Source organism: Pinus tabuliformis, chromosome 8, assembly GCF_031772625.1.
Source record: "Pinus tabuliformis cultivar Carrire ecotype Pingquan chromosome 8, CPIR1, whole genome shotgun sequence".
Classification (NCBI taxonomy): Eukaryota; Viridiplantae; Streptophyta; class Pinopsida; order Pinales; family Pinaceae; genus Pinus; species Pinus tabuliformis.
In genome coordinates, this window is record NC_142294.1 from 1,501,751,432 (window position 1) to 1,501,823,520 (window position 72,089).

The 72,089-nt window shown below is 36.8% G+C and overlaps 1 long non-coding RNA gene across 1 annotated transcript; it reads right to left on the reverse strand.

Moving 5' to 3' along the window:
* Nucleotides 1-33,708: 33,708 nt before the first annotated feature.
* On the reverse strand, nucleotides 33,709-58,793 carry LOC149241540 (uncharacterized). Its single transcript, XR_016245639.1, has 2 exons — nucleotides 58,613-58,793; nucleotides 33,709-33,981 (listed from the first exon to the last, which is right to left on the reverse strand). It is a non-coding gene; the product is annotated as an uncharacterized LOC149241540 (long non-coding RNA).
* Nucleotides 58,794-72,089: the final 13,296 nt, after the last annotated feature.

Genomic DNA, 72,089 nt, shown 5'->3' on the forward strand with positions numbered 1-72,089 from the left:
TTGTAAAAGTGTCATCATTGGAAGAGTCATTATTGTAAAAAATTCAATCTACCTAGAGTCGAAAAGGAATTATTGGGAGGTATAGGAGTCTCTATTAGGATGATTTCATGATTGGGTTCTAGGTCATAGTTTGATTGAGTGTTCGGTCAAAATCATTGTAAATCATATTGTATCATGGATCATTGTCCCTGGTATGAGAATCCACACTCTTGTCTCATTTCAGTCATTATAGGGTGGCAGGGAGGTGCTAGGTTGGTGCATGAAGTCACCTATAGGTTCGAGCCTGTGAACACTTCAGGGTGGTAGGTTGGTCTAGGATGTTGGGGCATCCATTCAGTTGACTATTGAAAAAGCGAGGGCATTGGGGCATCCCTCCAGTGGGATCTGGAGAAGAATGTTTTTATAGAATTCTAGGAAGTTGTTGCTTTCATTTTAGTTGGGGCTGAATATTAAAGACTTTATTAGAAAAGTGTTCAGTGTTTTTTTACCCGGAGGGGGTTGTCCACCTAAAATTCTTGTGTCTATTGTGTTCTTTTATTTATTGTTATTACTGCATAAACATTAATAATAATTGAAGATTAATTAATGCTCTGAAAAGGTTTAAAAGTGCTAATTGCTAAGGAATACTCATACACCCCCCCTCTCAGTATTTCGAATACTTAGCACACTACCCATGATCAGTCAAGAAATTATTTTGAAAAATCCAATCCCTTGTGCAATTTTTTCATTGATATTCACTAAACAAAACCCTAGCTTTGAATATCCTCAAATAAATCAATTTTCAACCTACAGAGTCTAAATACGAGGGGGAATGCTAAGCTACAATTTAGTGTCAGTATTCCAATGGAACTGATGTTTTCCCATGCAATTCCCAATTTGAATTTAATAGTTAACTAAAACTAGCTTCCAAGAATGATTTAGGGACATTGTGAATCTTGTTCGTGGGTTTAGAAACCAAACTGAGTAGCAAAAATGATTTTTTTAAGCTCTATCATTTGTGTTTGGATGAGGCCCATGTGAGAACACTACCCATGATTTCTTGAGTGAGAAATTTGAAAAATCCAAACCATCGTGCAAAGTTTTATTGATCTTTAATCAACAAAACCCTTACTCTAAATATCCTCAAATAAATCAATTTTTGATCAATGGATTCCTTGTGTGGATGGGGGTATACCTAGCTATAACTCAATGATAGGAGTCCAACAAAAACAATGGTTTTCCCATCTAAGTCTTGGTTTGAATTTTATGGCAAGTTGCAACTCACTTCCAAGAGTCATTACACACTGTGAATTTTGTCTGAGGATGTAAAAATAAAGATGCATCATTTCTCTTCAAACACCTTTTGTTTACTTGGCTTATAAAAAATGGTCATATTTTTTATTTGACTTTGAACATCCAATGTTTCATTTCAAAATGGATAGAATAAAAACTAAATTAATAAGATAAAAACCTTATATATGTGTATGACTTTCAATCAACACTTTTGTAGTTGAAATTTTGAATTCAACCTTTCATGGGGCTAGTTTTGGGGATCAAAGTTAAAATAAGTGTAGGGATTTTGCATGAAGGTGGAAAACTCATTGTGAAATTTGAAAACCCTATTTTTGTTGAATACGAAAAGCCTATTAATGTGGAATGTTAGTGGAATTCCACATAGTGAGTGAAATTTGAACTCCAATATAGTTAGTGGAATTTGAAAAACCCTTGCTTTGTGATTATTTTTTTTTAAGATTGGTAGGACTACGTGTTCGTCATGTCCCATATATCACCCTGATCGGGGCAGGGAATTGAATCAGTGACTTCACATCAAGGAGGGTCTTAACAGCGACCCGATCACCATCTATCCAAGACCCCGTGGACCTTGCTTTATGGAATTTTAAAACCGTAATTTTTGTGGAATTTTGTCCTCAGAGGTATACATAAGATTTATTTTGATGCACATTCCTTGGGGTGTTATACTTTATCATTATATTTATAAATTTTATGAACTAATGAAACATTATATGGATGGAATTATTTTTTAAACCATTATGAATAATTTATACCCAACACACCATAAGAGACTCCCATAAGTGAGATACTTAAGAAACACACATAAGTGACATAATTAAGTGATTCCCCATAAGCAATGTATATAAGTGATACTCTTTAAAGTGAGACACATAGTCAACATTCCATAAGATATATAACATAAGTTACATAGTTAAGCATTCATGTACTAAAGCAATGCTCAAAATCCATGATACACCATATTAGGTGTCACACATAAGTGATGTACCTTAACTAACATGACATAAGTGATGCACATAAGAAATTAAACATGACCATAAACATATAACAATTGATGCACCATAAGTGACATATAATTAATGTTCTTACATGACACACATAATTGACACACCATAAGAAACACACATAATCTAAATTGACCATTGTACATAGTGACTACAATATGCATGAGAAGATATGTAAGGAACTTCTACCTTCTAGTAACTAATCCAAAATTTTGACAAGAGGTTGATGCCTCTCTTTTTCAAAAAATGTAGTCTAAGGATAAATATGATAAGTTGGGGAGAATATTCAAGTGTAATTTGGAAAATGTTAGTTTTGTGCAATTTAAAACCCTAGTTTTGTGGAATTTGAAAACCCTAGTAATGTGTAATTTGAAAACCATAGTTTTGTGGATTTTGAAAATCCTATTTGGTGGCTAAGGTTTCTTATTTTGTTGGATGCCTTATGAATGGTTTGGAGAGTCTCACTTGTTCCAACTTGTACTAAGCTATGGTGGCTAAGACTAAGTGTGGAAAACTTAGTTGATGGATAAGGTGAAGTGTGGTTAGCTTCATTTTGTCCTAAGAGGTCAATATAAGATTTCTCTTAATGCACATTCCCAGACATGTTATGTTTGTTGATTATATATATGAATGTGATGAAATAATGAAATTTTATATGGATGTAATTGTTGGTTAGACCACTGTGACTAGTTTATACCAAAAAAACCATAAGAGACTCTCATAAGTTAGACACTTAAGCAACACACATAAGTAACATAATTATTTGATGTCCCATAAGTAATGTATATAAGTGATACTCTTTAAACTAAGACACATTGTCAACATGCCATAAGATATATATTGTAAGTCACATAGTTAAGCATTAATGCAATGAGGCAATATACAAAATCTATGATACACCATATTAGGTGTCACATATAGGTGATTCACATAATCAATGAACCATGACCATCAAAACATATGCATTGATGCACATACGTGATGCACCATAAGTGACACATAATTAATGTTTTTATATGGGACACACAATAAAAAACACATAATCTAAATTGACCATTGTACATAGTGGTTGCAATATACATGACAGGGTATGTAAGGAACTTCGACCTTATATTAACCAATCCCCAATGTTGACAAGAGGCTGATGCCTCTCTTTCTAAAAAAGTAGTGTAAGTATAAATATGAGAAAGTGGGATGAATAGTAAAGTGGAATTTGAAAAACTTTAGATTTTTTAAATTTGAAAACATAGTTTTGTGGAATTTGAAAAACATAGTTTGTGGAATTAGAAAACCCTAACAATGTGGAATTTCATAACCCTATTTTTGTGGAATTTGAAAATCCTATTTAGTGGCTAAGGTTTCTTGTTTTAGTGGATGCCATGTCAAGGGTTTGGAGAGTCTCACTTGTGCCAACTTGTAGTGGTGGCTAAGGATAAGTGTGGAAAACCTAGTTGATGGTTAAGGTGAAATGTGGACATCCTCATTTTGTCTTAAAAGGTAAACATAAGGTTTCTCTTTATGCACCTTCCTTGAGATGTTATGTTTCTTGATTATATTTATGAATGTTATGTCTCTTTTCATTTGGAATCTGGTAAAACCATTAATCTACAGGATGTGTTATATGTGCCAAGTTTGAAGAAGAATATTGTCTCCATTTCTACCATATAAGACAAAAGGATTTAGAGTTTCATTCATTGATGGAAAAGTCCTTTCTTAGTCAAGGAATTCTAGCATGGGGGAAACCTTCACACTTGGTGACAGAAATGAAGCCCTTTACAGAGTTTATGGATATGCAATTCAAGCATTAGTTCACTTTAACACTAAAAGAAGAGATGATACATTTGATACATACGAAGAGCCATCCATACCTAAGACTGAACTTGCACATGAGCTTATGGTACCCATGGATCCTTGTGATCCTCCCACAAGGAATAGACCCTTGTGTCCTTTTGATACATTGCAGAATATCGAAAGACACTTAGCCTCAAGAGGCACCTTCAAAGAGAGAAAGCAACCTTGCAAATATCTGGAATATGCTACCTCGATGAGTGACATTATACAATTTGAACATTGTAGTTATGAAGAAGCAATGAAGGAACATGTTTGGAGAGATTCCATGGCAGAGGAATATGAGTCCATCATGAAAAATGATGTATGGGAGGTGGTTCTTAGACCTGAGGGGAAGTTTGTAGTGACTTGCAAGTGGTTATAAAAATTAAACATGCAACTGAAGGTAGCATTGAGAAATTCAAGGAAATATTTTGTTCCAAAGGATTCTCACATAAAGAGGGAGAAGACTATGATGAGATATTTTCACTTGTTTCCTGATACAATACCATCCAGTCCATCATTTCTCTTACTGCTAATTAGGATTGGATTCTTCATCAAATGGATGTGAAGACAACCTTTCTTCATGGAATACTAATGGAAGAGGTGTACATGGAACAATTGTGGGGCTTTGAGGAACATGACAGCGAACCCATGTTTGTAGATTGAAGAAAGCCCTCTATGGTTTGAAGAAAACCCTAGGGCTTCATATGCTCAGATCGATGGATAATTAATGAAGTTGGGATTCCCCAAAAGTAGTGTCGATCTGAACCTATACTTCAAGGTTGTCCAAGGTATGACTTTGATTTTGGTTTTATATGTTGATGAATTATTATTGACATGAGAAAAGCCTTTGATCATCCAGTGTAAGAGGGAGCTTTCCTCTGAGTTTGATATGAAAGATATTGGGATGATGCACTACTTCTTAGGCTTAGACGAGTGGTAGAGACCTGGTGAGATTTTCCCTAGCCAAGGAAAATATGTTGTCAAAATATTAGAGAGATTTGAGATGTTGGATTGCAAATCCATGGTCACGCCAATGGAGGAAAACTTCAAGAAGTTATGCAGTGAATCTATGCAACCAAATCTAGTGAATCCTTTTATGTACCAACAATTGTTTGGGGCTCTAATATTTCTAATCAACATAAGACCAGATATTATGTTTTTCTATTAACACCTTGAGCCAGTTCATGATGGAACCTTTGCATGCTCACTGGGTGGCCGCAAAACATCTGGTGAGATATCTACATGGGACAATCAATTATGGAATGAGATATACCTTCAACAATGAGTTTAGACTGCATGGATTTACATATGCAGATTGGGTTGGGAGCATTACTAACATGAAGAGCACATCAAGATGTTTTTTTAGCTTGGGATCCTCCATGATTTCCTTTATGAGAAGGAAGAAAAAATATGTCGCTCTCAGTATGGTCAAGGCAGAGTACATTGCAACTATTATGGCTCACTGTGAGGCACTGTGGTTGTGGAAGATCTTTGTAGATTTATTTGAGAAAATGCTTGATACGACCATGATATACTGTGACAATCAAAACAATATCCAACTTTCATATAATCCAGTATTCCATGATAGGTCGAAGCACATTGATATCAAGTACCACTTTGTAAGAGATATGTTATTGTGAGGAGCAGTGAGGCTCCAATACATCTTGATTGATGAGCAGGTTACATACATTCTCATTACTTCATTGTCGAAAGATAAGTTCATACGCTTCAGAGAGCAGATTGGAGTGTAGGAGGATGTATCCCTCCCCAAGAGGGAACACTACTAATTGAGAACACTGAGAATATGTCTTCCCCTATCTTTATGACTATTCATAGACTTGGTGAAGGGGGATGTGCACCAAGGCTCCTAGGTGAGGGTACTCCTTAAAACCATGGACTTGGATGAGTACATACGCTAGTATGCATCCTACCCGCAAGTCACCTACGTGTCTTTATTGACCAAAGTCCATATTGAGATTGTTAATCTTGTTGGGATTGCCACCCATCTGGCCAGTGGGTGAGGAGTCTTAAGTGTGTGTGATCTTTACCAAAGTCGGACTCGACTTACATGGCCTTAGTTAAGGTAAATTAACCCCCTAAGTCTTGGATGTAGGTGTTATACCACTTGACTATTGAGGATCAAGTTGGGTGAGGTTCAGTCAGTGGACATATGGGTTGGATGATATTTCCCAAGGTCATTTTATGACTTCCAAGGATTTGGTTGTGGTGAATCGGTCTCCCCTATTGTCGTGTGAATCATTCTTCTTATTCTATGGATCAATTCATCAATTTTTTAGCTAATATGAAATGAGATGAGATGAGATGAGATGAGAAGAGCTTCTCTTATGTTGAGACATGTACATTCAAGATGAGACTTATGGTGCAGCCGGAAATTCCTCCCTGACTGAGATGGAGTGTTAAAATTGGCAGTTGCAGGATGAGTTTGCCAAAGGAGAAGCCCAACTACCCCAAGGAGGATCCATTCTTCTTCAAAGTAAATTTCAAATTGGTCCTAGGAATTTTCTATTTTGTGTTTGACAAGTGGTCCCAGTGGAAGATGACAAGTCATCCCCGCCTAAGGAAATTACCCCTCCTCACACTCATATATATTGAGCATCGTTGACCTCATTTGGAGACTCATCCATCATATCACATATCACATCAAAAGGTTTGATTTGAACTGAGAAACCAAAGGGAGACTTCACACGTGTAAAGGAGGAGAGAGAGTTCTATTTGACCATTGTTGACTTTTTGTTTTGGGCTTCTTTGACCAAAGTTTACTTTGACACTTTGACTCTGTTTTGACAGAATTTATTGACTATTTTTGGAGGCCAACTTAAAGGAGACTTTGACCGAACTTTTCCAGACACTTTGACTGACTTTGACTATAGGGTTGACTGTGGAAGTTTACTAAATTGTAGGAAGAATTTCATAACTATTTTGATTGAGTTTAACAAAGTTTTGAAGCATAGATTTATTGTTGGGTGGACCAAACTTTTTTTGGGCTATTTTATAGTTCACTTTTGTAGACCATTGACTATTATTGACTGTACCTTCACAAGATAAAAATTGCAGACTAGTATCTTTGACCAGATTTGACTATTTCTCTCTCATTGGATTGGTTTTGGATTGGTTGAATTGGATAGTCAAATATTTCACTTTGACTGGTTATTGAATGTACTATTTGGACTATGTATCCCATTCTGAACACTGATTAACTAATAGAAAAAGAAGAATTGATTAAGGGTTTTCCCCCTTGTGGGGCTTTTCCCTAGTCTTTAATCAAATCTTTGTGTCTCAGTGTGCTTGGTTATCTTCTATTGTGGATTAATTTTTTACTATTCTATCTATAATTTCTTATCTGTCATTGGGATGATTGAAGTTGGACGAAATTGTTTTAGGTGATTATAACAGCGTAAAACATTGTTAAAAATTAACACTTTATAACCAATAAAGATGCACCTTTCATATTGTTGTCGCTCCCAGAGACAGCCTTGGATTGCTTACAAGACCAGTGCCTGGGTACATCTAAATCAGTTAGCCTCAAATGATTCTCAAGCGGGAGGAGACATCACCCATGTTCTGTATATATATATCTATATATATATCTATATATATATATATATATATCAAAGAGTTAGTTCTTTCATCCAAAGATACAAGCCGTATGTTTCAGCATTTCTACACACACGTAGTTCCCAAAAATATAACAGAAATAGTGAAGGCCAATCACTTCAAAGAATTACAGTTTAACTAGCTTTATAAGATGAATGAGAAGAGAAAAAGAAAAGGGAGAACTCAGGATACAGAGCTCAGAGTATCAAGAATTCTATATATAAAATATAGAGTCTAAAACCATAAGATTTACTATAACTATCTGAGTGACAGGAAGATGTAATGGACAAAGTAGAAATGAATGGTATGCTTCACACAATATAGTTTTGGAAATATAATTTCAACCCCTCACACATGCATATGCATTAAAACTTTAACGCAGATGAATCTATAGACAAGTCTGAAATATCAAAGTATCTATTATCGCATGAATTTGAGGAAAACATACAAGATGAATGAAACATAGTAACAAACTGTAATACATCAAAGGAGGAATCGCCACTACTCCTGTAATATTCTGTAAGGTCTATGTGACTCAGTGATATAGTTTTCACAAAAATATCCGACTTTCTTTCAGATTTCAGAACCCTTTTTCAGTGTTGTGACCCCCTATTTATAAGAAGAGGGGGTGCATTTAATCATGGTTCAATACATAAAATCCTGGGCCGAGTTTTCAGCTATCAAGTCAACTTTCTCTCTCGACCAGGGGAATTTCAATATCCAAAAACATTAAAAACAGTAGTAATTTCCTCCTAGAGGAAAACACATCACAGAATTGTGGAACAGGTGAGACATTAATGCAAAATCTTAGTGCCCCATCCCTATAATCACTTATGTTTCATGGTTAAATTTAGTTCATGGAATATGCTCCTGCGCTGCTCAACTAACTCTTGTCATTTCGCCTTTAAGACCTTTGGTGTCGACCTTGAGAATGGGTTATGAAGAGCCATTTCTGGGGGTTCCCATACTTGGTTTTGACTGCTCCCTCACCTAATTCACTGCTACGACTACCTCTAGGACTGATTCTGTCATTTCCGCCATAAAAACCTTCTGAGCACAATCGGCACCCTAATCTAGCTTGAGGGTGAGTTCTCATTTTAGTGATGGAAGTCTCAAGGGGAACAGGCATTTACCTCTTCAAACAGGCGAAAGGGCACAAGCGTTTTACCTCGAGAATAGGCCTTTGGGTTTCCACCTTAGCTCCGCTTTATTATGGCCCCTTTTGTAGTGCTCCACATATGACTGAGGGCTAGGACCAAGGGCTTTGTGCTTCGGTGCTAAGGCTCTCAATAGTTTCACAGGGGGCCTCTTCCTTTATAACTTGAAAATACCTTCAATCTCTTCTTACACCACATCAACCAATTTCCCGGACACGAAATCCATAAAAATTGAAAGACATAACATATTGCATCAGGGGCCTCTTTCCTGATCACAATCGCAGCCGGGGAGGTGTATCGGCAGTAGGAAGAACTTTCACTTCCCGCAATCGCTGATACCCTAGGGTGATGTCATCACTGCCACGTGTCACCCTGTGAGTGGTGACATGTGCCACCCAAAAACAGCCCCATAGGACCTGTGAAAACGCCAAAAATGAGTGACACATGTCCACCCGGCACATCAACATCCATACTACCACGTCAGCTGCCATGTCAGCTTCGAGAACCAATCACATGCCGCTATGTGGGCCCCCTAGAGGATAGAGAAAAAGGTCTACCCAACCCTGTTTTCTTGGCCCACCAGCGATGCACCACTTTATCCCATGATCAGTGGCTTACAAATCTTTTAGCTTAAAATCCCGCCAATATGTCAATTGTCGATATCGCGGGACTGTGGGACTATGATATTGGCCTTTGGCACTGAGAACTGTCGATATCGTTAAGTGTGAACCTGTGACTCCAACGACTGCTGATCGTCGATGCCACATGGAGGAGAGAGGAAGTGGCTGCCCGAAACTTGTTTTGTCACACTTTTCGTTTGTAAATTTTTTTCCCAGTCCCCCGATGATGTTATACAAAAATCACAAATTGGCCCCCGCAAGGTCTTTGAAGTTTTAGATTACAGGACTGTTGTGATGCAGGAATGCGGGATGAGGGATTGTGCCACGTGGAGGAGAGAGAAGGGGGGTTGCCCACCCCCGACAGTATGAAAATATATCGCAAATAGGCCCCCTCACATGTTATGGAGTATTCCTTAACTGATGGACTGGTGGATTTGTGTGATGCAGGATGCGATATCGATGACCAGCACTGTGATATACAGATATGTGATAAAAGGTGTGCCTGAACCAGTCGACTGCCGCTATGTGATATCGATGATCGACAGATCCCTACATTTCATTTTGCCACTACACCTCACCCTCCAGAAAGCCCGATTTGCAATTGTGATAAGCCTCCTGGGTCCTGATTGCGATTTACCTCCACACTTAGCCATTTTCTTTGTTTTGGTGGGCTTTTCCAAGGTAATCTTCAAAATGCTTTATCTTCTATTCCAGGAGTCTATTTTTGGACTTCTATATACCACTGAAATTCGTTTTCTGGTAACTACGCAATGGAGAGGGTCCCACCTAGCTCTGATAGCTTCTGTAGCTCAGGAAATGGCTTCAACTTCACTGTTCTCATGCATCCTGGACCATTGATCATTTATAAAGCAGTGAGTGAGTAGTAAATGACAACATTGGCTCCATCTAGGGACAGTGCCTTGCTAGCAAGGTCCTGAGAACCTACACACTAGGAATTAATCCTTTGGGCATTGAGTCACTTCTCAATCAAAAGATAACTTTCACAAAAGAAAAAAAATTACAATAAAGAAAATTCAAATGAAAATTGCAGTAAACACATCGGATATTTACAATGAGTGTAAGATAAATAATTCTTAATTTTGATAATAGAACTTGAGGAATTGACCATTCATTGGTAGTTCCAACAATTCACCATCCATGTTTTCAAGTAGAAATGTGTTTTTCCCTCTCTCTTTTGCAATCCTGAAGGGGCCAAACCACAGTGGATCAAATTTTCCATGTTTTCCTTTGTCCTCCCGTCGGACATCCCACCTGAGAACTAAATCTCCTAGCTAAAGAGGTTTGTCCTTAGCCTTCTTGTCAAATAGAGATTTCATTTTTTGTTGATAATTGGACAGTTTGGCCTCCACCTGTTCTTTGTTCTCTTGAAGCTCAACCAACTGATTAATCCTCCTTGTCAAGGGACTTGGCTCCTCTTCAGCTTCTTGTAACAACCTTACTACTAGCATTGCTAGTTGAATTGGGAAGACAACAAATTTTCCATACACTAATTCAAAAGGTGATTTCCCAGTGGATCTTTTAGGCATTACTCGTGTTGTCTCTTAGGAAACCAATTTCCTGGCTGTGGAGAAATTGTGCCTAAGACCTTAATGATTTATTATGTTTGTCACTTATTTCTATGTTGAATCTCTATTTGAAGAATCTAAAAGACTTGACCTTAAACCCCAATATTTAGGTGACTGAAAAAATCTCAAAATGCCATGTGATGCTGAATATGAATGTGATGCGAAGAATTTGTGAAGAAATTAAAGACAATATGTTGTGTTTAACAGAAGTATTCTCTGTAATTTAGAGGAAACATATAGAAAGAGGTTTTAAATATGGGAGCGCCCTTTAAGGAATTTAACTTCATTTACATAAGTAAATAAAGACCTGGAGCTTCATTAACATATTTAACGAGATGAGTAAACAAAATGACACATAGTGGGGAAATAAAAAAATCATACCCAACATGTATGGAAACTCCTAATTCTTTTACTAATCATCAATTTATCAAGTACAAAATAGTATAGCCTTTCCCTCTACCAAAATCCAACCCTTTTTTCATAACTTTTCATCTTTTTATACATTCATGGGACAGTTGGTAACTGTCAAAACTATCAAACTACTTATCTAACTATCTAAAAGTAAAAGTCATTTTAAAATATTACATTAGAGGGTAAAAGACACCTCTTTCCCAGAAAATAAGATAACAAAATTAAACTATGATTGGTGATTGTTGATCACTGTTTGAATCTGAGTCTTTGGTAGGCTGATCTGCTGGTGTACCTTTTTCCTGTTCTATCATCCATTCCTTGCACTTTCTCCACAGTGGCACATTTGATTTAGGTGCTTCTTCTAGTTTATCAAGTGCTATCCTGAATGTTGTAATCCTATTATAAGTAGGCTTATCTGTAAACAAAGTTTGCACCATCCACAGAAGTTTAAAATCTTTATGGAGATAGTTTACAATAGTGGCTCCCTTCAATATTGTTGTCTTTTCATGAGTGTTATCAATCTTGCTCTTTGTTTCAACCAACAAAGTTTCATATGTTTTCCATGGCAGCAGATTTCCCTGTAAATCCCAGCAAGAGGGAAGCCCAGCCCTCACTCTTTTATCAAACAATATGCTAAACTTAGAGACAGCTTCCTTCATCTCCTTTAACTTCTTTTCAACAATATTCCTATAGATATTTCTAACAATCATTTTGTTGAAATGAATTGCACATAGTGTCCTGTCTGGAAGATCATGTTCTTTAAGCTATGAAGCAGACTTGGAATTGATAAAATCTATCATTCTTTTAGCGAATTTTGATCTGTCCAAATCTTTCTGCTTGTCCTTCATAACTTCACCTTCCATATCTCTGACCAATGCCTTTTCATCAAACATAATGACAAGGAACTCCCAGATGTTCTTGACCATATCAATGATTTCATCCCATAAAATCTCCCTGGCTTGAATTAAGGACATATTACTCTTTAGTTTTTCTTTCAGTCTTTTCACCTCTTCTTCAATCCTTAATAGATATTCCTGGTACTTCTTTGCATTCTCCTTTTCTGTCCTTGCTTCTTCTTCACTCAAATTTAACAATTTGCAGGCCATTTCCAACTCCCTTTGTACTTTCTTGGTATCATGTTCAGCCATTTTCAATTCTGTTGCCAACTGCAATACCTGTGCTACTGGATCTTCTACATTTGCTGGCATGACTATTGTACAAACATGAGAACTCACTTGTTGTTGCAGTTTATCCAAAGATTCTTTAAGTAAAGAAACTTCTTCAGTTTTCTGCAATACGTCTTGTAATAGCTTCTCTTTTTCATTCTCTACTTCAGCTATCCCTGCAACAATGGGATGTTCTCCTGTAGGCAGGTGTAACTTTTTCTTCAAAACTCCAATCTCTTCCTTAGCAGATTTCAACAGTTCTTGTACTGTAGGTTGATCATCAGGGTTGATACCTATCTTGACAATAATGTTCTTCAATTCTTCTACCTGGGCATTCAGGGCCCTAGAATTGGCTTTTTCCAACTTCAGCTGCTGAATTACCTTGTTCAACATTTTCTCTGCTTTAACAGCAGCTGCATTAGTTTTGTGTAAGTCATTAACAATCAATTGCCCAGTTTGCATATGCAAGTTGATCTTGTCAAGCATGGGAAGCTTGTGAGTATCAACAGTCAAATTAACAGTTTTGAAACTACTGGAAGATCCAACAGACATCTCAGTAGGATGAGAGAAAGCAATTTTAAATTGACTTCTCTCCAAGTCCATGGCAAATAACAACCTTGCTTGTTCAGGAACAATTTGAGACTCAGCTTGAGCCTCCATATTTACTTGCACATTTTTATTTCTTTCAGCAATTTGAGCAAACATATTTTGAATTAAAGGAACCTGATCATGAGCAGGCTCTCTGGAAGATGGAGAGGCCGATGCACCCTCTGTTTCTCCTAATTGAATTATTAGGCTAGGTTGAGTTGTAGTCACTACATCCAAAAGTTTAGCTCTTTTAGCTGCTTTTGCTTCTTCTTCATCCAAGTCAATAACATTTTCTCTAGCCCTCTTGGCACCCTTTTCTGAAATGCAAGGAGTTTCAATCTCCTTCCCCTGGGTGACCTATAAACCTTCATTTGCCATCTTCTCTATTTCTGGTCTACTCTCATGTACAAATGTTGAATACCCATTCTCCATCCTCCTCTTGGAAATAACCTGGTGAGGTTCATAGGCCCACTCAACCACCTGTAAAAGACACATGTCATTTAATAGCCTCTCAACCTCTTGAGCAGCTTGTCTAGTGTTCACAATGAAAGGACCTACTGCTTTAGGAAAATTAAACAAATAACCTTTTTTCATGGGAAAAAAATGGACTTGATCCACATTCAAACCCTGTCTGATAAATTCCAGGGCAAAGAGTCTCATTGGCACAAATTTGGGCAATCTGTATGGTTTAACTGAGGCTCCATAAAGCCTGATCTCTGCATGATCCTCGAAAACATACCAGTCACCACACCTCACATCTTTATGCAACTGAAGGAATTCCTAATCTTTGGGAAGAAAAGCTGGAGGTAAGGTTCCATTCAAGATCTTGTAAACCACTGGAAGAAATAAAGAGGTGAACTCAAACATTCCACTATCCCCAGGATCACCTCTGACCAAGTCTATCCAAAATACCACTGATTGTTTTCTCTTGTTTGGATCAACAACATTTAATTCCAACCCTGAGAACTGCTCAACGTTATGGTATAAAAACAGATCAGTAATGACTAAAGGGAACTTAAAAGTTACAGTAAGAGGTAGAGTCATGAACTGAGTATTGATGACATTTACCCAAAAAGATGGAATATCTAGCACAACTTCTGGCTTCATCATTAAGGAGAAGAATCACAGCACCACTTTATCAACCTGTCTAGAATCTTCTTTCCCTAAAATATTTGAAATTACTTGTAAGACTGGTCTTATATCAACTGCAAAAATATCTAAAGGGAACAGATTATCATCTAGAGAGAATTGTCCTAACTTAGGAGCTAAGAATGAGGTGACATGAGACAATTCTTTGGGTGACAAGCTATCATAATGGGAGACCAAAGATTCCTCAGTAAAGGTAGTGTATGTTCCTGACATAGGGTAATTCAGTGCTTGGTGAATTAACTGAGTGGTTACTTGGAAAACATTTTCTCTAGAATGATTCATTACGAAGCACTTCTTAGGGTACATGGCTAAGGCTATCCATTGGATGAATTCGGGAAACAAGTGAGTCTTAGGGACGAAGGCTACTAAAACACCTAACCTAACCATTGCCATGGATATAGGGGACTTTTTCTGGTTCAAAATGACTTCTTGATATAATGGTAGATGCTTAATTGTACAGAGGGTATCAAAAATATCGTGTTCAACATCCATTAATGGGGTATGAATGATTGAAGAAGAACTTACTTGCTTGGCCATGGCATCTGGTGGGTGACAGTTGCTGACTCGGAATACAGTTGCTGAAGACAATTGTTGACTCGGAATATTGAATTAGAAAGGAAGCTGCTCCATTTTACAAGCGAATGATTAATACAATGTTCTCTTTTACACTTTGATTATATACAATAACCAAACGGGGGAAAAAATCTGCAATAAATGCTATGAAATAAATGTTGTGTATTAATGGAGTGGTGGATGAGGTGATGGGGTATGGTGAGTGATGTGGGTGATTAACGAATGAAGGTGGTGGAAGACGTGGAGTGAGCGACGTGGAGTGGAACAATTTTGGTGGCCCACTGCGGGGGTAAGGAATGTACGGGAGCTTTATCAAAGTTGAACCCCCGCAGTAATCTCACGCTGTAGATTGCAGTCAACCATGCCAACGTCACAGTCAACTACGGGGGTTAAGCCTGAATTAATTTTCGTGCTCGTTGCTTCCCCGCAACACACTTCAACGTGCTTATCAAGTTGAACCTGCATGAACTTTAGTAAATGGGTCAGGCCCATTTACATTGTCGATTTTTTTTGAAACAACAAAATAATACTCTGGCGTTTAAATCTTTTTGATTTTTCAGAAATTCATACATAATATTGGATTTTTTTTTTCTCTTTTATATTTTTTTTCTTTTTTTAATATTATTAAGAAACTTCAAATGACAATAGATGCTACAACAACTCGATTGGCCCATAGATAAAACTTCAATTGGGAATCCTAGTTCCTTTGGTTTTCAGTGATAGTCTTCTTCAGCACCCTCACCACAAATTTGTTCGAGGACTCAACCAAACCATTTCCTTGAGGGTAGTATGTAGTGGAGTGCCCAATAATGATATTGTATTTATGGAAGAAGCTGGTGAACTTTGCAGATTTGAATACCTGGGCGTTATCAGTGATGATTTTAAAAGGGCAACCAAAGCGGGACAATATGTTCTCCTCCATGAACTTTATCACCACTGAGTTTGTAGCATTTCTAGCTGGGATGGCCTCTACCCACTTGGTGAAATAGTCAGTGGATGTCAATATCCATTTGTGCTGGACACTGGATGGTGGGTTGATCTCCCCTATGAAGTCTAGTCCCCACTGTCTAAAAGGATCCTCCACATGCACAGGAATCAGGGGGAGAGGAGAAAACTTCTGTCTTTCAGCAAACACCTGGCATTTTTGGCACCTCCTGACTTTGTTATAGACATCTTGGAATAGTGTAGGCCAGTAAAATCTAGCCTTGAGGATTTTGTGTGTCGTGGTCTTCCAGTTATAATGCCCTCTATAGACTCCCTCATGAAACTCTCCAATCACCTTATGGGTCTCTCCTTCCACCAAACATAGCAACAATACCCCCACAGGGTCCTTCCAGTAGAGTAGGCCATTGGATATGATATATTTATGGGCTTGCAACCTCAGGCTTCGATATTTGGAGGCATCCAGCCCCAACGGGAACCTCAAGAATAAGAGGTAATGAACGATATTCTTGTACACAGTGACCCTTAGTACTTAGCATAGATTTTCTGCTCAAATGTTTTAATACTGCTCTGGTGATCCTCTGGTCTGTCTTCCTCTGTGGTCAAGTTTATCCCTAGTGCTTGGCATTTGGATTCAGATAAAACCTTGGCCAACCCCTGGCCTTTAATGAGCTTGGTAGGCTTTATTTCTAGCTCGTATTCTTATATTTTCGCTATCCACCTGCCCCTCTTTCCCTCACTGTCTCCTTGCACCAAGATTTCCTTGACTGCTGTTGTTGGGACAAATGCTGTGATTTTTTACTGCAGCACATATGTATGAAATGCCTTCAGAGCCTTGACCAGTTCGTAATCTTGTTTCTCCAATATATTATATCTTAGTTCAACATCCCTTAGTACTTGGCTGAAGAAGGTGATGGGCTACTCATAACCCGCTTTATTTTTCTGTAGCAGCACTATGACAATGGTATGTGGAGAGGCGAAAGAAAAGTTGTAGAAAGGCACTAAATAGTCGAGACTGGCTAACATTGGGCTTCAGCCAAAGATTCTTTGATTCTACTAGTAGAATCATGGGGGACAAGGCTCCATTTGACTTCGTTTCCCTTCTTAAGAATGCTTGTAATACCTTCGACAATCTCTACATAGTTGGGTATAAATCGCCTCAAGAAATTTATTATTCCCAAGAAGGCTTGGACTTCTTTCTTATTCCTGGGCAGAGGAATGTGGCTAATGACTTCAACCCATGTAAGACCAATCTTCATGCCCTCCTGCGATACTACATGTCCTAGCAACTTCCATTCACTTAGGGCGAACTGGGATTTCTTAGGATTCAAGGAGAGACCATATCTCATGCACTTCTCAAAGGTGAGTTCTAAGTGGAGGATGTGTTCCTCCTCGGTATTGGAAAATACTGTGATGTCATCCAAGTAGACCACCATGAACTTGTCTCGCTTCCCCATGAAAGCTATGTCCATGGCTCTCTGAAATGTGGCCCCTACGTTTATCAACCCAAAATGCATGCGAGCATACATAAACATTCCCCACGGGGTAGTGAAAGAAGTATTTTCCTGATCCTTGGGATGAACAACTACTTGATCATATCCAGAGAACCTATCGACCACGGACATTATGGTTGAACCAACCACCTTCTACAATATACTATCCATCTTAGGAAGTGAGTAGTTGTCTTTCAAAGACGCCCTGTTTAGGTTCCGAAAGTCTACACATAGCCTTATCTCTCTGTTCTTCTTACGAATCAGGACCAAATTCACTACCCACTCAGAGTATCTTAAAGGTACTATAATATTTTCCTATAGCAGCTTCCTTATCTCCCTTTCAATGGAGGGGAGTAAGAGTGGATTTATTTTTCTGAGTTTCTGCTTGCAGGGTTTCACTCCGCTTTTCAAAGGAATCTTATGTTGTATGATGTTAGTATCAAATGTTTTCAAATCATCATAAGACCAAGAAAAAACATCTTTGTAGGCTTTGAAAAGATCTAAATACCTCTGTTTATAGTGCAAGGGGATTCCTTTTGACAGCTTGATCATCTAAGGCTCCTCCTCTGATCCAATGTTGCAATCTTGTACTTGATCATCCATCTCAGGAGCTATTTGTTTGGTAGCTATGTCATCTTTATTAAAAAGCCTTTCTAGTGGGACTAGTCTGCGAGGGATAGTGTTCCCTTTCAGTTGCAAAATTTTGTGCCCAGCCACTGCATCTTTCCATGAAGTGGCTTCTTGATCTGCTTCTTCTTCTTCTTCTTCTTGATCGATGGTGGAGTTAGAAAACTCCCCAACAACCTCTATGAATCATTTCACTTGTTCGTCATCTTCGAACACCTGCCAGTGCTTGATGTTATTAGGTACGGAGGGTTTGCACCTGACTTCCACCTCATATTTGTGGAAAGGATTTTGGGGGTGTCTTAAAGTACTTGAAACTACAGCAAGAGAGTCTGCCATCCTATTTTCTTCCCTGGGAAGAAACTAGATGTTAAAAGCCAGGAAGAAATTATCAATAAAGTCTCATACTTCATTTCGATACGTCCTCAGTCTGGGATGTTTATCCTATCATTGATTCTTGATATGCCTTACGACCAACTCAGAGTCTCCATAAACTATTAGACATTCAATATTCAGATTTTTTGTAGTCTGTAACCCAAGGAGCAACGCTTCATATTCTACCACGTTATTGGTTGCTTCGAACTCTAATTTGAATGAGAGGGGTATTTGGTGGCCTTCAGGAGATACCACCATACTCTTGCCCCATTTCCATATTTTGAATTAGCTCCATCAAAATATAGTTTCCATACTTTTCTTTCACTTGCATGTTGATGTTCTAACTGCCATGTTAGGTGGACTGATGTTTCTTCTGTGATAGCCTCATCTTCTTCTAGAAATAGGCAGGAGAGGTCACTTTATTTTCCATACACTAGGGATTTTTTTGAGCCTTTAGCTGAGGTCACAATTTTTACAAACCTGGATTCTCTATATAGTCTCCTTTGTTCTCCTCCAAAGGTGGGAATGGTGGCATAAGTTAGATCCAACTTGATAGAGCCCCCTACCTTGGAACCCCAAGACCTAGATAGCAGCATGCCAAAACGAGGGGGTATATTTGCCACTACTATGTCCATTACCATGCTTTTCATAGGGATCTGAGCCAGGTTCACCACCAGATCCTTTATCATTCCCAAACATTTGACTCTCTTGGAGTCAAAGGAGTATAGGTCCTTGTAGGGCCTAGTGATCTGCAAGCCAAGTTGTTCCATTACTTCCAAGGGCATGAGGTTGTGGGAGGCTCCGAGTCCAACATGAAATTATGTAAAAGAAGATCATGAATTCCCAGAGTTACATAGAAAGGTGCAGTAGAAGGGTCAAGTTCTTCCACATGTGACCCAAAGACCACCATTGGCCTCTCTTCTTAGAGATTTAGAGAATCCTGGGTGGGTGATGAGACTGATGGAAGCATGAATTGAGATACCTAAGCTTTATAGGTAGTCTTCTTCAGAAGCTCTATCAGTGGAACAAAAATCTTGACCTTTTCAAGCTCCCTTTGGAGGTTGAATGTAGATTATGTCTTCTCTATACCTCCTGGCTCAACTTCTCCTTCACTACCACCAGTGTTTTTCTGCAAGACAGGTGCTTCCTTTGCTATGTGCTCCCTTGAGCCATTTCTTTCCTTATTCAAGGGGACTTTTATCCTAGCAGGGTCAAAATTCAGCTTGCCTTTCCCTTTGTCTGGTACTAGAGGAGTAACTTGGGGAGAAGTTTCCTCCTGTTGCTCTGGTTCTCTTGACCTCTTCTTTGAAGATCTTAGATTATATTTATGTTGTGGTTGTGCCAGCATGAACTATGAAAACTCTTTGCAATAATAATATATATCTTTCTTATCTTCTTCTTCTCCATCATGACTGACCTCTTAGTGAACCATATTCTCCTGTTCTTCTTCAGAGAAAGCAGAATATAAGTTTCCCTGCATCTCCTATGTATCTGACCATTGCTCATCGGGGTCATCTTCTAAATATAGAGGATGAGGGATCTGATCTGGCTGTTCCTTTCTTTCCCTTGGCAGTATATGTAATGGAGGCCTTCTATATTATGGGTTATATCCCCGATTGTTTCCTTGAGAATTATGTTTGGAGGGACTCTTGTTCTGAATTTCGAGCTTTCAAACCTTATGTGACAAACTCCTGATGATTCTATCCAGCTCCTCTAACTTCTGTTCTAGTGATTCTGTAGTTTGACCAAAGGAGAAATCTTCTTCTTTACCTTTTCTATTCCCGGTGGTTTCCTGCTTTCCACTTGACTTCCCTGTGGAGGAAAAATTTTCTTCTACTTCCAGAGCATCGACCTGGAGTTGATCTAAGGTAGGATATTTCCTTTCTCTTAAGGTGAAACCAAATTTAGATTCAAAGGCTCCCAAGTAAACTACCCGAGCAGAAGCTAGAGGAGGTTTTATCTCAGCTGGAAAGTTGTTATAATGCTTATTGAATCTCTTATTAAAATATGAGATATTCTCCTTTCGATTCTTCCTGATGGAATTGAACTCTGTGAGGAGGCACTCATGATCTCTCTTCTCACCCCATTTTTGCATGAAGGAGGTTTCCAGTTCCTCCCAAGTGGTGATGGAAGAATCAAGGAGGGTTTTAAACGATTTTCTAGCTTCTCCATAAAGGGATTGTACAAAAAGTCTCAGGACCACATCCAGTTGTTCTACATTCAGGTTCTCAGAGAAAGCAGAAAAGGCATGAATGTGTCTCTAAGAAGAATTATCATCTTCCCCATTAAACCTAGGAAAAAGCTTCAAGTAGTCCTGAGGAATAGAACTTAAGGGCTGAGGTAAGTCAAGAGGTGCATACTTGTTTAGTAAAAAGCCTGGAAGAGCCATCTAGATTGGTGGAGGAGGATTAAAATTTTCTTGAGGAACTGAGGTCAAGACTGTAGGGGTTGAAGGGGAAGGAGGGTATGTTAGGGTCTTAGGAGTAAGTCCTAAATTGTGAGCAATAGTGGGGTGAGAACTAGAGGAGGAAGTTGCAAAGGCTGGTGAGATGGTAGCAGAGGCAGGGGGACTTTTCTCTCTCTAGAATTTCTTGAAAATTAATTTTTCAAGTTCAGAAACAAATGGGGCTTTCTGTTGTGAGGTGTCTGAGTGAGTATTGGACCTTCTAAAATCCAGAGTGATGAATGATGATGAAGGGGGTGTGGATTCACCAAGGTGATGTGAAAGAAACCATAACAGACTTCGGTCACCAACACGAAGGGTGCTCAATTTGTTGTATCCACAGGGAAAAATCCTTCAATAAGCTCCCAACAATGGCGCCAGAAGATGTTGTCACTCCTAGAGACAACCTTGGATTGCTTGCAATATCAGTGCTTAGGTACATCTAAATCGGTGTGCCTCAAATGATTCTGAAGAAGGAGGATACATCACCCGTGTTTTATACATATATATCAAAGGGTTGGTTCTTTCATCCAAAGATATGAGCCATATGTTTCAGCATTCCTACACACACGTAGTTGCCAGAAATACAACAGAAATAGTGAAGGCCAAGAACTTCAAAGACTTACAGTTTAATCAACTTTATAATATGAATGAGAAGAGACAAAGAAAAGGGACAACTCAGGATATAGAGCTCAGAGTACCAAGAATTCTATATATAAAATATAGAGTCTGAAACCATAAGATTTACTATAACTATCTGAGTGATAGGAAGATGTAATGGACAGAGTAGAAATGAATGATATGCTTCACGCAATACATTTTGGAAATATAATTTCAGCCCCTCACACAGGCATATTCATTAACACTTTAACGCAGATGAAGCTATAGAAAAGTCTGAAATATCAAAGTATCTATTATCACATGAATTCAAGGAAGGAAACATACAAGATGAATGAAACAGAGTAATAGACTGTAATACATCAAAGGAGGAATCACCACTACTCCTGTAATATTCTGCAAGGTATATGTGACAAAGTGATACAGTTTTCACAAAAATATCTGACTTTCTTTCAGATTTCAGAACCCTTTTTCAGTGTTGCGACCCCCTATTTATAAGAAGAGGGGGTGCGTTTAATCATGGTTCAATACATAAAATCCTGGGCCGAGTTTTCAGTTGTCAAGTCAGCTTTCTCTCTCGGCCAGGGGAAGTTCGGTATCAAAAAACATTAAAAACAATAGTAATGGCCTCCCAGAGGAAAGAACATCACAAAATCACAGAACATGTGAGATATTAATGCAAAATCCCAACGCCCCATCCCTATAATCACTTATGTTTCATGGATGCATTTAGTTCACAACATATGCTCATGTGCTACTCAACTAACTCTTATCATTCTGTCTTTAAAACCTTCGGTGCCAACCTTGAGAATGGGTTACGAAGAGCCATTTCTGGGGGGGCCCATACTTGGTTTTGAATTCTCCCTCTCCTGATTCACTGCTACGGCTGCCTCCAGGACCGACTCTGTCATTTTCGCCATAAAAACCTTCTAAGCACGATCGGCGCCCTGATCTAGCCTGGGGGTGAGTTCTCAGTTTAATGATGGAAGTCTCAAGGGGAACAGGCATTTACCTCTTCAAACAAGTGAAAGGGCACATGTGTTTTACCTCTGGAATAGGTGAAAGGGCACCTTTGGGTTTCCCCCTTAGCTCCGCTTTATTATGGCCCCTTTTGTAGTGCTCCACATATGACTAGGGGTTGGGACCAAGGGCTTTGTGCTTCGGTGCTAAGGCTCTCAACAACTGTGCAGGGGGGCTCTTCCTCTATAACTTTAAAATACGTTCGATCTCTTCTTACACCGCATCGGCCGATTTCCCGAACAAGAAATCCGTAAAAATTGCAACACATAACATATCACATCTAGGGCCTCTTTCCTGATCGTAATTATATCCAGGGACGTGTATCGTCGGTAGGAAGAAATTTCACTTCGTGCAATCATCGATCACCGATCACCGATACCTTGGGGTGATGTCATCACTGCCACATGTCATCCTGTGAGTGGTGACACGTGGCACCTAGAAATGTCCCCATATGACTCCTGGAAATGTCAAAAATGAGTGACACGTGTCCACCTTCCATGTCAGCATCCATACTACCATGTCATTGTTGACATCAGCTGCCATGTCATCTTCAAGAACCAATCACTTGTTGCTATGTGGCCCCCCTGGAGGAGAGAGAAAAAGGTCTGCCCAACCCTGTTTTTTCATGCTTTTCCTTTGTATTTGGTTTTCTCGGCCCCCTGGCGATGCACCACTTTATCACACGATCGGTGGCTTACAGATCTTTTAGGTTAAAATCCCACTGATACGCCAATCTCCAATATCGCATGACTGTGGGACTGCGATATCGGCCTTCGGTGCCAAGAACTGCCAATATCGTTAAGTGTGAACCCTGGGACTCCGCCGATAGTTGGTCGCCAATGCCACGTGGAGGAGAGAGGAAGTGGCGGCCTAACCCTTGTTTTTTCATGCTTTTCCTTTGTAAATGGTTTTCCCGGCCCCCTAGTGATGTTATACAAAAATCGTAAATCAACCCCCACAAGGTCTTTGAAGTTTTAGTTTACGGTACTGTTGTGATGTGGGATGCGGGATTGTGCCACGTGGAGAGAGAAGGGGGGTCACCCAGCCTTGGCAGTGAGATAATATATCGAAAATCATACCCCCCGCATGTTTTAGAGTATGCCTTAACTGATGGACTGTTGGATCTGTGGGATGTGGGATGCAATATCGGTGATCAAGACTGCGATATGCCGATATGCGATAAAAGGTGTGCCCGGACCCGCCGACTATCGATGTGCGATATCGGTGATCGATAGATCACTGCTTTTCATTTCGCCACTACTCCTCACCTGCTAGTAAGCCCGATTTGTGATTGCGATAAGCCTCCCAGGTCCCAGTTGCGATTTACCTCCACACTTAGCCATTTTCCTTATTTTGTTGGGCTTTTCCAAGGTAATCTTAAAAATTCTTTATCTTCTACTCTAGGAGTCCATTTTTGGACTTCTATATACCACCGAAAATCTTTTTTCTGAGCACTACGCAATGGAGAGAGTACCACCTAGCTCTGATAGCTTCTGTGGCTCAGGAAATGGATTCAAATTCATTGTTCTCATGCATCCTGGACCACTGATCATTTGCAAAGCAGTGAGTGAGCAGTAAATGACAACACATATTTTATATCTAACTTTTTTTAGTTTTCCTTTATAACATTTACATATGCACCACATCCGAATACCCTAATATGTGTGAGAGATGGTTTCTTACTATTCCATACCTCATGTGGAGTCTTATCATCCAACGTTGAAGAGGGTGATACATTTACCAAGTAACATGTAGTATACACTACCTCTACCCAGAATTCTTGTCCCAACCCGGCACCACTGAGCATGCTCCTTGATTTTTCCATCAATGTCCTATTTATCCTTTCTGCAAATCCATTCTATTGAGGTGTGTATGGGGTATTCTTCTATCGTTCTATACCACACTTTTTACAGTACTCTTCAAATTCCTTCCCTCATAACTCTCCACCAATATTCATCCTCAACACCTTTATTTTTTCTCTATTTGATTCTCCACCAAAGCCTTAAATTCTTTAAATTTGTCAAAGACCTCAGATTTCTTTCCAAGGAAACATATCCATGAATTCCTTAAGAAGTCATTTATAAATGAGACGCAGTACATTGATTTACCCATTGATGGAACTGACACAGGTCCAAACACATCATTGTGCACTAGTTGTAGTATTCCCACTACCCTCTTAGCACCATAGAAGAATCTCACTTGATTATGCTTCCATATAATTAATGTTCACAAAAGTAAAAATGCATAGAGAAATTAAACATATCTTTTACCATACCATTTCCATGCAGTACTCGAAGGCCCCTCTCTCCAATGTGTCCCAATATTTGATGCCACAACATAATCTTTTTCCCAGAAGTTGCAAGGTTTTTTCCTTCTTCTACTACACTCTCAAGAATAATGGAGTTTTCGCACCCAACACTAGTAGTGCTTCCTAATATCTCAGTCTTTGATGCCACAACATAATCTTTTCTCCTGAAGCTACAAGAGTTTTTCCTTCTTCTACTCCACTCTCAAGAATAATGGAATTGTTGCACCCAACACTACCAATGCTTCCCAATATATTATACATAGTTCCAATTCGAACTCCCCTTATAAATACCATTGCTCCTCGAACCATCTTGTAGGCACCCTTTTCAAACAATATTTTTACACCTACATCACTCATGTTTCTTACATAAATCAATTTTTTGGCTAATACTTGGATGTGCGGAACACCAGGGAGTGTATTGTTCCTTCCATCCATAATCTTCGACTTGAATTTTCATTATCCTATGATTCTAGCTTTCGAGTAATCTCCTAATAAAACATCACGACCATTGAATATTTGATACTCACAAAACCACTCCTTATGAGGAGTCATATGAAAAGATGAGTCTGAGTCAATTAGTGATGATTCATGATCTAATTTTGTACTTGAAGAAGCCAAGTACACAAACCTCCTTCATTTGAGGAGGTTTTTTCTTCTACAAAAGGCGCATCTTAAGATCCCTTCCCTTTCTATACAATTTTGAATTTACAATATTTCTTGTAATTCCCTTATTTTCCACATTTCCAACATACCTTTATGAACTTTCCTAGAGATTTCAATCTTCCTCTAGATTTATATCTCCCACTTGAGGACTTATTTTTATTTCTATTTTCGGAGCATCCACTTACAAACAAGGCATCTCTATTCTAACTCTCCATGCTTTTCTGTATCATCTCCTCTGAAAACAAGGATGAGTCTATTTCATTGAAATTTTAAGTTAGTTTCATTACCTATGGAAATAACCAAAATGTCCCATGAGTCTGGTAGAGAACATAATAGACTAATGCACTTATCCTCATCTGCAATATTAATATCAACAAATAACAATTGACCCACCATAGTATTAAAAGTTTTCAGATGCTTTATCACGAAGTCTCCATTCCTTCATCCTAAGGTTATACAACATTTTCTATAGGAACAATTTGATTACTAGGGACTTAGACTGATATAAAGCCCCTAACTTGTCCCACAAATCATTTTTTGTTGCTTCCCCTCACAGATTCAATAATATTGAATTTGAGAGACACAATCATATTGTGTTGTTTTTTTTTTTTTTCTGATCCATATTCATCCAATTTTCTATTGAAATCCCCTTCAATGCAGCAACTGGATCCGCAACAATCCACTAATCTCTATCCACCAACAAGTCTTCCATTTTGATCTTCCATAATTCAAAACTTTTCCCATTAAATTTCTTGATCTCTATTTTTGAACTACTCACCACAATTCACCACAAGTATCACTCCCACAAATCTCCCACTATAACAGGACCTACCACAAATCTGATCCAAACCCCTTAACCACAAAGGTGTCACTTTGAATACAAAAATTCTCTGATACCAAATGTAGGTTTTAATCCTATAAAATTAATCGATGCAAACAAATTATTAATAAAAAACAGAAAAGATACAATGGAAAACACACAAATTTACATAAATATTTTATCCTAGAAACCCAAACTTGGGAAACCAGCAAGCTCTTTTTCATTTTTTCCTGTACAATATATTACAATACAATATACAACCCACAACATATGAACTGCTAATGGAATTGTAGTTCCATAACCGAAACTACAAAACCATGGACAAAACCACCATGCATCGCAAAATTGCTTTCAACAAAACCATGGGCCAAAAACTGGCAAAAAGGAGTGCAAAAAACCACCCAAAAAAAATACTTGGGTCATTTCCCAAACCCTGTGAAATGTGGCATACCCCCCAACTAGGGGGGGCTGAACAACCCCCCCTCAAACCCCATTTTTTCCATGTTGCATATAAGTTAAGGAAATAATATAATACATACCCAACATATTTTTTGAATTGCTAAAGAAACTTTAGGGGTTGCTACATCAAGGTTTGAAAGAGTGGAGTTCATATTTGGTGGGTAAATAGAGCAAGATTCATGTGGGGAGGAGTGCCACACAAAATTTTGATGATGACCAATCACCAATGATGATATTTGACAACATACTCCAACTTGCATTGATTTCATCTTAGACTTAGCAGATTAAATCCATGTGTTGAATCATTATCTTCATCATTGTTTCTAGTCTAGTTTCTAGGTTGGCTAATTAAATTTGTAGAGAGTGGGAGGATTAGTGGAGGTAAAATATGTCATCTTCCAGTTAATCCATAGTGATCTTAATGGCAGGGAGGCTACATATAACCATGACAAAAATTTAGGATAAAGAGGGACAAGTCCGCAGTGGGAAAGGGCCATGGGGAATAAAGGGCACAGAGGAGTGGAAAGACAAAGGTGGTAGTAAGGAAGAATAAAAAAGAAATAGGAACCCTAGAAGAATTAAATTGGAGCAAATAACTACCTGTACCTAGTAGGGTAGTGTTGACGCAAGATCATCATTTATTGACTTGACAAGCATTTCCAATCCAGTGTGCAAGATCCCACCTCAATCCAAGAAGCTACATAAGGGAGGTGAAATAATGGATATATATGGGTTGAAAACATCTAATTAACATGTTTCATAGCTAAGAATGGTAAATTAAATAAGAGCCTTGTCATGAAATAAGGTAGCTAGAACATTTCCCATTGATAAATTAAACCACGCCATTTTTTAAAAGGGATTTATTTGCTTGAAAATACACAAAGAAGTTGTTGGATCAAGCAGTGTGGAAGAAATAAATCTTAGAAAAGGAGGGGAAGTAGAGATGAATTTGAAGAAAGATGGAAATCAACAATGATCTAGTGGGATTAGTATCAAAGCACAAATGTTTAATGGTGTTTTTGGAGTCACCTATAATGTTCAAATTATATGTATGCTAAGGGAGGAGACCAATTTAATACCTAATTGAAGAGCATAAGCTTCAGGTTGATTATTGGTAGCAATGGAAAGGTAGGAATAATTTATCTTTTCATCCTAAGTAATAAATGACCCCCCCATGAAAAAACAAGATAAAAAAGGATTGTGAGGTCATCCATCCATGGAATTCAAAACTTGAAATTTGAAGCTACGGGGATAGTTTATATTTTGAGGAAATGAGGGGGGTTAGATGAAAGACGAATTGTTCGAGTCACTAGGATTCACAGTTATCAAGAAAGAAAGAGGAGGGGTGAGGGAGAAAACATGAATTGAAATGATTTGAGAGAAGGGACATTTCTTTAACAACCACCACCCCACCAAAGGTTTCTCTTCTTGTAAAAGGGATATCTTATAAGAAAGCTAAAGTATCTAGCAGGTGAACTTAGGGAAGGCAATCCAAACACTTCTAAAGAGAGACTTTTAGTGAATGGGGCTGAGGTAATTCTCATGCCAATGACCAAATAAGTGTGTACATGAGGACAACTAGCAAATGTTATGGTTGATTTATTTAAAAACATATTTCTAAATGACCCTATAACATGTTCATTAAAGGAAAAGATGGGAACTAGATTCAATAATTGAGTTACAAAGAACACATATGAAGGGCCCAATGTACCTCTTTTTTGGAGATTTTCTATTGTTAGGATTGTGTCATGAGAAACCATCCAAAATAAAATATTCACTTTTGGAATTTTATGAGAATTCCAAATATTTCTACATTATAGCCTTGGGGTGCAATCCGGCTTGGGAAAGTTGATAGTAATATCCTTAATCTGACCATGTAGCTACTTATGTCCCATCCTTATGTATCCTTGGTTTACTAATGACAAGAAATGCAACCATGAAGAAGAAAAATAAAGAAGGATGAATACATATAACTGGGGAGGAACCTCACTAAATTCCTAGTTGATCCACATTCCATAGTGTTGAGACTAAGACGAGATGTCATGAATATTGAATTTATGACTTGTCTACAAAAAGTTTTAAAGGAAGGAGAAATGAATATTATTGCATAGGTTCTTTTCCCATGATGTTTTTAGTCCATATATTAATTTTCCTTCCATTACTTTGGATACAAGTTAATTTACTCTAGAAGAAAGGAAGAGATGCAATACTAATCTTCCAAATTTGTGATCCATTTCTTGATAGTGGGATATGATATAGACTACGCATATGTTACCCTTCTAGATATTTTTTAAGTAATGCCCTTTTCCATCAATCACTTTTCCCCAATATGGGCCTTCACAGCAACTTTGCACCCAATGTTATGCAACCAGGTTGGGGTCTTCGATCCCCAAGCCTCCGTGCAATTTAGAGGCTCAAACAATGTTCCAATTTATTAAGTGGAACATTTAATGGTTAGTATTTCCTTCTCGCCATAAGAAGTTCTTGATTTCTTTTGCAATGGATGACTTAACACCCATTAGCCTAGAAGCGTAGAGAATTGAAAGATAATGAACACAAAGAGTATTGATTTCATAAGAACAACACAACCAACAATATTAACCCATGTGTTGCCCCACTAAAAAAATATGGATTTGATTTTCAGTATGATGTGTTGCAAGGCCATCGAGAAGGGGGAGTGAAGACATATAGGGATGCCCAAATACCTAAATGACTTCCAATTGTCTTGAACTTGGAAGTTAGGTATTCTAGTAATAACCACCTGCATTCTAGGCCTTGTGTTCCAAGCATAAAGTTGACTTTCCCACAATTTGTAAGATTTTTTTAAATGTTTACATAGAGAACCATTATGGCTTTGAGCAAAGAGGCTACCACTGTAGATGCGCTTTCAATTAGCATGTCATATGTGAACTGGGAGTGATTAATTTTTATAATCCCTCTTACTATGTGGATTCTAGTGATGTGCCTTAATTTGTGAATGCTCATATTTTTAGCAATATTCTCAATGGCCATTTCCTTCCCTTTAAAAAAGTCTTCTAGTTTTAAGAAATGAGTACAAATTATGTTTAAGTAACTTTTTTTTTTAATATTCAAAATTATTAAGTGAAAAACTATATCATATGTTTATCTTAAAGGTAATTAATGAAGTTAAAGTCCATATTATATATAGATTTGTTGAATTATAGATTAAAAAATAGAATGGGGCATCACCATGTAAATAGGGATAAATGTTGACAAGGGTAGACTTGTTGTACGTGTGAGAGAAGGTGTTAAACTAATTTCTTTAATTATGTAGCAAATTTCCTTCTAACTATTGAAATACAAAGATATATAAAATTAGAGTTTTGATTCATTTGAATCTTGACCCATTTTTGGAGGATCTAAGTTGATTCAAAAATAGGTAAAATCATTAGGGACATCTTTCCACCATACATAAGGCTCCCATTTTTTAAGGATCTATGTTGATTCAAAAATAGGTAAAATCATTAGGAATATCCTTCTGCCATACATAAGGCTCCCCTCTAGCTATTATAGTCTAGACACACGTCAATTTAGAATTTGAAAAAAACCCTTAACATCATCTATAAAACTTCCATTTACTTATCACAATCTAAACATCGATCAATTTAGAATTTTGAGTAAAACCTTTAGACATCATTATACCATAAATAAGCTTCTCTATAGCTACTAGAGTCCATAAAATATGGAAAGTTCCATTGCATATGAGGAAGGTGTTTAACAAAAATATATAATCATATAACAAAATTCCTTCTAGTTAGAATTCAAAGAAAGTCACTTTTTTGAAAAAATTAAATCAATTCAGAATTATATAGAATCCTTAAGACTATCATTCCACCATACATGAAGCTTCCCTATAACAATTAAATCTAAATTTGTGTTAATTTAAAGTTGGCTCAAAACCTTTAGTGGAAGCATTCCACCGTACACGAAACTTCCTTCCACTTATCAAAATCGATCTAATCTCACCGGTTGGGAGAAAACCTTGGCGTGAAAGCATGGTATTATTCTCATTAGAGTAATGTTAACTGCTCTCAGATATCCTCGCACATTCCCCGTCTTCTCAATATATCTCGGTATGCGTAATATATGTGCACTGCATAGAATTAAACTTTAAAAACAGATATGCGGCCGATGAAAATGATTTCGACCTGAAGAACGCGGCCACGCGTAAATTGCTTACCTGAAAAAGAGTGCATAGAGGCCCCCGTTTCCTCCTGTGAGCTTTCACTCATGAGCAAAGCAAGCATCCGCACACAGGAAAATGGAATTCCTTTTATTTTTAGGCCGATAGGCCTTTCCTATGCATCAACTTTTCGTCAACACTTTTACTTTGATCCGTTAGATCAGATGAAACACTTTCAACCGTTGATCTGAACCAGAAAACAAAACAATGGAAAATCAAGAAAGCACGGAAAGTCAAGAAAGCACAAAAGCTCAAAAAAGATTTTATGCAAAAAAAATCAAGAAAGCACGAAAAAGATCATAAAAATCAAAGATCGACAGAAAAAAGCTCAGAAAAGCAAAGATTTTTGAGGATTTTTAATTTTTAAATGCAATGTATTATTAATTTATTTTTATAATTTAATTGAAATATAAATTTTAAATTTTAAATTTAAAAATTAGTTTAGATTTATTTTTAGTTGTAAGTTTATTATGTGTTAAGAGGGATTTTTTTTTGACACTTTGATTTTTTAAGAGTGAAAAGAGATTTGATTTTTTTTGGCATTTGGTAGATGTAGAGTTAAAATGAATTTAGATTAGTTTAAATATTAACCTTTAAATAACTCACATTAGAGAAAAATACCATGGGAAAAAACCATAGATTAAAAATATGATAAGGAAAAACCATGGGTTGGAAAATTTTATATTTTATATTTTAATTTTAATTTGACTAAGTCAAAATGTTAAACATTGTAACATCTCTCTAAAATAATTAAATTCAATTTAATTCCATGCTAGCTCCCATCATTTTCCTGCTCAAAAGATAGGCGTTCTCAACACCTTAGCTACTTCGGCGGGCGTTGCAAGTTTATGACGAAAATCACCTTGAAGATGAGAAAACTTACCTCCTGGAAGTTTTTAATAAGAATGGTTATAGTAGGTCTCAAGGTCTTAAGGCTTTTCAAAATGCTGAAAAGGGTCCTAAGAGTAAGATTGACCCCAAGGATTGGTCTTCCGGTGTTCATCTTCCCTTTATTCAAGGGACCACGTATAAAATTGCTAGGATCTTGAGGAAGCATGAGATTCATTCTTCTTTTAGACCTCCTAACACTATATGAAGTTCTCTTCATTTTGTTAAGGACCCGATTAACCCCAAGGATTAGAAGGGTGTTTATATCATTCCCTGTTCTTGTCGGGCCCCTTATATTGGTGAGACCGGTCAATCCATTAACCAAAGGATTTGTGAACATGCTGCCGACATCAGGCATGGAAGGTCTGGCTCCTCCGCTTTGGTAGAGCATGCAGAAAAAACCAATCATCACATCTCCATTGAAGAGGCTAAAGTCATTGCGAGGATTGACCATTTTCATTATCGTAAATTTAGAGAGGCCTTAGAAATTGAAAAAAAAAAGACTTGTTAATTTAAATAGAGATGATGGCTGGAGTATCAACAGATGCTAGATTCTTGCGCTTTCTTCCTAAAAAATTATTTTTATTTATTTATAGATTAATTAATTAATTTTTTTTGTTAATCCCCATATTGCTTAGTTTATGACTCTCTTAAATTATTTTTGGTAATCTGAATAGGATTAAACCTTAATATTAATATAATATTATATATAATAATATTCATTAATAAGATTATATAGGGTTATGAATCCTTTCTCACTTGAGGGGGGATGTGAAAAAGAGAGCAATGAGGGCTCTGTCGGCAGGAGGACTAGAACCAGGGCAGCCTAGGGCATCGGCCTAGGGTGCTGCAGACTATACCTCATTTTGGATGACGAAGACTAGGAGGTACGGGGTGGGTCAACAGGTTTTCTGTGGAGATGGTCCATACAATGGCCATGTAGGCTGTGGGTTGGATCCATGGTGCTCAATCTGCAAGGATCCCAAGGAATATGTTTACTGGGACAAATTTCATCAAACTGAGAGAGTACAGTGGATGATTGCAGAGGAGGTTTTGGGCGGGGATTCTTCCTTCGTTTCTCCCATGAATCTCAAAGGCTTGATCCAGTACACAAACCTTACCCCTTCCCCCTTTGATCCTTTGTTTACGTAATAGATTATACCCTAAATTATTCATTAATCGAGCATGTCCAAAGGTATGAATCAACAATCCAACTGTATATATTTGTGATGCTCACTGGTGCAAATTTTCATTTTTTCACAAATGCGTAATAGCGAATAGATTTACCTTAAATTATTCAACGTCCAAAGATATCAATCAACAATCCAGCTGTATAGGTATATGTCTGACGTTTACTGGTGCAAATTTTAATTTTTCACAAAAGCAGAATCGTTGTCAGGGTTTACCGGGAAGAATTGTGGCAATGTAGGAAACCAGGCTCATTGAACCAATATCTCTTCTAAAAAAATTCAACAATTCCAATTTAATAATCCTATCGGCCTCTATTTGTACCTTTTGGGACAATTGCTAGTTTATCCTAAAATTGAATATTTAAATAAATAACATGACATTAAGATTGTTGACTCGTGTTTCAAAGTTCAAACCACTTACTATAACTCAATCAGGACTAAATTGTCATCATCCAACCATCAACCATATGTATTTTTTAACCCAAAAAAAATCACTTAAATTTGTGCTTTGACCAATAAAAACATAATATTAATTTATTTTTTTCCACACTCAACTATTAATAAAAAATGAAATAAAAAAGAAACATACTTACCCTCCATTTTTTCAGTTCTTCCAGCGTGGCATTCTTGTGAGGGATCTCGAAAACATTCTTTGATGGGCGATCGCGATCCAGTGCGGCATTCGTGCGCGCCTCATTTGGAACACCCTGCTTCATTTCGTCTATACCCTCACTCTTCTTGAATCGCTCGTACTTCTCCCTCGAAGGACTTCTCCTCGGGTTTCCGGGCCGCCGGAGCTCGTGGAAATCTTGTTTACGCGCAGGAGAAATGCCACCGGTCACAATAACACAAACTACACACCACCTCCAATCCAAATCACAGCTTGCCTTTCAAATAATTAATACACAGCAATCAAACTAACATCGCCGTTTCGGAGCAAACCTTAGCATGAGAACACATTAAAGTACTGTGAATCCTTTTCAGAAATCCTCTCACATTCTCCCTCTTCTCGACGCATTTTCTATAGGTATCTGTGGATTGCGCAAAATTGAACTTTAAAAACAGATATTGGGTCGACGAAAATGAGTTCGAGCCGAATAGAGCGGCCACGCGAAAATGGGTAACCCAAATATAAAAGCAGTAAGGCCCCTTTTTGCGCGTGTCGGCCTTCGCTTTAAAACCTTACAAGCAAAGCATCTGGTCACTAGGAAAAAAAATCGTATTAAATGCTTTTGACCATTCGTCTCTTACAAGAGTGTACCTCAACTGATTTCACAGGATTTTCTATCTTTCGGCAATTCAGTGGCATCTACCGTCCTATCGGCTACTGCTGAGAATTTTCTTTTCGTATGCCTATATGGGAAAATACTGTTTCATGGAAAATAATGTCCTCCATCTTCATCTTATACGGCAAAAGATCATGACCGTAGGGTTTTCTTTGTTTAAAGTTGCTTCGGGCCTTGGAAACTTAATTTCGATGAAGGGTGGTCGAAATTGCATGCGAAGAGGTTTCATGTACATGTCGGTGCAGTAAGGTCATGGTTTAGCAGTAGATTAGTTGGAGTTTAGGAGAACATTTTATGATCAGAGGCCGTAATGAAGAGAAAATATTTTATATTATTATAAATTTTTTATATTATATATTATTTAAATAAAAAGTTTTAATATATTATTAAAAAATAAGTTTTTTATGGTTAAAATATTTATTTGGTCTTATATATTCTATATAGCATTTAAAAATACAATTTAAACAATAAAAAATTACACATTGTATTTTGCACTCTAAAGAAGTTTGCACGTGAAGAAATTTGATCCCTTTCACCTCATGTTAGATCCCTACTTAAGATGGATTAAGTAGGGGTATTGTTTAGCGAGGTTACAATTTTGTTTAGATGGTAAATTTTTTCCCAGAATCAGGGGAGAAAATTTTCAAATTTTTTTATTGCTAGAGTGTTTGAATGCTTTTTCCATGGTGAAAATGGATTCAACACCATCAAAAACCCTCAAGGCACACAAAATCCTAAGCTTGAAAACTATAACCCAGATTCCCAAAAATTATTATCAAAATCTTGCTAGAATTTTCATTATTTTCCAAGCGAAATTGTAACCTCGTTAGACTACTCTTTATGTATATCAAGTTTACCTAATTAGTTTTAATCAATTATTTATTATTGAGTTTATTTGTCAAAATATATAATGGATTCAACGCCATCAAAAACCCAAGGCACACAAAATCCTAAGCTTGAAAACTATAACTCAGATTCCAAAAAATTATTATCAAAATCTTGCCAAAATTTTCATTATTTTCCAAGAGAAATTGTAAACTGAATTGAAAATGGTTTCCTGCATGCACCTTGATAGGATGAAATGTTAAAAGACAAATCTCTTCCTAAACTGAATGGAAAATGGTTTCCTGCATGCACCTTGATATCAAGAAAAAATTAAAAACATTGTAAACTGAACTAAATGGTTTCCTACATGCACCCTGATATCAAGAAAAAAATAGAAACATTGAAAACTGAACTTCAAACATACTCAACTTCAACACACTGAGACGCACAATGAAGAGGCAATTGTTTCGAATGCGAATGGCAACCAGAGGCTTCATAACAGCAAAAGGGATTTTGAAGGCCCAATTATATCAAGGGTGAGCGAAACTAGCTTCTATTTAGGATTCCTAATGGGAAAAAAAGCAGTCGTTTGGAATCTATGGGCAACCGATGGTTTTTCCGCGGGGCCGTTAGAACCTGGAAACTTATATTCTTATTTGGATATTGAAACGCTCTGTGGGTTTCCAATATAACCATCCAATCTTTAGTTGAATTATTTGGCAAAGTTTGTAGTTTAGCAGTTTCGTTAAATTTGGGGATTTCTAAATGTGTCCACGCACTCCCACCCCACGTAGTTGGATTTTAATTTATTTTTTTGTTAGAATAACATTTCTCTTATTCATGGGATATATAGTTGGATTTTAGTTGAATTGATGTAGTTCCCTTTTCTGTATTGTTGTGATTTCTCCCCACCTCTCGCGTAGTTGGATTTTAATTTTTTTATTTTTATTTTTATTAAGCTAGTGCGGTACTCTATTGGCATTACTATAAAAACATTAGACAATTACATAACATGGACAGGTCATCGCCCGCCCTTAAGGGAAACCAGGCTTACCATCTGAAATGTTTGAAAGCCATCCAAAAACGAAAAATAACCAGTCTTTCTATCCATGCGATATAAACAGCTAGGTTTACTACCAAGTTAGAGTCTTTGCCTTTCAGCATATATATAAACAAAACAGGAAAGAACCAACCATATTAAAAAGTCACTACACTGCTGCACTGCTGCGGACATGGCTGCTGATACTGGGTCTACTGCGGCGGAACCTCTTGCCCCTTCGTCTGCAGCCCCTCCTTCTCCAGCTTAACCCCCAAACCGCCCGTCTGTAACAGCGTCACAATGTCATCCATTTTCTTTTCTTGCATCATAAGAATAATCTGAATATTTTTCAACTCCTTCTTCATGGTGGGAATGCCCTGAATCAACTCTGCCATCTCAAGAGCCACCTGTTCCATGGCTTTAGCTAGTAACCTCTTCATCCCCCAATACACATGCAGCGACTGTTTGTAAAGTGACATTCTGCCACGGGTATGTCCAGGATCAGGTAAGTATTGTTCCCAATCGTCCATCTCTGGCTCAGAATAACCCTGCAAAGCTTCATCTTCCATTTGTTCAATCATCTTGCGGATATTCGGATGAGTATCTATGACATACGCAGCTTCGGCCTCCTGCAGCCGCTTCCGCAGATCCTTCTTTCCCCGTTTGTGTCCTCGTCCCTCAGTGGCAGCCCCCTCCCCTAGATCATCAAACTGAGTTGCGCTTCTACGTCCCCAACCACCACGGCCTGCTGGGCGGCCTCTCCCTCGCTGTGACCCTCTTCCCCGCATTACCCCACGACGACCTCGTTCAGCATCACTCCAATCTTGACTGTCATCCTCACTATTCTCCACAGTCCACATCGGTGGCTTCCCAATACCCACTTTACCTTTCCCTCCTCCGCGAGGTGCACCCTCTGCAAAACTCCTCGGCTCCTCCAATTCCTCATCCGAATCCCCCTGAATATCGAGAAACGCCTTCTTCATGGTGTCCCCCACAGGGCTCTTACCCTTCTCCATTAAGTTCGCCGTTTGACTACGCGTAAGCCTACCTCCGCGCCGCTCCTGATACTCCATCAACCTACAGACGCTGGGCTGATAGAATTGAACTACGAAATGGCTATCAGTAATACAATGCAGATGGAGGTTAAATAAACTACATGCAATGCTTGAGGGCCCAAGATCCTGCCACCTTGCAAGCCAAACCCAGCACGATCGACCTGAATCATTAATTGCTCTGCCTAAAACACCACCATTAAACAAGGGTAATGGGGATACTTCGCCGTCATAATATGCACGTCGCCTTGGTACCTTAACCCAATTGCCGCTTGGGAATCGCAATCTCCCCCTGGGTGGCATGCTCTCCTTATTACAGTCATTAACCATATGAAATCTAAAGGCTGGATAGTATGATCGTTTCTTGAATACTCTGTCCTTCCGCCTACAGAGTATCCTGCCCGTATGTGTGATGGAACCTGTGGGAGACCGTTGTAACATCATATCCGATGGAGAATGAAATCATTGCGCTGAGCGCCGCTGCCAGGCAACCGCATCAGCATGATCTTGATGTAGGATGTTATTTAAGTCATGCCAGCTGGGATCATTTTGTACCGATGCCCAGCTGCAATCCATTCGCCTATTCGGCCCTCCACCCCCCCAATTAGCCAATAGGTCAGCTGCTCGGTTGCCATCACGTAGCACATGAGTAATCAAAAGATATTCAATCCGACGTAAGAGGAGTTCAATATCCTGCAGAATCGCAGCTGTCCGCCAACTCTTTGACACAGAGGCCCAGCTCTTACCATTTCGTAACTTCTTCAACATATCGACAGTAATAAGTGAATCGCCCTCTATCTCTAAACCCATGTAACCATTTCGAACTGCTATTCGGAGACCATGGAAAACTGCCCAGAGTTTCGCTTCATTGTTTGTCATCACTCCGCCATCTTCAGCAAAAAGCCATCTTTGTGATAACATTTTTTTTATTCATGGGATACATAGTTGGATTTTAATTGAATTGATGTAGTTGGATTTTAATTTATTTTTTGTTGTGATAACATTTTTTTTATTCATGGGATACATAGTTGGATTTTAATTGAATTGATGTAGTTCTTTTTTCTGTATTGTTGTGATTTGTAGATATTCTTTTCAATTGTTGTGGTTATCATGATTTGTAGATATTCCTTTCAATTGTTGTGGTTATCAATATAACGTTAACAATTTTCCAAATAAGAGGAAGATTTTAATTTAGGGAAATTTTCTTAGGTTGTTATAGATTTTCTTATTTAATATTTATTATGATGATGATGATGATGATGGTGGTTAACGTCCGCTGAGACCAAACAATGATCTATCGGACCTAAATAAACAAATTATTTATTTTGATTTAAGATTTTATTCCTATGCTCAAAAAGCTTGGAGAGAAGCCTCCCGAGCTCACTATAATTTTGACAATGTAAAAGGCTAAAGGTCAGTATTGTAACAAAGATTGTGAAATTGAGATCTAATGTGGTTGTACGTAGGGCACTCTAAGAGGAAGTGGTTTTCATCCTCGATACTCCTATTCTCACAAATATGGCAGATCCTTTCCATCCATGGCGTTTTAGGAACTGCCCAACGACCTGTTTCACTATGGAGCTCATGAGAATTCGTTCTAATCTTTGCTATATTAATTTTCTTCTTTGAGCTAGTTAAAATAGAGAGATACTTTTGATCTTCAAGGGTGGAGTTGATGACCTTCTTATAATAACTTGATTTTCTTTTGGACGCTAAATCTTTCTCACACCACAATTTTTCTTTGAACATAGAAGTAACAATATTTTTAATGTTACTTATGTTTTGCAATGCATCATTCTCGTTGATCTCCCAATAGTTTAACCAGGCCCTTGTGTCTTTATGCCATCCTCGATTGAGCCTTAGGTGGTTTTGGCTGGAATTTAAAGCTAGCTTAGGAAGTCTATGATCGTCTATGTTGTTGAGCTTCTGCTTGTACAACAGAAACCTAAGCATAGCTAGGCTCTCAATTCATTATGATAAGATATTTTTTATTTTTTCATTTAAAAATTATATTTTATTAAAATTTAATAATTATGTATTGTATAATATTTTAGTATATAAAAAAATTAATTTAAATAAATATAAAATATATTTTGTTAGATAAAAAACATATAAATATAAAACATAAATTTTTTTTGACAATTATAAATAATATATATAAATAAATAGCATACCAAACATGGAATAAATTCAATATATTTCTAATCATTTCTGGTTTTTTAATGTATTTAAAAGTAGATATTTCTCTAAATTTTTCATAAAGTAAAATATTTTCAATTTTTTAAACCAATGGCTTTTACCTCTTGATGTATTATCATTAATGGCTTCTTTAAAGTAGTTTGCTCATTTTTTTAGTGAGAATTTTGTTGATATTATCTTTGTATTGAAGATAACTTATTCGGAAAATAAGTTTTTATTTTTTCAAATGTTATTTCTATAATAAAAAGGGATAAAAAAGAGAATATCAATATCATTTATATGTATTATTATATTTATTATTAGTTAATAAATTTATATTAACTTTAAATTAGATTATATTGAAAATATTTTAAAGATGTTTATTAATGGTTTTCAATCAAGATGTGATTTAAAGATGTGTATTAATAGTTTCGAATCAAGAGATGTTTTATAATATGGGTTAGATTTATTAGTAAAAAATCTATAACAATAAAATAAAAAATTTAATGTGAATTTAATTTAAATATTCTCCCTCTACCGAATGTTGGAAATATTTTTAGGCCATCAGATTAATTCTTAATAGTTAAGAGAAAATTAATAGTTATGGTGTTTAAAGTAATCAAACAATTGATTCTTGTTTCTTGATGGTTTAGCATTGAGGCTTATTCCTTTTTTGTTTCTCCTGGTTTATTTGTTCATTAGCCATTCCAATTTTTTTCCATTCATGTTTGGTCAGTAATATTTGTTTGGTTAGAAAAAAATTCAACATCTATTAGAGTTTATAGGTTTAATAATTTGTCCAAAACATTTTTCCTCTTAAAATTTTCCATCTCAGTCATTTCCTTTTGAAGGGAAAAGATCTTACCATTGTTTTCTAAATAATTTACGTTCCACTATAAGATTCCATTTTTATTTCAATACTTTCCCATTTAGTACTTGATTTATTCATGAAGTCATTGAGAGGTGGTTGATATAAGGGAATAGATGTGTATTGGTGTATATATTATGTGGTTGGGCTAGTTGAAGGTGAACAAGTTGTGAAGGTGAACTCCTAAGAATAGAAAGGTGGTTGTTAATGATGATAATGATTTCCGCCATCTATAAAGACTAACTTTGGTTTATCCAACCTTATGGAAAATGATAACAATTTAATTCTTTTGTTTTAGCAATTTGTTTTTATGCTTATAAATAATGGAGAAATGTTTTCCTTAATTTTTGTACTTTTGATTAATATTCTTAATGGCATCAATATTCTTTGAAATGACTACCTCATTTACTCACAATGGTTTAGCAAAGGCTTAGCAACTTTGTGCTAACCTTGCCCAATTTGCAAGCAATCTTAAGAAACCTCTCATTTCTCATGTTAATTTGGCATAGTTAGGGGAAATAGATATCACAGAAGACTTGAAATATGAAATGGGTGCATACTAAATTTATGTGCAGGTACATGATCAAATTATTTGCAGGTAGAATGTAGAAGACTTAAAGCTTTTGATCAAGAATTGGTCAATGAGAGGAGAAAGAAATATGCACCAAACTTGTGTGGAAGGAAACAATCTCAACATCAAATGCACACTTCACAAACTTTTCCACTTTTTCGGAATAGAGTCAAGTGAGGCAGTTCAATATTGAAAATTGGTCAATGAGAGGAGAAATAAATATGCACCAAACTTGTGTGGAAGGAAACAATCTCAACATCAAATGCACACTTCACAAACTTTTTCCACTTTTTTGGAATAGAGTTTGATTTCTAAGGCATAAAAATCCTTCTGTGTTTATTTATAGGCCCCTTCCTAGCAAAATACATAGTCATGTCTCGCAGGATATCATGTTGAATAAAGGAAAGCTCTTGGATGCTACCATAAGAGTTCACCATGGTATCTATGAATAGTTAATTAAAGTTTCTATATCAGTTAAAAGAATTATTTAACCAATGCTCAACAAAAGATCCATTTCTATCTTATAAAACATTATAAAGTTGTTATGTCAGTGACTAAACCAATCCAAATGCCCAAAAGAAGTTAAGCAAGGACAAGCAAAGAAAAATCCAATCACCTTAAGAGCAAGTGGTAAATGTTAGACAAATCGAATCACCTTAAGAGCAAGTGGTAAAGGCTATAAACTTTTGACCAAGTGACCCAGTTCAATATTGAAAAATAGTTTGTGCATAATGTAAGTGATTTCTCTTTATCTTTTAGCTTTGAATGACGTTTTGTTTACTTTTTTTTATAGTTTGTTTACTAATTTTTATATTCAATGATCTTTTATATCTCACTATTCTTCTTAAATTTATGCCTTACCGCGTTTCCTTTGCAACATATGGTGCAATTGCTAGTTCTAACACATTGGGATATACCACATCGGTGTTAGTGGACGTTAATCATCATCATTATCATTAAATTTCAGAGCAATTTTAAGAATAAAAGGAAAAACGAAAACAGATAGAAGTTAAGATAGAGATACACAATCACCTTTTTGGTCTTTGAACATCTCGTATTGCATATGAAGAAGACCGAACATGCACCACAAAAGGTTTACATGGGCATTTATTATTATTATTATATGTTTTCTAGTATTTTACTAGAATCAATAATTTTGGTAAAATCTTGATTTTTTGTTATTTAAAATGCACTTTTGACTACATATATAGATTCAACACCATCAAGAGCACTTCGATTACAAAAAGTTCACAACTCAAACTTGTAATCCTAACAAATCACTACCAGATTATGACAAATTTAACTATAGAATATCCCAAGAAAATTCCAAAACATATAACAGACTACTAGGTTTACATGCCTCCATGCTCGTCTTACAAAATCCTACATTATGAACACAATGAATGTCTTGTCTCATTTAAAAAAATATATTAATAATTTATTGTGTTGAAATGTATGTTAAGTTATGTACACATTTTGACTCTAAAAAACAAACATAAAATTAAAAATTAAAAAATAAAATGTAGAGAACTCAAATTATTGTACCGAGAAACGCTCTCCAGCCCAGTATGATAGAAATGTTGTAATGTAATGTTTAACATTTTGACTAAGTCAAATTACATCAAACTAAAAATAGAATATTTTTTTAAAATAAAATTAAATAAAAAATTAATGTAATGTAAACCTTTCAACTAAGTCAAAATAAAATAAAATAAAATAATAAGAATGAAATAAAAATAACCTTATAAAAATAAAATAATAATAAAAAAATGGCCCATGGTATTGACCAATGGTATTGAGAACCCATGGTATTGATTCATGGTATTCATGTGGAATGTAACTTATTTAAAGGGGGAAATTAAACCAACCTAGATTCAGGTTAACTTGGGGGATTAAGATGGATCTAAACTGTTTTAAGATAAAAATAAAATTATAAATTATAAATGCTTCTAAATATTCTTGTGGAAGAAATTGAGGTGATAGATTCAATTTAAAATTGGCAGTTTGTTTTGACAAGCTATGGTTTTGCCAACAACAATTTTATGTGATATAACGTATTTAAAACCATGAAATGTTAAATTTCTCAATGTGCCAACTTTTCCTTAAATTCTGGACTAAAATAAAGATCTACACCTAAACAAATCCATTTTGACACTTAATAAATTCAAAATTCAAAGTTCAAATAGTAACTCAAAAAAACTCCTTCCACCATAAATATAGGAATCGTGAAGAATTGCCCAGACTACCATAAATATATATATATGTGCATTGCACAAAATTATACTTGAAAAGCAGATATGGGGCCGATGAAAACCAGTTCGCGCTGATTAAAGCAGTCACGCTAATTGAGGGCCTGTTTGCGCGTAGCCGCCTTCGCTTTAAAATCTTACAACCAAGGAAAGCATCTTCACACAAAAAGAAAAAGTTATAACCTGTTGCTTTGGCTTTTTATCTCTCCCAGACCTACAGGATTGCAAATTTTTCCATCTTTTCTCGATGCAGTGGCATCTGTCGTCCCATCGGCTCCTGAGAATATTTCTTTTCCTCTGCTTATACATCAAAATTCTCTTTAATTGAAAAAATTCTCTCCGATCTTCATCTTTTCATGCAAAAAAATCATGACATGTGGGGTTTTCTTTTGTACAAAGTTGGCGCAAAAAATCATAACCTGTGGGGTTTTTCTTTTGTATAAAGTTGATTCGCGCTTTTTCTTTTACGGAGGCTCGTCGAAGTTTCCTCTCACGATTTAATGAGTGTAACACATTGGAAACACAATAGGAGACATTTTTTCTATATAGACAATTACAAATAAATTGTGAGAAAAAATTTGACCATTCAAAAATTTAAGGGAGGAAATGATTTTAACGTTAGTATGATTTTCTTTTCTTGGAGTTGATTAATTGTTCACTATTTAATTCGATCAATATCTTATTGTCTTTGTGGCTTCATTTTTTTTCTTCCTTATCTTGCATGGAGACCACCTTGAAATCCTTCACATAAACCCGAAGACAAGACTTTGAAGAACTCAAGCCGGTATGGTCTTCTTCCTTGCATCAAAGATAGGCCTTGTAAAAAATCCTAGCATGAACATGTCCTTCATATCTTTTCCATGTTATTCTTCTACAAAGGCACTTAACTATGGATCATCCACATCTATATCTTCTGGTATGACTTTTGCTTTGGCTTCTTGCTGCAAGGAGCGAACCATTTCCTATAGTAATGGATTTGTTGGTACTGTTAGCACTCTAGGAAGCTCTCTTAGGTTGTAGCTCGGAGATGTCTGGTAACATATAAATCTTCAATGTCGTTCTTTGAACTATTGGAATGGATTGGGGTTTGCATCAAGTCAGATGACTGTTTCAACTTTGTTTTCACTCAAGACATGCATAAACACGTTCAGCTTAACAAGGCTTTCAACCACTAATGCTCAATGGTTTATAGATTCAATGAATAAATGGAGAATCCTGACTATACCAGCAGATACATACATAAACATATATGAATGGCTAGCTACAGAAAGTAAATGAAGCTTGCAAATCTAATTTATCAACGCAGAGATAAGATGACAGTTATCTGACATTCAACACAGAAGAAAACATGAATAACCTATTCAAGTGCAAGCTTAGAACAGAGGAGAAGATGGCGATTGAACATGTAACATGAAAAGAAGCTTGTATTACTGGAATGAAGATGAGACGCTAGGAGGAATAGAGTATCCACAGTCTCCAAAAGTTGAACCCTTGATACTTCGAACTTTCAACCATTTATAGGCTTTTTACAATGATCTCGAACCCTCTGAGGCTTGAGATGTCTTAATCTATCCGCTTTGTCTTCTTAACTACATGATGCCATAAAGAATCATGAGCTCAGAGGTCTCTTTTTCTAACAACACAGTAACCAAATTCTGGTAATTTTGTCGCGCTGTCAGGTGGCTTGCTCGTGCCAGCGACGTTCCATGACCATTTCTGTTGGTTCGGCTACATCGTGTTGTTGTTTTTCCCCTTTCGGCCATATATTCCATTATTTCAATTCAACTGTCTGACTGTAAAAAGCACTAACATAGCCAATAAATTTCCTCCCTGGGTGACTAGTGGGAAGTGGGATACGGGGTTGTTGGATCACTATGATCAATGGACAGGATCATATCACAAAGATAGAGGAATTGATATCACATTGGCGGATTTGAAAGCGAAAGGTGGTATTTCGGGCGAGATCACAAGAGGTAAGTGGTAATTCGGATTGGCACTTGATTCCACTCATTAAGTGACACGTAGCAGCGAGGAAGCGAGAGGAAACCGCCTTATCGGGTGGGTATCCCTCTCACTTGTTGCTCACTCAAAATCATTGTGAACTGTCGGATATGATGGAGGAAGACCGATGGTTGAGGATCATCATTCAAGTTGATTTGATGGGCTAAGCGACAACTGTCGGATCAGGTTCAGATCAACAGTTAAGATCTGATCGTTAATCGCAGAGGTGAAGGGTTGGCGAACAGTGCGATGGAATTGCGATACGCCGATGGGCGATTAAGCAATGTGCGATAGCCATTGGATCAGTGAATGAAATGGATGGCGGAGATCGATTTGAACGGGGATCGAAGAATGGAGAGCGCAGCAGAAAAGAGATGAACCAAGAATGGACCCACCGATATTTATGAGCGCGGGTCTATAATTTTTGAAGCCCGGCTTATGGCCAAAGTGGAGCAAGAGAAGACATGGACCATTGGAGCTAAAACAAGGGACATTTCCGTTAAAATAGCAGCGCTGCACCTCAGGGCTAACACTGGCTCCTTCTGGGGATGAAAGCCTCCCTGTGAGGTTTCAAGAATTGCAGACTACTTCCTTTCCAGTAACAACCAAAACAAACTTATTTCCTAGTGTTACATTGGGCATAGAGTTTATTTGCATAAAAAACAAAAACTGAAAAAACCTATTACAATATTAAGGCCTTAAAGCCTCATATGAAGTAAAGTTTCAAAAGCCGCCCATTCACTGGGCCATCAAAAGCACCTTCCCCCTCCAATTTGTGCAGAATGAACGTTTTATTCATCTGAACTTGAGCAATGACAAATGGTCCAATCCATAAGCCATCAAATTTACCATGGTTGCCCTTCTTTTCCTTCAATGCATCCCATTTGAGAACCCAGTCACCAACCTGAAAACTGTCCATTTTTGCCTTTCTATCAAAGGTTTCTTTGATCTTCTGTTGATGAATTCTTGACTTCTCAACTAGTTGTTCTCTGATCTGCTGTAATTCAACCAAGTTACTCATTCTCCTCACCATGTCGTTCTCTTCATCCTATTCTTCTTGCAAGAATTTGGCCATAGGGAGAATCAACTGGATAGGAAAAACAACATCAGTGCCATAAACCAGCTTAAATGGAGAATTTCCTATGGACTTCTTGTTGGTAACTCTGTCAGCCCATAGTGCAAACTTCAACTTGGAATCCCAGTTCTTTTGTTGTCCTCCAACAGTTTTTTTATTATCCTTACAAGACTCTTGTTAGATGATTCTGCCAGGCCATTGCCTTGAGGATAATATGAGGTAGAATGCACCAATTGAATGCCCATGGATTCACACATGTCCACCAATTCTTCTGCCCTGAAAGCTGCTGCATTATCAGTGACTAGTTTGGTTGGGCAACCAAATCTAGTGAAAATATTCTCATTCAAGAACTTTATGATAACCTAATGATTAGCATTTTTAGTGGGTATAGCCTCAATCCATTTGGTGAAATAATCAGTGGCTACCAAGATCCATTTGTGATGGCCACTGGAATGTGGATTGATCTCACCTATGAAGTCCAAGCCCCACTACTGGAAGGGACCATTGGCATGTACTAGCTTTAAGGGCAGAGATTTTAGCTGTTGTCTTCCTGCAAGCCTCTGATATTTGTCACAAGACTTCACAAAAGAGAACACATCAGAGAACAGAATAGGCCAATAATACCCAGCTCTCAGGATCTTGTGGGCTGTGGTTTTCCAATAATGATGCCCTCCATAGATGCTAGAATGGAACCGGTGCGTGACTTCCACAGATTGTCCTTTTTCTAGACATCTCAAGAGGATCCCTAATGGGTCTTTCCAATAAAGCCGGTTTTTATTAATGCCAAATTTGGTTGATCTAAGCTTAATGGCCTGGGCTTGACTTTAGCTAAGCCCTGGAGGGACTTCTAGCTTCTACAAAAAATGAACTACACTGGAATACCATTCACAGGTGGCTAGATTTTCAGCCAAAGACTGATTCTGCTCTTACTCTTCTGCTGCTTCCTCTGTCCGCTCACCACCTAAATTTGAACCCATGCAATTAATGTCTAACAAAATGCAATTTTCCTCAGCCATAAGCTTAGCCAAGCCCTGGCCTTTGACAAGCTTGGTGGGCTTCACCTCTATGTTGAACTCTATGAATTTTGTAATCCATTTAGATCTCTTTCCATCAATATCTGGCTGAGTTAGGACATCTTTTACTGAGGTTGAAGGTACATACGCAACAAATTTGGAATGCAGAATATAAATTCTAAATGCCTTTAAAGATTTTATGAGAGCATAAGCTTGTTTTTCAATAAGGTCATACCTTAGTTCAGCCTCCCTCAGAGTTTTGCTAAAAAAGGCCACAGGGTGCTCTACACCTTCATCATTTTTCTACAACAGAACTGCTGCAAGTGTATCATAAGAGGCAAAAGAGAAGATATAAAACTCCCTGATATAATCTAGACTGATCAGAGTGGGAGGCTCCATGATAGCTTGTTTGATGGCTTCAAAAGAGCTTCTTGCACCATCTATCCATTTTATTTTTGATCCTTTCTTCAGCATGGAAGTGATGTGCTTCACTAGCTTTTCAAAGTTTTGAATAAACCTCCTGACAAAGTTAATCTTACCCAGGAAAGATTGAAAGTCCTTTTTTGACCTTGGGATGGACAATGTTTGAATTGCTTGAACTCTTTCTGGATCGATCTTCACACCTTTAGCAGAAACAATATGTCCTAGAAGTTTGCCTTCTTCTAGAGAAAACTATGACTTCTTTGGGTTCACAGAAATTCCAAACCATCTGCATTTTAGAAACACCTTCTTCAAATGCTGCAAATGATCCTTGTGACTACTGGAAAACACTGTTATGTCATCAAGGTAAATAAGGACAAACTTGTCCTTCTCTCCCACAAAGGTTATGTCCATGGCCCTCTGAAAAGTAGCCCCAACATTCATCAATCCAAAAGGCATCTTGGAGTACATGAAAGTACCCCAGTGAGTAGTGAAGGCGGTCTTTTCCTGATCTTCTGGATGCACAAAAATCTGATTGTAACCCAAAAATCCATCTAAGAAAGACATGACTCTAGCCCCTGAAACATTTTGCAGCAAGTGTTCCATCTTAGGCAGGGGGTAGTTGTCTTTTTTAGAGCATTTGTTCAGATTCCTGAAGTCAACACAAAGCCTGATTTCTCCATTCTTCTTTCTTACTACCACAAGGTTAGCTATCCACTTTGAATACCTTAGGGAAACTATGATCTTGGCATCCAACATCTTCTTGATTTCCTTTTCAAGCAAAGGCAATAAGAGAGGGCTAATAGGTCTTAATTTGTGCTTAAAAGGGATGGTGTTCTTCTCCAGTGGAATCTTATGCTGAATGATGTTGGTGTCATATGTCTTAAGATCACTATAATCCCAAGAAAAAATAGCATCAAATTGTTTCATCAGGGTGCAATACTCAGAACTTTGGGCAGAAGACAAGTGACTGGACAGATTTATGTACCTTGGATGGGCTGGACTCCCTACATTATGTCTATGAACTGCAGACTCATTTTCTTTTTTGGCAGGCTTATAAGGTACATCATTATGATCAAACAACTGCTCTAGGGGCACCAATCCCTTGGGTATATGGTTACTAGGTAGTTGAACAATGCTATCTTGACCAATCTTATCCTTTAGCTTGGAATGGTTGCATTCTTCAATGGTTTCGTTTTCTTGGTCAATGTGCATTTCAGCAAATTCATCAATGACTTGTAAAAACCTATTAATTTCATCAGTATCTTCAAAAACTTTCCAGTATTTGACATTGTCAAGCAGAGAGGTTCTATATTTCACCTGAACTTCATAAGTCAATTTAGGAGGCAAAGGAGGAATAAACGTGCTAGCAGACACAACAAGGGAATCAGCAAGCTGGTTCTTCATTCTAGGGATGTAAGAAATGCTGAAACTAGCAAAAGAACCCTTGAGCTTCCATACCTCATCTCTGTATGCTTTCATCCTTGGATGCTTTGCTTGGAAAGTTTTATTCACCTGCTGAATGATAAGGTTTGCATCTCCAAACACCTTCACACCTTTGATGCCCATTTCTTTAGCAACATTTAAGCCCAATATCAAGGCTTCGTACTCTGCTATGTTATTTGTGACCTAAAAAGTTAACTTGAAAGATAAATGAATGCATTCTTGTGTGGGGGACACAAGGACTACATCGGCCCCTGCGGCTTCCTTAGAGCAAGCTCCATCAAATAACATATCCCAAATTTGTGGGCCTTCTTCCTCTGTGATCTGGCAAACTGGTTTCCTAAGCTGCATAGAGGCCAACTGGGATTCTTCAATCTAAAGAATACATGCTCCAAAATCGTGTCGACAGCATAGATGGGATGATTAGTGGGATTCCTCTCATCACTGATGATATAAGCCAACTGAGCTTCTCTATATAATCTCCTACTCTCACCTCCAAAAACTGGGACAGTAGCATATGACAAATCATTTTGCAATGTCCCACCTAATCTCTTGATCCAACCTCTGGAAAGCAACACGCCAAACTTGGGGGGTACATCTGCTAACACAATATCCATCATCATGCTCTTCATGGGCAGCTAAGACAAGGTGATGGCTAGGTATTTGATTAATCCCAAACATTTCACTTTTCTAGAGTTAAAAGAAAACAGGTCATGATAAGACTTGGTAATGTCAAGACCCAACTCATCCATGACAGCCTTGGGCATTATATTATGGCTAGCTCATGTGTCTAGAAGGAAGTTGTGAAGGATTTTGTCATGAATAGTCAAAGAGACATAGAATGATGGGGAGCTGTCGTCATAATTTTCAATCATTGGGCTAAGAACAACAGCTGGTTTTTCATCTTGCAGATTTACATAGTCAGTGGAGGCTTGGATGGCTTCAGGCTCAAGGGCCTCAGGGATAGATCTCTTGGAGGACTCATTCTTCACTAGTTCAATCAGAGGTATAGGTATGCTTAGCTTCTGAATTTCTAATTCAAAACTGAAAGGAGAAGGAGACTTGTCAAGGCCTCTTACCTTGTGAGTTGGAGCTTTGAGGATGATGGGATCAACTGTCGGTTGTTTTTGCTTTTTGGCTTGCTATATTGCAGGGACAACAACTCTCTGAATAGGAGTTTCCTTGGCATTATTCATCTTCGACCTCAGATCATATTTGTGCTGATCATCAGTTTGTAGAACAGCTTCACCATCCCACTCTTAGCTGATCTGGTCATTGAATAATGAATTTTCATAGGCAGCTAAGGTCAAAAAGGAGGCACTGCCTTTGTCTTCCAGAGAATGGATCTCATCATCTTCTTCAAACTACTCTTCTTCCATGACTACATTCTGGAAAGGGGTCTTCACCCTTTGGTCGTCATTGGCATCTTTGCTTCTTTACAAAATCTGCAGCTGGTCATTAGCTCTTCTATATGGATTTGGATTTCTAGGAGAAAAGGTATTAGGAACTCTTCCTTTCCCAGGGTGCTGGTCAACCTTTAATTTGGAGATTTCGGAGGCTAATGACTCTATTATCTTGGTCATTTTATCTATCTTGGGATTTGAATATGATGAATATTCGCCCCTCTGTCTCCTTCTATCAATATTCCCCTTGAGCTTCTCTACGGCCATGATGTTTGATTCTACTCCCAAGGCTACATCCTGCATATCAGCCAAGGTAGCACATCGTCTCTTCCTCAACAGTAGACAGAAGTCTGAATCAAAGGCACTGGCATAGGTGAGTTTAGTAGAGGTAGTGGTGGGTTTTACTTCAGCTTGGTATCTTGTTGTACATGTGGTTAAACCTCTTATTAAAATCATACAAAAACTCACCATTTTCTGTCTTTAAGTTCCCAAACTCGGTGTGGTAGTAGAGTAGATCCTTCTTATCCCCCCAATGCTTTAGGAATGCATCATCTAAAGCCTCAATATCTGCTATAGACCTTGGGGTCAGTTCTCTGAACCATTTTCTAGCCTCTCCATCTAGACTTTGGACAAAGACTCTCATCCATACATCATCTTCACTAATGTCCAGGTTATCAGCATAAATATAGAATGATTCAAGATGTTCCTCAGCTGTAACACCTTTAGTCCCAGTGAACTTAGGCATATATTTATGATATTCTCCAGTAGGCATGGCATTCAAAGGAGTGGGCAGTACTAGAGGTCCATACCTAGCAACTATGATTCTTTCCATTTTGGTAGGTGCTGCCATAGCTATGGTGGCTATAAGGGTACTGGAAGTCTGAATGATAGAGGGTTGAGGAGTGACTGATAGGACTAAAGGAGTATGATGGATAGGAGGAGAGGCTTCCTTTGGGCTTAGAATGAAAGGAGAACCTAAAGAATAAGGAGCTCTATGAATATTAGATGCTATACTCTCAACATGTATTTGTTTTATTACAGGATTTTTTTGAAGAGATATAGAATATTGTTTAGAGCTACCTGAACCTGATGCTCCTTTCTGCAACACCTATTTTTCTTTGATGATTTTTTCAGGGTCAGGTACTGGATCAGCTCGTGGCTTATGAGGATTTCTCCAAGTGTGCCTCACAAACTAAGCCAAAACTATGGATTGGAGTCGCCAAGAGGTTCTTCCTCCAGTAGAGTCGCCAGATAGATGATTACAACCCAAATAGTGTGCAGAATTTGTCTATCATCAAAGATGGATTTGTGTCATCCCCCAGGGAAGCTGAGCTTCAATCTCGTCTCCCCGGCAATAGCGCCAATTATGTTAGCACTCCAGGAATCTCCTCCTAGGTTGTAGCTCGGAGATGCCTAGTAACATAGAAATCTTCAATGTCATTCTTTGAACTATTGGAATGGATTGGGGTTTGGATCAAGTCATATGATTGTTTCAACTCTGTTTTCACTCAAGACATGCATAAACACCCTCAGCTTGACAAGGCTTTCAACCACTAATGCTCAATGGTTTATAGATTGAATGAATAGATGGAGAATCCTGACTATACTAGCAGATACATACATAAACATATATGAATGGCTAACTACAGAAAGTAAATGAAGCTTGCAAATTTAATTTATCAATGCGGAGATAAGATGACAGTTATTTGGCATTTGACATAGAAGAAAACATGAATAACCTATTCAAGTGCAAGCTTAGAACAGAGGAGAAGATGGCGATTGAACATGTAACAACAAAAGAAGCTTGTATTACTGGAATGAAGATGAGATGCTGGGAGGAATAGAGTATCCACAGTCTCCAAAAGTTGAACCCTTGATACTTTGAACTTTCAACCATTTATAGGATTTTTACAATGATCTTGAACCCTCTGAGGCTCAAGATGTCTTAATCTATCCCCTCTACCTTCTTAACTACTTGATGCCATAAACAAACATGAGCTCAGAGGTCTCTTTTTCTAACAACACAGTAACCAAATTCTAGTAATTTTGCCACGCTGTCAGGTGGCTCGCTCGTGCCAGCGACGTTCCATGACCATTTTTGTTGGTTCAGCTGCATCGTGCTATTGTTTTTCCCCTTTCGGCCATATATTCCATTATTTTAGTTCAACTGTCTGACTGTAAAAAACATTGACAGAGCCAACAAATTTCCTCCCCGGGTGACTGGTGGGAAGTGGGATACAAGGTTGTTGGATCGATATGATCAATAGACAGGATCATATCACAGAGATAGAGGAATTGATATCGCATCGGCGGATTTGAAAGCGAAAGGTGGTATTTCAGGCGAGATCACAAGAGGTAAGTGGTAATTCGGATTGGCACCCGATTCCACTCATTAAGTGACACGTAGCAGCGAGGAAGCGAGAGGAAACTGCCTTATCGGGCGGGTATCCCTCTCGCTTGTTGCTCACCTGAAATCATTGTGAACCGTCAAATATGATGGAGGAAGATCGATGGTTGAGGATCATCGTGCAAGTTGATTTGATCGGCTAAGCGACAACTGTCGAATCGGGTTCAGATCAACGGTCAAGATCTGATCGTTAATCGTAGAGGTGAAGGGTTGGCAGACAATGCGATGGAATTGCAATGCGCCGCTGGGTGATTAAGTGATTCGCGATAGCCATTGGATCAGCGAATGAAATGAACAGCGGAGATCGATCTGATCGGGGATCGGAGAATGGAAAGCGTAGCGGAAAAGAGATGAACCGAGAGTGGACCCGTCAATATTTATGAGCGCGGGTGAATAATTTTTGAAGTTCGGCTTATGGCCAAAGTGTAGCAAGAGGAGACGTGGACCATCGAAGCTAAAACAGGGGACACTTCCATTAAAATAGCAGCACTGCACCTCAGGGCTAACAGGTACTCTTCTAGAAACTTTCGCATGGGCTTTGGAAGATTCAATAAAGGCTTATGGGTTTTTGTTCTTGCTGGTTGTAAGTTTTATTAAATATTATCTTGCTCTGAAGATTCCTTGGGAAAGGAGGCTACTTAAACCTATTTCCAAATCTAGGGATTTGGTAAGGATTTGGGGCATCCTCAACATTCAAATCTCTTCTTCTTTAAGGGAATTTTCCCAAATCATCTTGCTCTTTTTGAGAGGGGCGTTCTTTGGATGATTTATTTGCATTCATCAAATAGTCCCCAGTAAGACACATGCATTCTTTACAACGTCCCCATCTAAAGGGGACATGTTCATAATCTAGAGACTGCTTCCAAAGACTGATAATTATCCATATAAATATCTATTGAAGCTAGAAGAGGCTGAGAGATATTCATGTAAAAACATATCAGGGTATATGATGTAAACCTCCCTCTTTGAGTAGCACATTGAAAAATTTGTCAATGGCATTTTAGGGAAAATTTTCTCCACAAACTTTTGCTAATTGGTTATTTTTTGGACATTTTATGAATTTTTTTTTATTTGCCCATTTGGTTAAAAAACTCACTTATTTTTTGCATCTATATGATTAAATGGATAATATTCACCAAAAAATTACAAATTTTAATAGTAAATTACATTTTTTTATTGAATATTTGCCTACATTCTATATCTATGACTTTTCAAACTAGAATAATCATTCCCCCCCTAGCTCGTAGAGGTTCAATTTATTTTGGCTCCACCCAATCAAAGACTTTTAGGGCCATAATCCAATGAACTGGCGGATCAAAGCATGATCCTACATATATTGGACATATTCTCAGATATTGCTAGATTTAACCCCATATTTTGGATCTTGCATTGTTTTTGGCAAGCAACACCATGGATTTATAGTTTTCCAAGCTGCAGCCAGGGAAGGTTTCTTTGAGAAACCATAAACCCCACTTTGCCTAGCTACTTTATGAAAATGATGTCAAAGATGAGTAGATTGAAAGGGAATGCCAGTAGATCCAAAATATTTACAAACTCTCGAAAACATATGATTGAAGGAGGGGCATAGTCATGCATGGGTATGTAGAATAAACCCTAATATTGCATAGCTTCATTGTCTCTAAAAGGTTATAACTTAGTTAATTTTTAAGATTTTTTAAATTTTAGCAAAGTAGAATGTATTATGGAATAAGTGTTTTGATGTTTATCATGTATTGATGTCTATTGGTGTTATCAACCATATGGTTGCTAATGAATAAACATATACAAACTTAATACGTAATATATATATATATATATATATATATATATATATATATATATATATATATATATATATATATATATATATATATATATATATATATATATATATATTTGATGATATACAGATTAAAAAATAGAAATATTCTTATTTTTTTGTTTTAGTAAAACAAACATCACTTTTTTGTTTTGTTTTTTAAGTGACAAATATTATGATTTTTCCTAAGAAAATTGGTTAGAAACAAAATTACAATATAACAAATTAAATACATATTATTTTTATTATTACTTTTATTCCTTTTGTTTTTTATCATTTTCTTAATTGAGTCAACACTATATTTTATTATTATTATTTTTTGATTCAATGCTTCATTACAATGTTTCATATAATGGGTTACTACAACACCTCCCCCATATTGGTCTATAGAATGTCATCTTGGCAAAATAATGTAAATATAGTCAAATTTCAGAGTGTCAAACCCCTTATGTGTGTAAGAAAATGTGTTAGACGCAATCATGTAGCAAATTTCTCTCTAGATATTAAAATTTGAAGATATATGAAGTTAGAGATAGAGTTAAATGAAAGTTTTACTAATTTTGTGACGATCTAAGTTGATTCAAAATTGAGAAAACTTGTTGGAGATATCATTCAACAATCCATGAAGCTTCCCTCTAGCTACTAGATTTTAGATTTGGATCACATTTGAATATTAGAAAAACATTTGATAGCATTGTTTCACCACACACAAAGCTTCCCTCTAGTTATTGAAATATGGGTTTGAGTTTCCCAAAAAATGGGATAAAAACTCTAGGCCATCATTCCATCATACATAAAACTTTCCTATATTTATTATAATTTGGAGAAATAGGAAGTCCACCCATGTGTGAGTGAGTGAACTGGTTAAAATAAAATAATGTTACATGCAACAAACTTTCTTTTAGCTACCATAATCCCAAAAAGTACAAAAAAAAAAATTAAACAATCCAAATTCTCATAATTTTCTTGAGGATTTAAATTAATTCAAAATAGAGCAAGACTCCTAAAGTATCATTCCACGATATTCAAAGCTTCCCTTTAGCAACTAGAATCTTTAGGTTAATTTAGAACTAAAATCCAAAAGAAGTACACAAAATTTAATCAATCAAATTCTCATAATTTTCTTAAGGATCTAAACCAATTCAAAATACGGAAGACTCCTAAGGTATCATTCCACCATATTCAAAGCTTCCCTTTAGCAAGTAGAATCTTTAGATTAGTTTAGAATTTGGGCTAGCAAGATACAAAAAAATCCTTCCCTTTAGCAATTAGAATCTTTAATTTAGTTTAGAATCTTTAGGTTAATTTAGAACTAAAATCCAAAAGAAGTACACAAAATTTAATCAATCAAATTCTCATAATTTTCTTAAGGATCTAAACCAATTCAAAATAAGGAAGACTCCTAAGGTATCATTCCACCATATTCAAAGCTTCCCTTTAGCAAGTAGAATCTTTAGATTAGTTTAGAATTTGGGCTAGCAAGATACAAAAAAATCCTTCCCTTTAGCAATTAGAATCTTTAATTTAGTTTAGAATTTGGATTAGCAAGATACAAAAAGCTCGCCTTTAGCAACTAGAATATAAATTTAGATAATTTGGAATTTTGGAAAAACTAATAATGTATACATAGCTTCCCTCTACCTATCAAAATTTAGACCCAGTTCAATTCAAATAAAGCAAAACCCTGTATTGTTGTTTCACTATACATGAAACTTCCTTGTAATGCCATAATCAAATTAAAATTCAAATTAATAAAAACCCTAGTATCATTGTTTCTGTTTACATCATGAATCTTCCCTCTAGGTGTCATAATGAAATTCAAATTCAAATTAAGAAAAACTTAATATCGTTGTTTCATTATACATAAAGTTTCCGTCGAGGTATCAAAATCAATTTCAAATTAAAAAAACCTTAGTATCATTGTTTCACTATATATTAGGATAAATTCATCTATCAAATTTTGAGAAAGATCTCAGTGTAAAGTTTAGAAGAAGAGTTTATTGTGCAATTAAGTTTTTATATATTTATTATTTAAATTTATTCAGGAATCATTATTTTAATTTATATGGTGAAATAGATCTTAATTTATAATTACTATTTATTTTTTATATATATTTCAAATTTATAAGTATAAAAATATGGCGTAGTCTAACTATGGTTTAAATTTGCTTAAAAAATGACGGAAATTTCAATTTTGATAAAATATGGAGGAAATTTTTGAAAATATATGCTATTTTGGGTGTCCCAAGGGTTTCTAATGGTGTTAAATCTATTTCCACCATAAAAACATGATTCAAAATCTTATTCTCAACTTAAAAAAAAAAAAAAAAAAAGCAGCAAATTCTAACAATTTTTAGTAATTAAAACCTCTATAAACAACCCCTAAAAATATTTTTTTTAAATTAAAAAATATTATATATAAACTATTATTATTTAAATTTATTTTAATGTGATTATATTTTCTTTTTAAAAAAATGTATATATATAATTTTATTAATAAAAAAAAAAAAGAGTCCACATGGGGTAGCTCAAGCGGCAAGAGCCGTGGAAATGAAGTCTCACCGAACCGGAAGTCTTGGGTTCAAATCTTGGGCTACCCTTTCCCCGTAGAGGGGTACATAATGGACATGTAAATTGGAGAGTCCCACCGCAGCTTACAAAAGAAAAATAATTATTTTTATTTATTTTTATAATTTTATAATTAAATTTATTTTTGAGAAGAACCTTTGGCGAAAAATCACATAGAGATATTTTAGTCGATGCATTTCGAACCAACCAATGTCGTTCATCGTCAGGACAAGTTGAATGAGTAGAATTTGCTATGCAATATAAATAGATCAAGCATAATATCCCATGACCAAATTTCCAGATCAGGTAACGACTAAAAAGATAACAACTAGATTTAACCAGGAAATGGCTAGCTAGACTATGAAAGGCATAATTGACTAAATAAGCAAAATCAATTATTAATTTCCTTATAAACATAAATGAATAATTTTATAATTATAAATATATGTTAGAATAAGCAAGTTAATATATTATAATCATAAAACAATTCACGTAATAGAAATAAGTTAATTACATTTTAAATCAAATATAAGTTAAAGGGACATTTAATTCTTAATTTTAATTAAGTAAATACATAAATAAATTAATTACTTATCAAATAGTTTATAAATATTAGTTAGTTGTAAAAGTTAAAATAGAATATACTTAATTCTACCATAAGCTTAAAAGACATATATTTATGAATATATATATTTATGAATATATATTAATTTAAAACCAGAAAAATAAAATATATATTACTTAATCGTAAATTTAACAATCAAATCACTAAAAAAAACCAACAATAAACTTTTGATCACACTTAAAAAAAAAACCTTTAATATAATATTTGAACTTTAATATAATATTAGAACTTTATCCTAATATTATGACGTTGAGTTCTCTTTAAACTTATAACATATCCCAAAATTTAAATAATTTTCTTTAACAAAAAATATTCATAACCCACCTGAATACCCTTCACTGGATTTTAAACCAAGTCGTAAAAAAAACCCATGGCATCCCATAAAACAGAAATTGAACATATACATACCCTCCATTTTCTGAGGGTTTCCAGTGGGGCGTGCTTGGGTGGGATATCGAAAACATCGCCATTTTTTACGACAGCGTCTTCATCTGCTGCGGCGTTACTGGGACCGATATTTGAAACGCCGCGCTGCATTTCCCTTTCCTCGTGGTCGTTCCTGAGGCGATCGTACTTCTCCCACGAAGGAGTTCTCCTCGGGTTTCCGGGACCGTCGGAGCTGATGGAAATCTTGATTGCTTTTTCAGGCGCAGGAGAAATGTCACCGGTCAAAATAACACAAACTACACACCACCTCCACTGCAAATCACAGCTTGCCTTTGGGAGCAAACCTTATCAGGAGAACACGGTATTACTGACATTAAAGTACTGTGAATCCTTTTCAGAAATCTTCTCACATTCTCCCTCTTCTCGGCGCATTTTCTATAGGTATCTGTCGACGAAAATGAGTTCGAGCCGAATAGAGCGGCCACGCGAAAATGGGTAACCCAAATATAAAAGCAGTAAGGCCCCTTTTTGTGCGTGTCGGCCTTCGCTTTAAAATCTTACAAGCAAAGCATCTGGTCACTAGGAAAAAAAGAAATCGTATTAAATGCTTTTGACCATTTGTCTCTCACAGAGGAGTGTACATCAACTGATTTCACAGGATTTTCTGTCTTTCGGCAATTCAGTGGCATCTGCCGTCCTATCGGCTACTGCTGAGAATTTTCATTTCGTATGCCTATATGGGAAAATACTGTTTCATGGAAAATAATGTCTTCCATCTTCATCTTATACGGCAAAAGATCATGAGCGTAGGGTTTTCTTTGTTTAAAGTTGCTTCGGGCTTTGGAAACTTAATTTCGACGAAGGGTGGTCGAAATTGCATGCGAAGAGGTTTCATGTACATGTGATGTCGGTGCAGTAAGGTCATGGTTTAGCAGTAGATTAGTTGAAGTTTAGAAGAAGCTTTTATCGTTAGAGTACGTAACGAAGAGAAAATATTTTATATTGTTATAAAATGGTTAAATAATAAAATTTGAAAAAGAATGAAAGACATGTTATTATTAAAATTAGAAGAAGAATTTAAGATACTTTATTTAAAAAGATAATTATATTGTTATAAAATGGGTAAAGAATAAAATTTGAAAAAAAATTGAAAGACATTTTATTATTAAAATTAGAAGAAGAATGTAAGACACTTTATTAAAAAAAAATGACAGACACTTTTAAAATATATATTCATTCTTATGCAACAATAAAATTAGAAAAGCAATGGAAGATTAATAAGGAAGAAGAAATTAAAAAAAACGTTTGGTGGTTGTTAATTTTATTTTTTATATATATAAACGAGATGAAAAACATATATATATATTACCGAGACATTGATATTAATTATATAAACCAAAAGTTTATTTTTGCCCAGGTGAATCGATGATTTTTCATGTATAAATTATTTTCAAGGAGCCATTATGTCAATCTTTGTGAGACTAGAGAAGATAATAGTAACTCTTCTCTTCCATCCTAATTACACCCACTTGAAATCAAATTGAATAAAATTAAAAAAATGAATAAAATGTATTTTTACTATTCACTTTCTTATGTATATGTATTTATGTTTAGTTTTTTTAACAACTAGTATTAAATAAAAGCATATGCATTAGGTTCAATGGTAGTTAATATTAAAATAAGGGCTACTTTAAGTAATAAATGAAATGGCTTTTTAGCTAGAATGTGACAATACAATTTTTAGTAAGTTATGATTTTTTGTTGTTTAAAATGCACTTTCGAATTAAATGAATCAAGTATCCTACAAAACCTAAAAACACTAGATTTTTGCATATTAAACTACTTAAACTTATAATCTTAAAAATTTTATTCTACAAAACCTAAAAACACTAGATTTTTGCATATTAAACTACTTAAACTTATGATCTTAAAAATCTGTATAAAATTTTGAACAAAAGTGACTAAGAAAGGTATTCTAAAAATTGTCATTTAGTGTATTAGTTAGACTAGACATTAAAATAAAAAAATAATATGTGTTGATGGTTGTTGGGTGTTCTTTGATTTTTATATTAAAGATTTTAATGTAGGGGAAATTTTGTTAGGTTGTTACAGATTTTCTTATTTAATATTTACTATAAAGATATTTTTTTATTTTTTATTTAAAAATTATATTTTATTAAAATTTAATAATTATGTATTGTATAATATTTTAGTATATAAAAAAATTAATTTAAATAAATATAAAATATATTTTGTTAGATAAAAAACATATAAATATAAAACATAATTTTTTTTGACAATTATAAATAATATATATAAATAAATAACATACCAATCATGGAATAAATTCAATATATTTCTAATCATTTCTGGAATTTTTAATGTATTTAAAAGTACATATTTCTCTAAATTTTTCATAAAGAAAAATATTTTCAATTTTTTAAACCAATGGCTTTTACCTCTTGTTGTATTATCATTAATGGCTTCTTTAAAGTAGTTTGCTCATTTTTTTAGTGAGAATTTTGTTGATATTATCTTTGTATTGAAGATAACTTATTAGGAAAATAAGTTTTTATTTTTTCAAATGTTATTTCTATAATAAAGAGGGATAAAAAAGAGAATATCATTATCATTTATATGTATTATTATATTTATTATTAGTTAATAAATTTATATTAACTTCAAATTAGATTATATTGAAAATATTTTAAGGATGTTTATTAATGGTTTTCAATGAAGATGTGATTTAAAGATGTGTATTAATAGTTTCTAATCAAGAGTTGTTTTATAATATGGGTTAGATTTATCAGTAAAAAATCTATAACAATAAAATAAAAAATTTAATGTGAATTTAATTTAAATATTCTCCCTCCACTGAATGTTGGAAATATTTTTAGGCCATCAGATTAATTCTTAATAGTTAAGAGAAAATTAATAGTTATGGTGTTTAAAGTAATCAAAAAATTGATTCTTGTTTCTTGATGGCTTAACGTTGAGGCTTATTCCTTTTTTGTTTCTCCTGGTCTATTTGTTCGTTAGCCATTCCAACCTTTTTCCATTCATGTTTGGTCAGTAATATTTGTTTGGTTCGAAAAAAATTCAACATCTATTAGAGTTTATAGGTTTAATAATTTGTCCAAAACATTTTTCCTTTTAAAATTTTCCATGTCAATCATGAAAAGATGTTACCATTGTTTTCTAAATAATTTATGTTCCACTATAAGATTCCACTTTTATTTCAATACTTTCCCATTTAGTACTTGAGTTATTCATGAAGTCATTGAGAGGTGGTTGATATAAGGTAATAGATGTGTATTGGTGTATATATTATGTGGTTGGGCTAGTTGAAGGTGAACAAGTTGTGAAGGTGAACTCCTAAGAATAGACAAGGTGGTTGTTAATGATGATAATGATTTCCACCATCTATAAAGACTAACTTTGGTTTATCTAACCTTATGGAAAATGATAACAATTTAATTCTTTTGTTTTAGCAATTTGTTTTTATGCTTATAAATACTGGAGAAACGTTTTCCTGAATTTTTGTACTTTTGATTAATATTCTTAATGGCATCAATATTCTTTGAAATGACTACCTCATTTACTCACAATAGTTTAGCAAAGGCTTAGCAAATTTGTGCTAACCTTGCCGTTGACTAAATTTTGAAGCAATCTTAAGAAACCTCTCATTTCTCATGTTAATATGGAATGGGTGCATACTAAATTTATGTGCATGTACATGATCAAATTATTTGCAGGTAGAATGTAGAAGACTTAAAGCTTTTGATCACGAATTGGTCAATGAGAGGAGAAAGAACTATGCACCAAACTTGTGTGGAAGGAAACAATCTCAACATCAAATGCACACTTTACAAACTTTTTCCACTTTTTCGGAATAGAGTCAAGTGAGGCAGTTCAATATTGAAAAATGGTCAATGAGAGGAGAAATAAATATGCACCAAACTTGTGTGGAAGGAAACAATCTCAACATCAAATGCACACTTCACAAACTTTTTCCACTTTTTTGGAATAGAGTTTGATTTCTAAGGCATAAAAATCCTTTTGTGTTTATTTATAGGCCCCTTCCTAGTAAAATACATAGTCATGTCTCGCAGGATATCATGTTGAATAAAGGAAACTCTTTGATGCTACCATAAGAGTTCACCATGGTATCTATGAATAGTTAATTAAAGTTTCTATATCAATTAAAAGAATTATTTAACCAATGCTCAAAAAAAGATCCATTTCTATCTTCTAAAACATTATAAAATTGTTATGTCAGTGACTAAACCAATCCAAAAGCCCAAAAGAAGTTAAGCAAGGACAAGCAAAGAAAAATCCAATCACCTTAAGAGCAAGTGGTAAAGGCTATAAAATTTTGATCAAGTGACCCAGTTCAATATTGAAAAATAGTTTTGGCATAATGTAAGTGATTTCTCTTTATCTTCTAGCTTTGAATGACATTTTGTTTACTGTTTTTTTATACCGCGTTTCCTTTGCAACATATGGTGCAATTGCTAGTTCTAACACATTGGGTTGTACCACATCAGTGTTAGTGGACATTAATTATCATCATTATCATTAAATTTCAGAGCAATTTTAAGACTAAAAGGAAAAACGAAAATATATGGAAGTTAAGATAGAGATACACAATCACCTTTTTTGGTCTTTGAAAATCTAGTATTGCATATGAAGTAGACCGAACATGTACCACAAAAGGTTTACTTGGGCATTTATTATTATTATATGTTTTCTAGTTTTTTTACTAGAATCAATAATTTTGGTAAAATCTTGATTTTTTGTTATTTAAAATCCAATTTTGTCTACATATATAGATTCAACACCATCAAGAGCACTTCAATTACAAAAAGTTCGCAACTCAAACTTGTAATCTTAACAAATCACTACCAAATAATGACAAATTTAACTATAGAATATCCCAAGAAAATTCCAAAACATATAACAGACTACTAGGTTTACATGCCTCCATGCTCGTCTTACAAAATCCTACATTATGAACACAATAGAAAATATATTAATACTTTATTGTGTTGAAATGTATGTTAAGTTATGTACACATTTTGACTCTAAAAAACAAACATAAAATTAAAAATTAAAAAATAAAATGTAGAAAACTCAAATTATTGTACCAAGAAACGCTCTCCAGTCCAGTATGATAGAAATGTTGTAATGTGATGTTTAACATTTTGACTAAGTCAAATTACATTAAACTAAAAATAGAATATTTTTTTAAAATAAAATTAAATAAAAAATTAATGTAATGTAAACCTTTCCACTAAGTCAAAATAAAATAAAATAAAATAATGAGAACGAAATAAAATTAACCTTATAAAAATAAAATAATAATAATAAAAAATAGCCCATGGTATTAGGTTAACTCGGGGGTTAAGCTGGATCTAAACTGTTTTAAAATAAAAATAAAATTATAAATTATAAATGCTGCTAAATATTCTTATGGAAGAAATTGAGGTGATAGATTCAATTTACGATTGGCGGTTTTTGGGCTCGATCTTTTGACAATCCATGGTTTTGCCAACAACAATTTTATGTGATATAATATATTTAAAACCATGAAATATTAAATTTCTCAATGTGCCAACTTTTCTTTAAATTTTGGTAAAAATCTACATTAACAAATTTGATTCTTTTAACACTTAATAAATTCAAAATTAAAATAGTAACTCAAAAAAACTCACACCATAAATATAGGAGTCGTGAAGAATTGCCAGGACAACCATAGGTATATATATGTACATTGCACAAAATTATACTTGAAAAGCAGATATGGGGCCGATGAAAACCAGTTCGCGCTGATTAAAGCAGTTACGCTAATTGAGGGCCTGTTTGCGCGTAGCCGCCTTCGTTTCAAACTCTTACGACCAAGGAAAACATCTTCACACAAAAAGAAAAAGTCATAATCTGTTGCTTTGGCTTTTTATCTCTCCCACACCTACAGGTCTGCAAATTTTTCCATCTTTTCTCGATGCAGTGGCATCTGTCGTCCCATTGGCTCCCGAGAATATTTCTTTTCCTCTGCTTATACATCAAAATTCTCTTTAATTGGAAAAATTCTCTCCGATCTTCATCTTTTCATGCAAAAAATCATGACATGTAGGGTTTTCTTTTTGTACAAAGTTGAAGCAAAAACTCATAACCTGTGGGGTTTTTCTTTTGTACAAAGTTGATTCGCGCTTTTTCTTTTACGGAGGCTCGTCGAAGTTTCCTCTCACGATTTAATGAGTATAATACATTGGAAACTCGATAGGAGACACTCTTTCTATATAGACCATTAGAAAAAAATTATGAGAAAAAAATTTGACCATTCAAAAATTTGAGGAAAATTCGCCCGTTCAAAAATTTAAGGGAGGAAATGCTTTTAACATCAATATGATTTTCTATTCTTTGAGTTGATTAATGGTTCACCATTTAATTTGATCAATATCTTATTGTCTTTGTGGCTTCATTTTTTTTCTCCCTTGTCTTGCATTGAGACCATCTTGAAATCCTTCACATAAACCCTAAGACAAGACTTTGAAGAACTCAAGCCAGTATGGTCTTTTTCCTTGCATCAAAGATAGGCCTTGTAAAGAATCTAGCATGAACATGTTCTTCATATCTTTTCCATGTTATTTTTCTACAAAGGCACTTAACTATGGATCATCCACATCTATATTTTCTAGTATGACTTTTACTTTAGCTTCTTGCTGCAAGGAACGAACCAGTTCCTATAGTAATGGATTTTGTTGGTATTGTTAGCACTCCAGGAAGCTCTCCTAGGTTGTAGCTCGGAGATGCCTGGTAACATATAAATCTTCAATGTCATTCTCTGAACTATTCGAATGGATTGGGGTTTGGATCAAGTCAGATGACTGTTTTAGCTCTGTTTTCACTCAAGACATACATAAACACCCTCAGCTTGACAAGGCTTTCAACCACTAATGTTCAATGGTTTATAGATTCAATGAATAGATGGAGAATCCTGACTATACCAACAAATACATACATAAACATATATGAATGACTAGCTATAGAAAGTAAATGAAGCTTGCAAATCTAATTTATCAATGCAGAGATAAGATGACAGTTATCTGGCTTTCGACACAGAAGAAAACATGAATAACCTATTCAAGTGTAAGCTTAGAACAGAGGAGAAGATGACGATTGAACATTTAACAGCAAAAGAAGCTTGTATTACTGGAATGAAGATGAGACGTTGGGAGAAATAGAGTATCCACAGTCTCCAAAAGTTGAACCCTTGATACTTCGAACTTTCAACCATTTATAGGCTTTTTACAATGCTCTCGAACCCTTTGAGGCTCGAGATGTCTTAATCTATCTCCTCTGTCTTCCTAACTACTTGATGCCATAAACAAACATGAGCTTAGAGGTCTTTTTTTCTAACAACACAGTAGCCAAATTCTGGTAATTTTTCCGCACTGTCAGGTGGCTCGCTTGTGCCAGTGACGTTCCATGACAATTTCTGTTGGTTCGGCTGCATCGTGTTGTTGTTTTCCCCTTTTGGACATATATTTCATTATTTCAGTTCAACTGTCTCACTGTAAAAAACACTGACAAAGCCAATAAATTTCCTCCCCGAGTGATTGGTGGGAAGTGGGATACGGGGCCGTTGGATCAATATGATCAATGGACATGATCATATCACAGAGATAGAGGAATTGATATCGCATCGACAGATTTAAAAGCAAAAGGTGGTATTTCGGGCGAGATCACAAGAGGTAAGTGGTAATTTAGATTGGCACCCGATTCCACTCATTAAGTGACATGTAGTAGCAAGGAAGCGAGAGGAAATCGCCTTATCAGGCGAGTATCCCTCTCGCTTGTTGCTCACTCGAAATCGTTGTGAACCGTCAGATATGATGGAGGAAGATCAACGGTTGAGGATCATCGTGTAAGTTGATTTGATCGGCTAAGTAACAACTGTTGGATTGGGTTCAAATCAACGATCAAGATCTGATCGTTAATCGTAGAGGTGAAGGGTTGGCGGACAATGCGATGGAATTGCGATACGCCGATGGGCGATTAAGTGATGCGTGATAGCCATTGGACCGACGAATGAAATGGATGGCAGAGATCAATCTGATCAGGGATCGGAGAATGGAGAGCGCAGTGGAAAAGAGATGAACCGAGAGTGGACCCGCCGATATTTTTATGAGCGCGGGTGTATAATTTTTGAAGTCCGGCTTATAGCCAAAGCAGAGTAAGAAGAGACGTGGACCATCGGAGCTAAAACAGGGGATATTTCCATTAAAATAGCAGTGCTACACCTCAGTGCTAACACTGGCTCCTTCTGGGGATGAAAGCCTCCCTATGAGGTTTCAAGAATTGCAGACTACTGCCTTTCCAGTAACAACCAAAATAGACTTATCTCCTAGTGTTCCAATGGGCATGGAGTTTATTTGCATAAAAAACAAAAACTGAAAAAACATATTACATTATTAAGGCCTTAAAGCCTCATATGAAGTAAAGTTTCAAAAACCGCCCATTGACTGGGTCATCAAAAACACCTTCCCCCTCCAAATTGTGTAGAATGAACGTATTGTTCATATGAACTTGAGAAATGACAAATGGTCCCATCCATAAGGCATCAAATCTACCATGGTTTCCCTTCTTTTCCTTCAATGCATCCCATTTGAGAACCCAGTCACCGACCTGAAAACTGTCCATTTTTGCCTTTCTATCAAAGGTTTCTTTGATCTTCAGTTGATGAATTCTTAACTTCTCAAACAATTGTTCTCTGATCTATTGTAATTCAACCAAGTTACTCATTTTCCTCGCCATGTCATTCTCTTCATCATGTTATTCTTGCAAGAATTTGGCCACATGGAGAATCAGCTGGATAGGAAAAGCAACATCAGCGCCATAAACCAGCTCAAATGTAGAATTTCCTATGGACTTCTTGTTGGTAACTCTGTCAGCTCATAGTGCAAACTTCAACTTGGAATCCCAGTTCTTTTTGTTGTCCTCCAAGATTTTTTTGATTATCCTTACAAGACTCTTGTTAGATGATTCTGCTAGGCCATTGCCTTGAGGATAATATGAGGTAGAATGCACCAATTGAATGCCCATGGATTCACACATGTCCACCAATTCTTCTACCCTGAAAGCTGCTGCATTATCAGTGACTAGTTTGGTTTGGCAACCAAATCTAGTGAAAATATACTCATTCAAGAACTTTATGATAACCTGATGATTAAAATTTTTTGTGGGTATAGCCTTAATCCATTTGGTGAAATAATCAGTGGCTACCAAGATCCATTTGTGATGGCCACTGGAATGTGGATTGATCTCACCTATGAAGTCCAAGCCCACTGCTGGAAGGGACCATTGGCGTGTACTGGCTTCAATGGCAGAGATTTTAGCTGTCGCCTTCCTGCAAACCTCTGACATTTGTCACAAGATTTCACAAGAAAAAACACATCAGAGAACAGAGTAGGCCAATAATACCCAGCTCTCAGGATCTTGTGGGCTGTGGTTTTCCAATAATGATGCCCTCCACAGATGCTAGAATGGAACTGGTGCGTGACTTCCACAGATTGTCTTTTGTCTAGAGATCTCAAGAGGATCCCTGATGGGTCTTTCCAATAAAGTAGGTTTTTATTGATGCAGAATTTGGTTGATCTGAGCTTAATGGCCCAGGCTTGACTTGAGCTAAGCCCTGGAGGGACTTCTAGCTTCTGCAAAAAATGAACTACACTGGAATACCATTCACAGGTGGCTAGATTTTCAGCCAAAGACTGATTCTGCTCTTGCTCTTCTGCTGCTTCCTTTGTCCGCTCACCACCTGAATTTGAACCCATGCAATTGATGTCTAACAAATTGCAATTTTCCTCAGCCATAAGCTTAGCCAAGCCCTGGCCTTTGACAAGCTTGGTGGGCTTCACCTTGTTGGCTTGTTTGGGCCTCACCTAGGTTCAGAAGAGTTATTTAGCCAAACAAATCTCATAGCTACCGGCCCTTTCGGCAATAGCCCACGGAGCGCGGACTGAGGTCTCACTCGAGGTAGTAGGGGAGGGTGCTGGAACCAAGTTTTCGCACCCTAGGGATGTCTAGATGTGCACTGGAGGGTTCGTGCACTGTTCTATAACTCCGCTCTAATCCAGGTTGATTATAATTTTCTTATTCATGCGCTATTATACTTGAAGGAAGCATTTATGATTCAGAACTATTCAACGGGGTCTTTAAGAAAACATTAAACCAACATAATTTATTTGCGCACAAAAAGAACCCAGATTCGCATACATTCATCACATTTGCATTAACCATATATAGAAAGGTAAACCATAAAGATAATACAAAATTACAGAAGCAAACTTTTCTTTATTATTATTCTTTGCCAATACATCCAAATATACCCTGCGCACTCAGCTGCAGGGGTCCGCAGACACAGCTGCAGACTTTCTAGGCCTCTATGCACACAGTTGCAGAGCCTCTACCTTTTACCTAACCCTCGACTCGGACTTACAAACGCTTTCGACTATCTTCTTTAAGAACCCATTGCATCTTATTTTCCAAAAGAACTCCCTTTCCCTCATAGAGCCGCGCTCTATTTATTCCCTTTCCTAGCCCGCAATCCCTGCGCAGGCCGACTTTATTTACATTACTTTTTATTATTTTTGGGCGGACTACCCTTTGACTCAATCTATTATACTTCGCGCTCTGCATATTGTAGAATTTTTACAATATCTAAATCTTACTTCTTGGGCTTTTTGCCCCAAAACCCTTACACGTGACCTCCGCTACGCAACAGTCCCCCAACACAATCATGGTGACTCATCCTGAATCACTCATCGGTGCAACTAGAAACTCTGCCTTGGCTTCACGGTTTGCCTCCCTGTGAGTGACAGTCATTGTCCTGGTACTCCTTCCTTGTCTCCTGCAATGCTTCATCCATCTCTTTCTTTAGTGTTTCTACCACATCTTGCAACCGATGATGCTAATTCTACTCTGCTCGGTTAACACAGAACACATCCTTGAGGATTTTAGCACAAGCAGGGGAGCCACCTACAAGACCGCCCAGTACCAGCGCAACCATTTCCAACCTTCATATCCTCCCTTCGCATCGTCCGCTGCAGCCTGTGTTGCAATTTTGCAAGACCCTGGCTACTGTCCGCAAGATCCCAAACTTCGAGGGACATCAGAGACGACTTATTAAGTGCATATCTACCTGTGGTCCCTGTTTGTCCAGCCTTTCGTTGTTCTGTTGTAGTGCATCGGCCTACCCCTGGGTGAGGCGATGGCCTCTCGACTAATTCTTCTCTGTGTTCCCTCTTTTCCAGTACATCTCCTACTGGTGATGTTGCAGTTGTCACCCCCCTACTCCTTAGAGAGTCCTGCCTCGCCATCGGCCCGATGATTACCTTCGGGCACATGCCTTGTGCATGGATAATGAACAGCTCCATTGTTGTTTTCGAATCGTAGGCCACTGAGCGGAGTTTCCTTGGTAATTTATAAGCCATGTGAAATTCAAATGCAGTGATTGTCGCTCATTTCCACGCGTGTAACCATCCTGTGTGGAATCGGTGGTTGTTTGTTCCATATCCAGCTCGTACTGTATCTCTTAATGTCCCACCGCCTGCTCCGTTTTGCCATGTAGTCGACATCTTGTCATGAATAGTGATATCAATGGTCATCATTGCGATCGGTGCATCTGCGTGAGCCTCCTTGTGCCACCGTGACCCTTGTGTTTGGTCAAATGCTCGCGCACCATGGTACTTGCGCATTTGTCCCCCAGGCTGCTTTATCGTCCTGCGCTCTCTTTCAATTGGTTAGAGTGGTGAGACTATCTTCTCCTTGGCTAATCAGGTGGTCGGCCTGCCCATGTAGAGCTTTAGGCGACTACCGTTCACTCTTCCTGGAAATGGATATCCATTGAGTTTAGCCAGCTGAATTGTGCCTCCATCAGGAATTTCTTTGATGACATAGGGTCCCAACCAGTGCATGCGGAGTTTTCCTCGGAATTTTTCAAAATTACTGTCATACAACAAGACTAGATCATTCTCCTTGAAGGTGTGCACCTTGATATGGTGATCATTCCATGCTTTCTTGTGCTGCTTCTGTACCTGCTGATGGAATCCAGCCAGAAACCGTTCCTCCTCCAATTCTTCTAGTTGTGCGAGCCTCTCTTCTAATGCCCCACGGTCTGCCATATCTATGATTTCCGCAATCTACAAACTAGGCACAATATATTCCATAGGCATAACGACCTCCTGGCCATAAACTAACTGGAACAATGTTTGGCTTGTCAGCTTCTTGCATGTGGTTCTGTATGCCCATAACACAGTAGGAATTCGCAAATCCTAGTCATTTTGTCACGCGTTGCAAACTTTCGTCAACGCAGTTTCTAGAATTTTGTTGAAGGCCTCAACAGTCCCATTCGCTTGTGGATGGTAGGGCGTACTCTATTGGTGATAGATCTGGAATTCCTCAGTGAGTGTGCTGATTGTTTCATTCAAAATAATGTGTTCCCTTATCACTCATGAGAATTTTGGGGCAGTCAAACCTAGTCAGTTCATTTTCGAACAAGAATTTTGTCGTTGTCGCCACTGTGAAATCTTTAACTGGCTATGCCTCGGCCCATCGGGTCAAATATTCAGTCACAGTGATGATATAGCACGCGCCCGTCTTTCCTCGTGGTTCGATAGGCCCGACGAAGTCAATCGCCCATTTCTCAAATGACTGTAGCATCATCTGTGGCTGAAGTGGCATTTCGTCCCTTCGCGACGGCTTGCCTGTCCATTGACATACATCGTAGGCCTGACAGTATGCCTTCGAATCTTGATGTAGAGTGGGCCACCATAATCCAGCACGAAGAATCTTCTGGGCTGTGGCGCGGCCCACATAATGTCTGCTAGCAACCCCTCCATGTGCTTCGGCTAGGATCTGTCCGCGCTCAAATTCGGGTACGTATCTACGCAATATTTCATTGTTAGCCATCTTGTAGAGGTGGCTTGCAATTACAGTAAAATCTGTTTGCGTATCACCAATTCCTTCTTTTGCTGGACAAAATACCCTTGTGGCACAGTGCCCGTAGTTAAAAAGTGGATTATATCTTCAAAGTGGCCATCTGTAATACACATAGCATATAATTGAGCGTCTAGAAGTCGTTCTTCTAGATTTGTTGGTTCTTCACCGGTCTCAATTCAGGACAGATGATCCGGACCTGCATTCAGACGTCCCGAATTTACAACAACCTCAAAATCATATTCTTGAAACAATAGCAACCATCGACAAATGCGCCCCCCAACATAGGCTTATTCACTAGGTACTTGAGCGCAAAGTGATCCGTGTACATCTTAAAATGTCCTTTGAGTAGATAGTGATGGAACTTCTAGAGCGCGTATACCATTGCTAATCCCTCTCGCTCAGTAGTGGAGTAATTCTTCTCTGCCTTGGACAACCTGCGACTTGTGAATGCAATCGGATGGTCCAGTCCCTCCGCTCCAGGTTGAGTGAGTACCACTCCCAGTGTGATACAAGATGCATCCACATGCACATGAAACTCAACGTCCCATTTCGGAAAGACCAATATAGGAGCAGAAGCCATTTTCTTCTTATGCATCTCTAGGATTATGTTTCATTCCTCATTCCAGAAATAAGTAGCATCATTTTTCTGCAATTGCTCCATCAGAGCCATAATCTGGGCGTAGCTTTTGATGAACTTCTAATTATAGCCCGTGTGTCCTAACGTAGCGCGTAGTTGCTTTACACTGCACATCGCTTGCAAATTCAATATGACATCGATTTTTGCCAGATCCACCATTAGTCCTTGCTTACAAACCACAT